Here is a 70,342-nt window from a genome sequence, read left to right on the forward strand (position 1 = left end):
GACCTCACAGTCCCACTCTGTGCCTCAGTTTCCCCATATGTGCAATGGGGATAATGATACTACCCTCCTTTCTAAAGTGCTTCGAGATCTAGGGATTATTATTATTATTACTTTGATGGCCCCAGTCATGGTAGTCTCTGGGCCATCTAATTAATCCCTGCAGTAACTTCACAGATACAGCACAAATGAATTTGCAATCCAATGTGGCAACCCGGGAACAGAGCACCCACCCACAGCTGCAGCCTGTTAAGATTAACCGTCAATGTGCCCTGAAAAGCATTAAATCCCCCTAGCAAACAAAGCCACTCTGCCTAATATTTCCGGGGAGCACTCTCTCCACCAGCCACACGCACGGGGCTCATCTCCTGGTAACACGAGCGCTGGCCTGGGGAGATGCTTTGCAACTCTCACTAGCGCAGAGCAGCGAATAAAAGCCAACAGCCCCTCTCGCTGACAGCTCGTCCCCCTTTTTGCTACCGGCGCCCAAAGGGCCGGGACAGCCCAACGCCTCGGAAAACAAGACGAGCTCCCTGTTGGTTTTCAAATCCGATTTTTTAATTAAATAAATAACGGCGAGGGGTTTTCAAGGCAGTATCACTTCACAGTGCGGGGCCTCCGGGGGGGGGGAGGGGAAGAGTCCGGCATTGGGGGCGGCTCAAAGTAAATGTGCTTCGTGAGAAAAACTAAACCAAAAAACGGACTCCCTCTCCCCGGCCCTTTCCATCCCTCCCCGGCCAGGGCGTGAGGAAAACGTGCCACGTTCGCTTTAAGCCCCCGCTCGAATCTGTAAACAACATTGAAGAATATAAATAAGAGACATTTCCCCCCCACCCCACTCATTAGGACTCAAAAATGAAACAAAACGAAAGAAAAAACGTTTATCACTTTCCTCCAATGTACCTGGCTGTTGGAGGGGTGCTGGGAGCTCCCCCTCCCTGGAAAAGCTTCAGAGCTTCCCCACACCTTCCCCCTACTCACTCCTTCTCCTTTCAGAAAGGAAAGGCCCCCAAAAAGGGAATCACAGCCTGAAGGGCTCAGGCCAGGCGCAGGCCGCTCACATGTGTGTCCCGTCTCCAGCAGACGGGAGCGGTGGGTGGGGAGACTCCCCTGAGTTAGCGCCTCTGTCTCACAAGCTGTGTGATCAAGGCAGCTGTATTTTGGAGTTTACCACCTCAGCTGAGCCGGCCAGGGGCAGGGTCCCTGACAGAAGTGGGTGAAACAAATCCGGGGTTTGGGCAATGTGAGACAGGGCCTGCTTCTACATCACCATGTGCCTTGGGGAGCCACTCCCACCCCCATCCCAGTGCAAAGTGGGTGTAAAATACATTGTGACGGTAGCACTTTCCACCCTCTTCACGCTCACAGTGCACAGGTGAACACGGCCTGTCTGTTCAGGGGAGGACCCAGCCCACAATGGCTGATAATGTCATTTCAAATCAGCAGCAGAACTAGCTTCAGGGTGGTGGTCTGAAGGCAGCCATTTAAAAAGAAAAAAGGAAAGCAATTGGATGAAGGGTGTTTGTCACTGGAGTCCCCGAACGGCAGGCAGCCTGAGGGAAATGTGTGCCTGTGACTATGTCCACAGCACAGAGTACAGGCACTGCACATGTAGCCACATGCCGCAGTGAAAGGTTCCAGTACGTGGGAGCTGCCCGAGCCCTTCCCCGCGGTGGGGAAAGGCTCTGGCAGCAGGACGCTACACTGGTAAGAGTAGCAGCATAGACAGGGGAGGCGCTGTCTGGGTGGGCAGACAGCTGCGTTGGGGATAGGCTATGGGGGCTGAGGCGTGTCTGGCACGCTACACCACTTCCCTCAGCGGTGCCTCACTGTCTACACTGCCATGTATAGCAGCGCTCGCTGGGCGTGCCGTGTGTGTACTCTACACACTGCCGTAAGTGTACACGCACCATGGGTGTGCGTGCGCTCCTGGAGGAGTGGGGGAAATTCAGCCAGCAGCAACCCCCGAATCCGGATAGCGCCAGAGCAGCTGAGAGGTATCGGGCTCCTGCAATCCACAGACGGCCCTGTCTCGTTTGGCACTCTCCGCAGCGGCTAACGTCCCTGCTGCCCTCGGACACCATCTCGGTCACCTCAGGCATGTCCCTCACAAGGGAAAACACATTCCTTTCTCTTACAAAACAGAGAGTTTCTTTACATTACATTTTTGAATACCAGGGTTGATGCCCCAGAGGGCTGATGCATCAGCTTGCCAAGGCTGTGTGCCATGTGCTCACCCAGGCTGGCAAAGGAGATGCTCGGGGTAGACAAGCTGTCCTGCCAGGGGTGAGTGTCAGATGCGCGGATGGGCTACTAGGGCTGAAAGCTCTCCTTTCAGGCACACAGCTACGCGCCTTGTGCTTGCACAGGATACAAGGGACGTGCCCAGGTTTGATGCACCGGTGAGGGCCATGTGCTTAGCACAGGATAGGTGGGCTGGTGCGCCGACCTCCTGGGCACATATACCATGTGCTCAGAGGCAGCCCACTAGCTTCTGTTTCAATTTCTGTAGAATTCTAATGCAAGTCCCAAGATCCAACTCACTGATCACTACCTACCCTTTCCCCCCAGCTGATCGTTGAGTTTGGAACCAGTCAGGCAGTTCTGCAGACAGCTCATTTGGATTTAACCCTTTTGCAATGCAAGCAAGGATCTTACAGATCGCGTCGCCCACTGCCAGCCTGACTAGAAACTCCCTCTGCTCCCAGTGCAGCCTCATCCCTGGATTCGGGTTCTCCACGGAGCAGCACAACCAACGGTTAAGTGTTAGGAAGGGAAGGAGAGCGGGGCAGTGTGCAGACAGGCTGCCCTCCCTAAATGTTACTTTCCAAGAGCTGAGGCTGTAGCCAGAGGTCTGGGAGGGGATGGGACAGGCTGTTTCTCATCTGGACCTGGCAGTGGAGAAGACAGACGGACGCTGATGGCGCTCTAGGTCTGAACACAATCTCAACACACATGCCTGCCCCCAGATTGACAAATCAACAGGCACGCTACAGCTGTTAGAAAAGAAAAGGTGAGAGAATTACTTCTATTGCAACACAAAATGCGAGGGGGAATGGCTGCGCCTGTCCACCCCCTCCTTCGGCACAAGCACGCCCATCTCTGCATCCAGACAGCCCCTCCAGCCTGGACTGACTGTGCCTCATGTCACTTTAACTAAGCACATGTACCTCCGATTACATCCTCCGTCCCAGCCCCCAAAGTGCCCACGACACGTCCTCATCCTCAATAACATCCCACTGTGCAACCGGCCTGCCCTAGAGAAAGCGCCCTCTGTTGGTGTCACTGGACACTTCCACTGTCCTCAGGCCAGAGGCTGTCTGAACTGCATGGTGCTGCCTGTGGCGACACTGGGGGGGCTGGGCTCATGGACTCATCCCCCGACTAAAACCTCCCATCAGCTTTGTGCAGGTGTGTCAGACAGCACTAAAGCAGAAAGGTGTTTGGTTTCACTGTAGCCTTAGAAGGACAGACGCCAAAACATCAAGGAGGATGGAAAGACAGATTCCGACCGACAGCTCCAAACTGGCCCCGTGGAACACGGAAGCCCAGGGAATTCACTCAGTCGGGTCAAAGTCGTAGCTCGGTCTGTGACAAGGTCAAGACTGGAAATTCTCACTGTGACAAAGGCTCTGACCGAGCCACCGGCCCCGGGCAGGCCTGGTGAGCAGCCAGGAAACTATTTACATCTCCAATGCCGATGATGCCAAAATCTGTGACCGATAAGGACACTTGAGCAGGGGACACCAGTGCCTCTGGGTCCCTGTCCAAATCCACACGGCCGGAAATTAAAGGCAACCCCTCGTTAATGTCTCCGGGGAGAGTGAAGTCCATAGTTATCGTCTCGCCGGAGCTCTGCAATGTCTCCTGCTTGTCTGCCAGGCCCGGTCCTGCCGGTGGCAGCTGGTAAAGCCCCATTTCCGAGGGGTTCACTGGATGCCGCGTGCAAGTGGCTGAGATGCCGCCCGAGGACGTGTCCTCTGCAGGGTCAAAGGAACAGTTTGTCTCTGAGGGAGTGCTGCACTCGTAACCCTGGCCCGATTCGCTCATGCTGCCCAAACTGCAGGCTGCGCTCTCCACGCTCAGAGGCTCTGCACGGCACAAGGGGCGGAGGAGGAACAGAGAGACAGGGTGAGGAGAGCAGGTGAGAGAAAGCTAGAGTGAGTCCATTGTACACACATGCAGATAACACTGTACAGGGTCTTATTCACATCCGCTGACCAGAACCATCTAGTTAGACTGTACGTGGCCATGATCACTCGCTCCTTCATGGTATCGGCCGAGATCCATCACAGTTTATCACTGTTATTGCTACTGTTTGCCAGAAGCTGGGAATGGGCAACAGGGGATGGATCACTTGATGATTACCTGTTCTGTTCATTCCCTCTGAAGCACCTGGCATTGGCCACTGTCAGCAGACAGGATACTGGGCTGGATGGACCATTGGTATGACCCAGTATGGCCGTTCTTATGTGGTTCCCATGTGTGGGATGCACGTGGGGAGGCGGGGAAGACAGTTCATTGGGGGGGGGGGGGGGGGACACACGACATCAGTGCTTCTATGGAAATTCAGATGATCCTGCGATGTGACTCTCCAAGATGCGCCTGATGCTGGGAACACCCACCCCCAAACACACACCAGGGTGTTTTCCCCTGGATGTGGATACACAAAGCCCCAGGTTTGTTAGGAGATGGTAAGAGAGGCAGATTATTCCCCACTCCTTTACATTCTCCCCAGAGCTCACCCTTAGCGCTAAATTCCCAAAAGCGGTTTCTCAGCCTCATGCTCTGACAGTGGGATGGGCTGATTTAGCGAAAGACAAGGCCCCTCCCTTAGCCCTGAGCCCTTTCCTGCTGTGCTGGTGTCTGCTCAATGGTTCCCCCAGGACCTGGTTCCAACCATTGGAATTTAAGGAGCTGCGATAACAGGTGCACATCTGCAAATATGCCATGGGAAGTCATGAGAGAGGACAAACGGAAACTCCGTACCCCAGAGCAGTGGGAAGGAGAGGCCTCCATCCTCCAGCTCTGGCACTAGAGGAAGGCAAAGGAGTTACCTGCACTCTCAATTGCCAGGTGATCTTGATTGAAGTGAGAGTCCAGGCAGCTGGTGGCAGAGGGAATCGGTGGGGAGTTCCGAGAGCGGGTGGCATTTTCCGCCTCGGCCCCGTCCAAGTCGTTATCCACGTAATCCCTGCAGGGGGAGAGACGATGCTGTGACCATCCACTCCGTGGGGTTAAGCAGGTGGGGGAAATCAACAACCCTCCCTAACACACTGCCATGGGACAACGCAGGAGGTAACGTGGTTGTTCTCAGCACCCCGCACAGGGCGCAATCGGCAACAGGCTTGCTGTGCGGAAAACATCCTTCCCCTCAAGGTCTATGGGGCCCCTTCTGTTCCTGCATGGGCACAACCCCCCCTGAAACCAGTGGAGCTAAACCAGTGCATGTGAAATCAGAATTGGGCCCTCTCAGGTTCCAACACTTGCTGAACTCTGCAATCCCGAAGAACTACACTTCTCTGCCTCCCACAGCGAACTCAATGGGCAAACACTCTCCCCAGTGAGCCGGCCACTGCCCAGAACTGCTGTCACAGCCTGCTGCGGCGTCAGCGTGCTGGCAGACAGAGCTGGGTGGGAAATGGCTTTCCGGTCCCTGGAAAATTGTCAAGATTTTGAAATTTTTTCTTATCCCAAAGTGGGACAAAAGGTCAACATCTCAAAAACATTTGCTAACCAACAAGCCGGGAAACGTTTGGGCTTGGGTCCAAAGTTTTGTTTTGACATTTTGTTTCAATTTCGACCTTTTTTAATTCCAAAAAAATGGTTTTTATTATAATGAGCTTGTAGTTCTATCCAAAAAAATCATTTAAAACAAAACCAGAATTTTTCGGTTAAAAAATAAATAAATGCCAAAACGGGACGTTTCGACAATTTTGACCCCCCCCCCTTCCAATTTTTCGAACGGAGACACTTGCCCAATCCTACCATTTCCCACTAAGTTTCAGTTGTGATTAGTTGTTTTCCAACAAAAAACATTTCCTGGAAAAAATGCCCACCCAGCGCTACTGGCAAACGGCTGCTTTCCTTTGTGGAGGGACAGTGGGCTACCCTCTGTATGTGCATCTGTTGGCCTGCCACCCCCCAGGACCCTCCTGACTAGAAGACCTTCCATCTCATGAGGTTTATGGTGGGGAGCGCTATTGTAAGATCAAGGTCCCTGAAGCAGGGAGTGGGGCGAGACAGGGAGCCTCGCTGGGAAGTAACGTTTACTAATCTTAGTCTGAGAATATTCCACGCACGTGGCTCCAGGGTGGAGGACATACTTCTTCCTTCCGAAGCGAGTCTGCTGGGTGAAGTAGTCATAGCGCTCCGACTTCTTCCACATGTAATAGTACTCCACGCACTCTCCCACCGACCGGGTGCGGACCTACAGAGAACGATTAGTCAGAGTCCCTCCATAGAGCCCCGAGGGCTTTACGAAGAGTCAGTACCATCACCCCACTTTGTAGATGGGGAAAATGAAGTTCATTCAAGTGACTTGACCCAAGTCGCACGGTGAGTCAGTGGCAGGGACTGGAATCTCCTGACTCTCAGTCTTGTGCCCTATTCATTGGGCTACATGGCTCCACTTTCATCCCGAAGGATCCCACTGAACTCTACAAACGACCCACACCCTGCAATCACTGACTCCCAGAAACATCGCAAGGGTGAAGAGCGTTTGCAAAGCACTTTGAGATCCTCAGCTAGCCGGTGCTAATTATTAATAAATTAAGCCTTGCAATCTCTGATGGAAGTCAGTATTGTTTTCTCTGTAGTGCAGACGGGAGAAATCAAGCAGTGAACAGTGCTGATTACACGCACTGGACCCATGCACTCGACAACGGCCACACAGCAAATCAGTTGGGATTAGAATTTTTAGCAGTCCTAATTTCCCCAGATTAAGTAAGGTTTAGTATATTTTCCCAGCACTAACATGCACTCCTGCAGCTCCTCTCAGTCTGTGACCCAAGAACATGACGCTTTACCTTGTTCGCTTGTATAAGATGGAAGTTTTTTCCGTGGACTCTAAACCCGTGTTCAAAGTTTCTGCATTCTTCCTCGCTCCAGGCACAAAGCTCATCTGCAGCACAAGGAAACAGGATGTTAGGAGTTCCACAGAACCCCTGGGTTACTGAGAGACAGACAGACACACACATTCAGGGACTGCTGGAGTTGCAGAAGGAATCTGGACACTTGGGATACAACATGCAAGAGAATCTAAACACTTGGGTCTCTCACCTCTGATGACCTTCACGTTGAATCGTAATCTCCGCAGTGCCTCTTCTGCATTGAAGTTACATTTAACCAGTTCATACAGAGCCTATGCAATGTAATAAAGACCTGCTGATTACATGCACTGGACGCGTATACCACTAACCAACTCAGCTGTGGATCACTGCATCTGCCCAGACAGCATGTTCTCTTCTGGAGCCACCTATCTACACCACCCCACTTCGACCGTCAGGAAGGATTGCTCCACAGTTCGAGGCTCTAAATGATAAAGCACGGGGCTATCCTGGGAGGAGCCTAGAGACAGTAGGTGTGCATGTGTCCTGAAACAGCTGTAATTAAAATACTAGTCTGAACGGGCCGGCTCAGCAAATGGTGGCAACACAACCCACATGGAGTATTTGAGGCAAGTCCCGAGCGCTCCTTTTGCTCCTCAACCCAGCGGGATGCAGTAGAAAGCAGCAGGCTCGGCAAGAAAGGTTCCCTCTGTCTGATTCTTGGAGCAGCAGTGATGGGCCCCAGAGGGAGATGTATCAGCTAGAAAGAAGGTCTCATTCACCCAGGGTCTTTGTGAGATCCGCTCCCTCCCCTCTGAAACAAACAAGCGATCAATTCTGAAACTCCCTGCTGATACTTCCTGCCCCCATGGCCAGTGCTACTTGACTTCTGTCCACAACACTGAGACAACAGAGAATTTGGTGACTCCCAGGCTCACCTGCTCATTGTCCTTCACCATCTCTCCTTCTGGCAGATTGGCACTGGAGACCTCCTCCCACCTCCGCTTAACTGCTCGGAACAAGAACTCTTCCACCTCCCTCTCGGGGAGGATGTTTGGGTCCCACAGCAGCTGATCTTCATTCTCGTAGGCTAATGGGAACATCAGGGCATGTCTGAAATGAGCTGGTCAATCAGAGAGCACCCTTGCTTTCAAGAGGTGGGCTGTGGGTGGATCAGAGAGGAAGTCTCTGGCTCCAGCCTGGCAGTTATGGTCAGATGGGAAGCTCAAGCTGCGAGTCCTTAGATCTGGAGCCAGGGTGTTTTCTCTCCTGAATCTGGAGAGTGTAGGGCTGCTGATCCCAGATTCCCCCTTTAGTCTGATTAGCCCAAGACTGCTGGCTGTCAGAGCACAGGGAAGGACTCTGTTTGCTCAGGCCTTTCCTGAAGGGGCGGCTGGGGAGACTTTTTGATGCTCAAGACTTCTCTAGGCTTATTAGAGGACATGCCAATTGATGCATGTGGTTTTATAAGGCCAGATTCTGCAGTGCCCCTTCCTGCACTGGGCATAGGAATGGGAGGGCAAAGGTGGCTTTAAGCAACCACTGTTTCTGTCAAATTCTGGCCTAGGCATCCCCCTAGCTGCTCCCACTCTCACACATTAGCACACGGCTGTATATTGTGCTCTAAGAACATAAGAGCGGCCACACTGGGTCAGACCAAAGATCCATCTAGCCCAGTATCCTGTCTACCGACAGTGACCAATGCCAGGTGCCCCAGAGGGAATGAACAGAACAGGTAATCATCAAGTGATCCATCCCCTGTCGCCCATTCCCAGCTTCTGGCAAACAGAGGCTAGGGACACCATCCCTGTCCATCCTGGCTAATAGCCATTGATGGCCCTATCCTCCATGAACTTATCTAGTTCTTTTTTTAACCCTGTTATAGTCTTGGCTTTCACAACATCCTCTGGCAAGCAGTTCCACAGGTTGACTGTGAGTTGTGTGAAGAAATACTTCCTTTTGTTTGTTTTAAACCTGCTGCCTATTAATTTCATTTGGTGATCCCTAGTTCTTGTGTTATGAGAAGGGGTAAATAACACTTCCTTATTTACTTTCTCCACACCAGTCATGATTTTATAGACCTCTATCATATCCCCCATTAGTCATTTCTTTTCCAAGCTGAAAAGTCCCAGTCTTATTAATCTCTCCTCATATAGCAGCCGTTCCATACCCTTAATCATTTTTGTTGCCCTTTTCGGAACCTTTTCCAATTCCAATATACCTTTTTTAAGATGGGGCGACCACATCTGCACGCAGTATTCAAGATGTGGGCGTATCATGGATTTATACAGAGGCAATATGATATTTTCTGTCTTATTATCTATCCCTTTCTCAATGAGTCCCAACATTCTGTTTGTTTTTTTGACTGCTGCTGCACACTGAGTGGATGTTTTCAGAGAACTATCCACAATGACTCCAAGATCTCTTTCCTGAGTGGTAACAACCAATTTAGACCCCATCATTTTATATGTATACTTGGGATTACGTTTTTCCAATGTGCATTACTTTGCATTTATCCACATTGAATTTCATCTGGCATTTTGTTGCCCAGTCACCCAGTTTTAAGAGATCCTTTTGTAGCTCTTTGCAGTCTGCCAGGGACTTAACTATCTTGAGCAATTTTGTATCATCTGCAAATTTTGCCAACTCACTGTTTACCCCTTTTTCCAGATCACTTACGAATATACTGAATAGGACTGGGCCCAGTACAGATCCCTAAGGGACAGCACTATTTACCTCTCTCATTTCTGAAAACTGACCATTTATTCCTATCCTTTGTTTCCTATCTTTTAACCACTTATACATTCACAGCAATGCGGACAATTGTTTAAATGAAAACAAAGCAAACAGAAACTTGCAATGAACTAAAACAACAGGCATGGAAACATTTCTATTCAGATATAAGGCTTGGTAACCACTGGCACCTAATATACTTTTTGTTTATTTATTTGTTTTTCAAGACAAAGGGCTTGATTCTCCTTGGCCCTTCACCTGGCACATTCATTTACACCAGGGCAAAGTGAGTGCAGAGAAGGTGTGGAATGCCATCCCCTTCTGATCTGGTTGCATTTTACATCCATTTTGCACTGGTGTTCACATGAAGCATATGGCGCAGGACAATGGAGAACGTGACCCAAGATCTATGGGCTGAGCACCCTCATCTCCCATTAACTTCAGTAGGAGCTAAGGGCACCCAGCGCCTTGTAGGATAGAGTCCTAAATTTGAGCTTAAAACTAGTAGGAAGTGAACCCTTTAAACTAACTTGCCCAGAGTCAGCCTGGCATAGAGAATGAGGGAGGAAGTGAGTCATTTCTAGAGAGCAGACTCCCGGCTAGCAGACTGCATCTCAGTTCCAACTAACGGGTGCAGAGTCTTGAGCTAATAAATGATTGGACACAATCTGAAAACCAAAACATTTCTCTGCTTCTGAGAGATCCTATCTAACTGGAAGTTGTGATCAGCACTGGGGATTCTGTATGAAAATGTATAGATAAATGATATCTCTTGCCAGTTTGTGAAATACAAATAAAATATCACGGCGAGGCACTAACTTTTCTTTGGCCATGTCTGAGACTCACATCCCCAACTTTTCCAAACTCAGACCAATCCATCAGAAATTTCACATGCTTGATATCGGGATTTTTCAAGAAAGTTTTGAGGCAAAAAAGACAAAGAGTTTGCCAGACACAGAGATTCAAATATAAGACCAATGGAAGGGGAGGAGCAGAATCCATCTCTGCATCCAACTTCTGAACCTACAATAAGTTCCTGTTGGTGATTATTTGTGAGACGTTCAGGGGTGGGGGTGGGGGAGCAAGTAAATTCTCAGTCTAAAAACTTTGTTCACTTGGAATTAAGCATGAAAACAATCTAACACAGTTGTTCAGGAACAAAATCAAGAGAACACTGTAGTTTTCTAAAAACAAAACCCACCTCAATTAGAAAGGCTGCAAAGTCAAGGTTTTAACAAAAACCCAAACACCGAAAATTATGGAAAATAAAATAATCTGAAAAATCTTAATTCTGCTGCACTTCACTGCCCTGAGAAATGCCAGAAACATAGAGACAATGTGACCCTCAAAGAACACAGGTGTCTATAAGAACCAATGGCTGGACGTTGAAGATAGACAAATTCAGAGTAGAGGTCAGGAGCAAATTTTTAGCAGGGAGGGTCATTAACCACTGTGGTTGAGTCTCCATCACTGGCAATTTTTAAATCAAAACTGGATGTTTTTCTAACACATCCATTCTAATTCCACCCCAGCTACTGGACTTGAAGCAGAAATAAATTCAGGGAAGTTCTATGGCCTGTGTTGTGCAAAAGATCTGACTAGATCACCACAATGGTCCCTTGAAGTCAATTAAACTATATTATCAGAGACTCCAAAAATTAAAGATGCCTTCGTACGCTACCTTAATTGTAACCTTGCAGTGATTACAAACTGCCAGATCATGTAAAGCAAACTGCACCTGGGTTTGCATTGCAAACAGCTAAGACTGCTGGCTCTTTTAGGGCCATGCGCAGTCCTGTGTAAAATACTGGATCACACTGTGAACTGTCGCACATTGGCGACAACTAATCCACCACCCTTTGCCTAAAAGCCCCACTTCTGTTTGGAGGAATGAGTATTGTTAGACATCATATCTAGAGATACAAACCTCAGCGACAGAGCCAACACTCTGTCAGCGGCTCAGATCAGTGGACCCCATATCCAGAAAAGATGCAGCACAAATGTTACAATCAGAGGAAGGAAGGGCTCTCACCTTTTTCACTGTGCCTGTTGAAGTGGAGGATAGGAACAGCAGCCTGGTACTGAGGTCCAACCATGATCTCCTGAAAACCGTCACAGAGAAGAGAATTAATACAAGGTTATGTGTTTGTACTGGAATCAACTCAGGGACCTGGTGATGAACGGAACTTAACCTGCCTCACTAAACACACTGGCGGACCACATTGTCCGTGTCCGCTCTAGGGGGATCCCTCCTATTCGTTAGAACAATTATGAAGGGGTTTTCAAACAAATTACAGTTTGCTGACCCTCTGATTTTAAGCCTGGTCTCACTGCTGAATATTTATATCAAGACCCTACATCATCTAAGGCTGCAGAGGAGAAGATGCAGCAGAGCTTCTTCAGCTTGCTGTGCGTCCAAAGAGGAGTCTACTCTCCTCTTCCACAAGATAGTTCTCCAAAGACCCATCCTGGGCATGCAACACTAGACCTCACCTCTCCTACGCTACGAGTTGCAGTTCTGAATTTTGAGGTACAGCATCCCCCTCGCTGTAAGCATAATCTCGGATACAGGCTGCACGGAGCATGTTTTAAGATACGTCTGCCATGGCCTTGCACAGAATGCAAGACCCAGAGTACAGGCGCCTGACATTGAGTTCCCCAAGAGGCACCCTGGGGTTGGGTCTCGTGGTCTCCTTGAGCTGCTCAGCTTTCTCACACTTGAATGCTGAGCATTAGCCCCCCAGGGAAGTGCGGTTGGCTCGGATCACTTACCTTCTTGCACTCGTTGGATGGGATGGAGTCCTCTTCGGAATCCTCTGCCGAGGAGGAAGCACATGGAGAAGAGCAGGGCTCTTTGTCTTCATCAGCCAGGAAGTTTGCTTTGAAGAAAGAGAAGTCACTTGTTCAGTTACAAGATGGCTAACACCCAGCCTCAATACCTCTAGATTCTCTCTCCTTCCCTCATTTCCCATCCTGGAGTTGTTTTGAGCCTGCTCCATTTATTCAGAACAACTTACCCAGGTTCTCTTCTTGCCACATGAGCAGTGATCATTCAGCGGAGCCAAGGCTCCCAAATTTTGCAGGATTAGGGGTAGAATCCCAATCAATCATTCCACACTGAGTTCTCCCTTGCTTTGGCTCCCTACAAACCCCCATTATTAAAGTCCGAGGAACATAGGAATTGCCATACTAGACTGGACCATTGGTTCTACTAATCTGCAACATCCCCTTCAAGATCAGACCACTGGTCCTTCTGCTCAGGAATTCTTCCTGCTGTCATACCCGATGAGACCAATGGTCTCGCTACTCAGAGAGCGGATGCTGCGGAGGGAGCATCTGGCAGCGATATTTCTCAGGAAGGCAAAAAACCTCAACATCCCATGCACTTCACCAGTTGTGTAGTTGCCCCAAAAGTCCACGCTGGACAGAAGTTCTCCCTGCCCTGAGGCTATGAGCTGCAGCTGGAGAGCATTGCTTCCTGACCCTACAGCTGATCAGTTCACACCCTGAACCATAAAATTCAACTCCCCTTATCACTACGGCCTAATTCTGTCTGTGCCTGGCAGTAACATCAGGAGGGCTGAGTTTATCTCCAGCTCCCAGGACCAACCTCAAAAGCTGCTACTTCAGGAATTTCAGTAACCAAAAATTTAAAAATTATTTTAAAAATTGGCCTTTTCTCCTGAGCCACCTCCAAGTACAAAAGGTCCGTTAGAAATCAGGGACACATACAGCTAGGCTGGTTTGGGAAAAGGTCCGACGCATCGTGGGACGTGACGGACGGAGTCAGGTCGTCGGCTGAAGACTGCGTCTCCTCCTCTTCTTCCCCTGAAAGCAAATCCTTCGCTATTTGTTCCTTTTAACAACAACAAGAAAGTGAAAAATGTTTTTAAATTTAAAAAAAAAAGGGAGGGGAGGCCTAGATTAAACCATCCCTGGCCAAGATCCCTTCCTCCGTGCATCTCCTCCACCCCACAGGCACTTCCCTTAGACCTTCCTTACCCACACCCCCAAAAGGCTGTTTCCTTACAGGCCCGCTGGGAGAGTCAAGAGGAGAGTGGCTTCCTGCAGATGCTACAGGGAGAAAGGGTAAGGAGCACTTTCTGCAGAGCCCATCCAGAGGGGGAGACTTTCAGAGGGACTGGCAGGGAATAAACTTTCAGTGGCTCTTATGCAGAGGGGCAGGACTCCTGGCTTCCCTGGGAACAGAGGGTGATCGATTCACACCACACGCAGAAGAGGAGGGATCTACATTTCAAATAGGGCTTGTAGTTTGTTGCTCTTTGTAACAATTACTCTTTCTTTAGTCTCCTCTGAATTTCCTGTTTGTGTTCGCACCTCTGCAGCTGACATTCCCTGTTGCACTTTGGGATCAGTGGGTTAGCCAATTCCCACCTGCTGGAATTCAAGAGTCTTCAATATACTAGACCCCTGAATGAGGGACCCAGTAGACGCTTCCTGTTCTAGACTCAACACCAACCTGGGGTGCACTACTTGATCCCCTTGCTAGTAGCTAGCACGTGACCACAAAGTTGCCCTTACCTTATCCAGGGTCATGTCCGGCAGGTTGCGAGGGATGTCATTGCTCTCGCTGTCCTGCTCCGAGATCGGATCAGATGCCTCATAGCCGTAAAGTGCAAGCAGCTCCTCGAATGGCATTTCACTGCTCTGAGCGAGAGGAGGACAAAGCTTCATCAGGAATGGAACAACCACCGAGTACAACACCAGCTGCAGTAAACAGAGATATGCAGAGGCAGTCAGGGCAGCTCTGCTCCCCTGGGGGCTGGCTCTGATCTGTCTTTGGCGCTGCTCTACGATGCAGGAAACCAAAAGGTATTGACTAACGGGGCTATGACAATCTGTACTTCCCCAAGCTGTGGACAAACCTGGGAAATTATCCCAAAGCAACAGATTCAAGGGTGGCTTTTTTACACTGGGTTTTCATGCTGGTGAAGAGGTTCCAGTTAACAGCCCTGGAGACTAGTTCCCTGTATTTACCCAGAGAACAGGGCAGCACAACGGTCTCATATGTAATACTGACACTGACCTGAAGGTACAGTCTCTGTCAGAGAAGGATGCTCACACTCTACACCCTACTGAATTCTTGGCCTCTTGACTGCCCACAAGGGAGCCAATAGATACACCAGCGTTTTCTGAGAAACTGACACCTGTCTATCGTGAAGTGGACGGCACAACAACAACTCATTTCACATGGCCCAGACAGCCAACAGCTTTTCGTCACCAGGGATGCAGACTGGATTTGAACTGGCAACCCAGAGTGTGGAGGGCTCCGGGGCTCATGACTGGTCCCTTGGGCAAGCTGATCCCTCACATCCAAATGTCAAAGTACAGCCTTATGCTTAGGAGACTTAAATATAATGCACAGCCAGGCGATCTCCCTGAGTGCTGGCCCAGTGGAGACATTTCATCTCAATTCTCTGTCAAGATAGACAAGAAATCCAACAGATAATTCCCCTTCCCCCTCCCTTGCTGCCTTTACCTGAGATGCACTGAAACTCTTTTCCAGCTCTTCTAAAGACTTTTCTTTCTCTTGCGTATCGTCTTCCTCCTCCCTCTCTTCTCGTACACCATAGTTCTGTGATAGGATCTCAGCTAGGGTGAATCGGTGGTCAGATGAGCCCATTGACACAACTGCAGGGATTAGAAAGTTGGCCATTAGCCACGCTTGACCCCAGATCACAGCAACAAAATTTGGAGAGACTCCGGGCTGGTCTATCCTATTGCTTAAGTTGATGTAACTTACATCACTCAGGGGTGTGAAAAAGACACTCCCGAGTGACGTAAGTTACATTGACCTAAGCGCTGTCCACACCAGCGCTATGTCAGTGGGAGATGCTCTTCTGCCGACATAGCTTCCACCAGTAATTATGCCGACGGGAGAGCTGCCTCCTGTCGGCATAGCGTGTGCATAGCGTCGGCATACCGATGCAGCTGTGCCAATGTAGCGCTGTAATATAGACTTGCCCCCCAGTGTGTGTGTGTGTGTGTGTGTGTGTGTGTGCACATGCACACGTGTGTGCTTAAGTTCATGTGCATGCCCAGAAGATGTCAGGGGGAAGAGACTAGATGGAGGAGAAATGAGAGTGGCGTGGGGAAAAAACAAACATAAGCACACTCAAGCTGTTGGTACCTGCTGCAGTCTGAAGTCCAGGCTCTCCAGGACATAGGTTGTGGGCTGGGTACGGAACCACCCTCGGACTCTGCCTGCCGACCGAGGCCTTCAAAAAGAAACAAACACGGATGAGAAAAAGTATCAGGGGGTAGCCGTGTTAGTCTGTATCCACAAAAACAACAAGGAGTCTGGTAGCACCTTAGTCTTTAAGGTGCCACCGGACTCCTTGTTGTTTTTATGGATGAGAAACATCTTCCTAATAATGTGACACATCTCCAGCCCCCAAATGCAATTCACTTAGTTTAAAAACCAAGTAAAAAGAGCTTCTGATCAGGTGTACTCAAGGAACCACGCCCCCAAGCCTCCCCTGCCCTGTATTTTTCATATTCCCTTCAGAATCCCTAAGTGCGTACATGGGTGCCTCTTCGTCATCCCATCACTGATATCTGTTCTCTCACCAGTTTATTTGAGAACCAAAGTCCTTAGGACTTATATTGCCATGAAAGGAGATTGTAGCCTGCTACAAACTTTATTCTAAAAGCAAATGGCCCTTTTGTTTGAATGTGGCACTTCCTTAAACTCTGAGCAACCCATCAGAGGTAGAATTAGAAATTATCTGACCACCAAGAAGGACATCTGACCACGTGCTTCTCGTCTTCCCCCATTCCAAAGCACTTAAAAGACTCAGAATGGTCATGAATGGCATTAACAGCTGAGCAGGCTGGGAGGAAATCCAATGGTTGCAAGCAGCAAGGGTAAGATGGATAATGGATAGGACAGGTGGATGTGAGTGAAGGCATCTGCTGTCCGGCAGTCAGTGTTCAGTCAGAAGTTCAAGCAGCGATGTGGGTTGAAGTCCAGGTAACAATCCAGAACGCCTGTTATTTCTGGATTGCTGTATATTTGTTAGGTCTAGGAAGGGAGCAAATGAGTAATCAACTGACTCAATCATGTTGACTAAGAGAGCATCATAGCTGTGGAACAGAACTGTGGTGTCAGTCCCCAAACTGGCATTACTACATTTTAATTAATACATATCATGGCCCTGATCCTGGGAAGTGCTTAGCATTCTCAACATCCATTCAGTCAATGAGAGTTGTGGGCATTCAGCACTTTGCAGGACTGGACTTCAGTAGCTTATTTTGTTAAGAAAGCAAAGCATCAGTTGAAATCAAAATGGGAGACCCTCCCTCCCCCACTCTAAATGAGACAAAGTACATATTCTCACTCACACACACAAGGCTATCCAGCCAGATATCAGGTTGCTGGCTTAGAACTAATGCCTCCAAGTCTTAAACATCTGTAAATCTGGTAGTAGTGCTGGTTATTTTGTAGAAATAATGATGGTGATGATTTTTTACGACTGATGACCTAGGAGGTAGTGGGGTATTGTCATGAGAGATCCAAGAGCTGAAGCAACCTTGGAACTACTGCTCCTTTGTCTAGGCACAATGCAAAGAGAATGCCTTTAGCCTCAAGTGAAACATGCAATGTGTATTGCAATTCACCATCCCCCAGTGTCTGATTATAGAGCAACAAAATCCTCTTGAGACTATCTTGGCTTCTTGCAGAAATAGCCCAGTACCTGTGTGTGCTAAGAGAAAGGAGGAGTTTCTGAGATAATAAAGGAGAAAGGGGTGAAAAGATTTAGGACCGCCTCTGTTCTGAGATTGGGCATTTCTGTGTTTTCTGCACTTGGGAAGATGGCTCCATATCTCAGAAAAGGGGGATTGATGGGGCATGATGAAGAACAAGACTATTTTAATAGATATCCTTCCCATAAATAACCTTGGTTGTATGAAGATGATCAAGGTGTGATCTACAATCATTCACTCTGTAGGTTTGGGCACATAACTCAATGTAGTCTTCCATTTCCTGAGACAATCTACTTACTGACTGTACTACCTCACAGAGAAAATGTGTTCAAAATGTTTCAAAGATGAAAGTTTCTACTAAGTAATATTGTTCAGTTAACAAATGGTGGTTGGAAAAGATGTCAATCAGAACACTGGATAAATGAGGATACATTATATCGAAGACCATTAGGCGAAATGAGGAGTAACATTAGTAATAGTAAATAAGATACAAACTAATACTTATTAATATCTTCAGGTTAATGAGGATGAAGAAAGACTCAAAGCTGAAGTAGTAACAGGACATTACTGGACATGGAAACTGCCTGTGCTGAAAATCACCATGAAGACAATGGTAATAATGAAAGTAAATCAAATCACAATGGTGTATGTGGATTGAGAAGGGACCAAAGAGATGGCAGGCAGAGCCAATGGCCAATTCTTACATCCTAACATAGACATGGATGAAGCTGGAGCATACAGATGGCCGATACCATAATTATTTTTGGATCTGAAAGACTACGTAACGGAAGTCCAGGCAGAGCCAAGCAATGGGGGAAGAAGCAAGATCAGACTCAAATGTGTAGATAGTGACCGCGCGGAGGGAAATGTTCTTGGTTGAACTGACTGTTAATGGCATGCGATGTAAAATTATCTCTCTAAAGTTAGAGAGAGCTGCCATCTGACGCTTAAAATCCTGTCAGTTAGGGAGTAGAAAACCCAACAGCATTACATGGGTCAGAAAAACTGACGTAGATGGCCCCAAGGTATGAATGGCTACATCTCAGTCAAGAATGGTACTTAGACACAATGCTGTAGATGCTTCTGTCATTTGTGATGCTGATAGTTCTGATCACCTTCCAAAATTCATGGTGGTCATCTCAGATTATTCCCATAGCGCCCGAGACTATGCTGAAGTTGGCTCTGCTGCCTGCAAAACTGGAGGGCTACCTGGATTGGCAGCTTCTCGCTACACAAATTGCTGCTTCTTTTGCCTGAAACTGACCCTCCTCGCACAGCATTTATGAACACAGCCGCTGGCTAATCAGTCTTAAAAGACTCTAGCATCCCTTCCCTGATTCCAGAGTCAAGATTCCAGGAACTCCATTAAAGATACAGCAACCGTGATTTTTCAGAAATGCAGGGATTTTTCCATGCAGTAGTGGATTTCATGCCCCGTCAAAGATGTTCAAGTGCAACGGTGATTGTGTGTATGTCCAGAGCACTAGCACAGAAAACACCTAAGGCAAGAACTATTCTCACAAGAAAGCGAGACAAAGAGAAAGAGGAGGGTTTCCCTTCCGATTTCATTGCTTTAATAACAGTGATGATTTTCCAAGCCAGTTTAGGCCATTCCCCTGGCCAGGTGAAGTGTATCTGTTAGTGCCGGCACATTACAGAACTGCTCCTTGTTGCTCCTGTCTTGTGCACATTCCTTGATGTTTTGGGGAAAGAGTGCTGCTGGCTATTTCCCATTGAGCAAAGGTGAATGTCTGAATCTCACTCATTTTGTAACCTCCACACAGTGAGTTTTTCTCTGCAAGTCCATAAAATTAACGATGGAAAAGACATATTAGGCCATCCGGTCCATCTTCCGCCCAGGTAACAATTGCTGGCATTGGTCACAATTTCATTGTGGTGATCCCACATATAGCAAATCTAGTTTGTGGGATGTTAACTGGCCCCAAATTACCCTTGGGATGCACATCTCACCATAGGGACATCGTCACAGTGCTCCGGGACGTCATCTCCATGCCACGTGCTGGGGTGAACTTGATGATGCTGTGGTGAAGTCTCAAAATGATGTTTCAGAACAAACATGGTAATGCAACAGGGATGCTGCATCCAAGGGCCATTGTGATTGACAAGATGTAGTGGGGACAGTCTCCCACCAATAGCGACAACTCCCTGATGTGACATGTTGGTGCAACCGTTGTCGTGTGACATGAATTACCTCCTGTTGTGATGGAGAGGATGCCTCCATGAGTGGTGCTCAAGAAAAGCTTGCAATGCAACAGGTGGGCCTCTTGATGGCTTCTCAATGCTAGTCTCCCAAGTCAGCGTCACAATAAGGATCTTGCAGTGTGACATCCCGATGCCCCATGTAACCGGTGTGACGCAACGGGGATGATGTTTCAAAGTGACATCAAGACAGAACGGGGGATGACATCACAGTGCGATGCCCCAGCGTAAGCGTGGTAACACCTCTGCACGACACAATGACACACTGCACGAGTGCCAAGTCCCTCCCATTGAACCATCTGATGTACATGACAACCTCCCCCACACCTCCATCCACCCATGCTGCCCTTCCTAGCCATTGCCCCCACGTTCTTACTCCATCCCCTTTTGCCCCAATGCCCCCTACCCCCAGCCGCCGCCTCCCACCCCTGCCCACAGCTCTTTCTGCCTCCCTCCAACCTCCGCTGCTCCCCATGCCCACAGCTTTTGCTGCGCCTCTCCAGTCCCTGATGATCTAGCTTCCTCCTAGACCTCCCATGCCCCACAGCCCCAGCTACCAACTCCAGCCCCTACTGGTACCCAGCCCAAGATGCCCTGGCTACCCTCCACCCCTAGCCCCATATGCCCCAGCCACCTCCCCAGCCCCTGCTCCCTCCAAGTCCCTGCTGCCCCAGCTACCCTGCAGCTCCTACTTCCCCCAGTCTCAGATGCCACCCAGCCCCAGCCCAGCTACCCCTCACCCCCAGATCTCCCTGCCCCAGATGCCCCCCAGTCCCAGCCCAGCTACCCCCCCACACCCATCCCTGCCCCCGCAGACCCTGCTGCCCCCTACTGGCCCCCAGCCCTTGATGCCCCAGCTCGCCCCCCCCCCAGGCCCTCCTGTCCGGCCTGGGGCCTAGGCCACGGAGCAGCCTTCGGGCCCGGGGCTGGGGGGGGGGGTCCCTATAAGCCCCCCCCCACCGGGTATGTGGGGGGGGTCCCGAGTGGCGACCGCCCCTCCCCCGCCGGGGCCCCGCCTCCCGGCAGGGGGGCCCGACGGGGTGATGGGGGGAGGTTTGGCCCCAGCTCTGCCCCCCCCGTTCCCCCCTCCCCCCGGCGCACTCACCTCCGCCATGGCCGTGTGTGGAGCGGGGACGGGCGGGACGGGCGGGGGAGCCCCGGATGCGGGGCCGCCCGCTCATTGGCTGCGGCGCCCGGGAGGGAGGGGGAAGGCGGCGCGGGGGGGTGTAGATGAGACGGGGCGGGGGGGGTGAAGTGATGGGGAGGGGGCACGTGGGGCGGGGGAGTCAAGGGGAGGGGGGGGTCCTGTGCGGGGAGGGGTTAGAGCAGGGGGTAGGGTAAGGGGCGGGGGGGGGGTGAAGTAACGGAGGAGGGGACAGGGGGAGGGGGAGGCTGGAGTGGGGGGAGGCTGGGGTGGGGGGCTGGGGGGTCAGGAAGGGGGAGGCTGGAGTGGGGGTTGGAGGGGTCAGGGAGGGGGAGGCTGGGGTGGGGGGTTAGAGGATGGATGGAGAGAGCGGCAAGGGATGAAGTGATGGGGAGGGGTCAGGGAGGGGAAGGCTGGAGTGGGGGAAGGCTGGGGTGGGGGGTTGGAGGGGTTAGGGGGAGGGAGGCTGGGGTGGGGGGGTTGGAGGGGTCAGGGAGGGGAAGGCTGGAGTGGGGGGAGGCTGGAGTGGGGGGTTGGAGGGGTGGGGGTTAGAGGAGGATAGAGCGGCAAGGGATGAAGTGATGTGGTGGGGGCAGGGGGAGGGAGGGGATAAATGGGGCAGGGGCATCAAGGGAAGGAATAGGTGCTGTGAGGGGATGGAGTTAAAGGAAGGTGGCTGGGACAAAGTGTGGGGGGGTTAGGAATGAGAAGGTTGGAGGGGGAATCTGGGTTGGGGGGTTGCAGGGAGCAAGCTGGGACGAGGGTTGGGGGCAGGGAGGGGAAGGCTGCGGTGGGGAGTTGGGGGGACAGGGAGGGGGAGATTGGATGGGGTTCAAGGAGGGAATCTGAAGTTGGTGGGTTGGAGATGGAGGTTGGCTAACGGGTTGTAGGAGGAAGTGACGGGGAGGCTAGAATGAATTCGGTTAGAGATGCAGGCATGGGGATGGAAGGGGTTACGATGATCTGAAAAAAAGAGGCCGAGCGTCTCAGGAATAGAGGGACTGGGGCAATGAGGGAAACGGGGAGAAGAGAGAGAGGTTCAGGGCACGGCTTGGATGCTAAAGGGATACAAACTCGCACTTAGTGGCAGTTTGCAGGCCAGGAAGTGTGTTCAGATAAAGACTGGAGGCCTTTCTGGAGGTTATACTTTAGCCTAGCACAAGTTTTTGGCCTCAATACAGAAGTACCTGGATGAAATGTAATGGCTTGTGTTATCCAAGGAGTCAGACTAGATGATCTAACGGTCCCTTCTGTGACTTAGACTCTATGATTAATAACAAGCCAAAGAGACTGAGGTGGATCTGGAGGGCTGGGTGCATAATTGAAGTTTGAAGGGGCAGTTTTCAACGGCTGAAGAATTGGGGGTTGTTTGCAGTCTTGACAAGGGTTCTGTAGATAGTTGACAGGACCATGGGGCAGTTTACCTCATTAGGGAGAGGATAAAACGGGGGTATTTTATCAAAACAATTAGAGGTAGGAGCAGATTTTTAGATCATGTCCATCCCCTATCTTACCCTAGCAGCATTGAGATTTAAACAGAAACAGCCTGTGAAAATAAGTTGTCTGGAAAGGTCAGAAAAAATTATCTTCTGAAGTTAGGGCCTAATCCTGGAAAATCCCCAGCATCTTCCGCTTCCAATGACTGCAATGAAAATTGAGCATTCTCAGCACCTTTCCCACATGTAAGATGCCGTTCTATTCAGTGGAGTGCCCAAACACAGGCCACTAGGCTGAGTGGAGTTTATTTTGCAGCGGCATCTCTGAAAATGCCACCTTCTTTGAACCAGAGTGGGCTTTACATTTGGAACAATTCAAGTTGAGAGAGAAATCTGGTGCTTTCAGTCTTGTGGAATTGCTCTTCCTAGGGCCACCAGCTAGAGGACAGTGGGAGACCCTGATTAGAGATCCAAGCTGGATTGTGGTGTTGCTGGGGGCTGGATATGAACACTCTAATTTTCTGTTATGGGACCATATTCATCCCTGGTGCAGCTTCACTGATTTTGGCCCATGAATCTGAGTGACCTTTGGGCTACCATTTTGATTCAAACTTTGAAATTAATGAGTCCATTTCAAAAGGCCAGTATGAACTTTAGAGGGCTTTAGAGGTATTAGCTGATGGGTGTGGGAAATATTTTTATATGTTGTTTTCTGGTAACACAATGTAGGTAGGCATTGTCCACAGACACAGGGAGACACAAGGACCAACTGTTCATAATCTTGCATTTTGTGTATACTTGTGAGTGTAAAAGTCTACCAGCACCATGGTGAGTGCAGATTTCTGATTTGCTAGCATTTTATACCCACTTTTCACTAGTGTAAAGGGCAGCAGAAGGTGCTACGCAGTGGAGAATCAAACCCGTCAGTTCTCTGACCTTACAATCTAAGGCCTTCTGTACATGAGAAAATTGTAATCAGTTTTAGAAACAAGTTTAGTTAAATCGGTTTAACTACCTTGCTTGAACACTCTTCTTCCAGATGCCATGTACCAAATCTACTTACCAATTTAAGCTAAATAGTTGCAACACACTCTGAAACTCAGTGTGTCTTTGTTTAGACAAGTGCTAACATTTTCTAAAGCACCTAAGTGACATAGGTGCCTAAGTTTCATTGAAAGTCAATGTGACTTAGGCTCCTAAATCACTTAAGCAGTTCTGAAAATATTACCCAAGGCTTGAGGAGAATAATAACAACTATCCCTGGCTCTTCGATCTCAAAGGAGTATCATGGAAGTATCATTATCCCCATTCTACAGAGGGGGAAACTGAGGCCCGGGGTGGTGAAGTGACTTGCCCAGGGTAATCCAGTAGGCCGGTGGCAGATCCCTAGTCTCCACACCAGCCATTAGGCCGCGTTGCAACAGGTGGGAGAGGGATATTAGCACAGTATGTACAATTTATATATACACACTCTGTACATTTTTATACATAGAATATATTTTATTCTAAATATAGTCTACTTTAAAGTAGTGGGGGAAAGGATAATGGTTAATTGAACTAGAAGGAGAGCACAGAAGAGATAGGTTAGTTGGGGTGCATATCTGAAGGATATTCCTATCTTAAGGTGACATGCTATTCAATGGTTTCTTGCGGTGGCCGTGCTAGGAGTCAGCTGCCAGCTGTTACATAGATCCTTTAAGTTCTTTTTAATATGGTCATGACCTACAGACTTCCATGGCAAAACCATCCAATGCAGTCAGTACTTGTTTAATGCCATGCATCTCCAAGGCTTTCTGTAGCCAGCGGGCCCTGCAAAGGGACCCCTGAATCCCTCTGTCATGGAGTCACCGGGGCGATGCTCTGGAACTACTCCATACGAAGCCAGCCAGGACTCTGGGGGAGCCTCCTCTCTCTGAGCAGACTGTCTCCAGGGCAAGAAGCTTACACAGCTTCTACCTTCCTGGGTCTGACCTCGGAACATTCAGCATCCCCTTCCACACCATGTGCTTCCCGCAGTGAGTCCACCCAGGCAGGGCTCTTGGAGAAGCCAAAGGGCCCTGCACCCCAACTCCACAGTCAGATGTGACTCTCAGCCAATGTAAAACGGAAGGTTTATTAGTCGACAGGAACACAGCGTAGGACAGAACTTGTTAGCACAGAAATCCGTTACTTTCAGCCAAGTCCATCTTGCGGGGAGGGGAGCCCAGAGCCAGGGTTCTGGCCCTGCCTCTGCGCCCCAAGCCAGCCGAGACTGACTTGCTTCCAGCTGCCTGTCCCCTGCCCTGCCTGTTGCTCTTCCTCCAGCCTTTGTCTTGCTTCCCGGACCAAGAGTCACCTGGTCGCATTCCCCTCCTGGGTCTCAGGTTATAAAGGGGCGGCCATAGCATACATGCAGGGAGTAGCCCCTGCCAAAGTCACTCACCCTTATTCCCATCACCTAGACATTGGTGCAATACACAGGGAAACTGAGGTACACACAGCATTCATGCAAAACAGTAAGACTCACATAGGTTCACGTACAACATAACAATGGAAAAGCCCCACTTGGTCACATCCTCTGTGACTTACAATTGCAGCTAGAGGTCTCCTCGCAAGGGGTGTATTAATAAGGAGCCAGCACTGCTGGGGAGTAGTAGACGAGACATCACTCTGCATTCATCACCAATCTCGCCGTTTTCTGAAGGCTAGTCAAACGGTTTTGTTCAGGCTAGTCCAGCGTTGCCACACACAATAAAGATTCAGCTCCCAAGATGTACTTACGGAAGCTTTATTAGCATTTAGTTATTACAGAAGGACTTCATACCAGGCGTCCCAGCCATCTGCTCCTTGTTCATTTTCACTCATGCGTTTGAGCTCGGGAAGCAAAGCTTTTTCAAGTGTTTCTGAAGTGAGGGTGGTGGTCCTTGAGCCAAGCGCTAGAGCACTTCAGCAGATCTTTATCCCATGGCAGGGCAGATTGGTCTAGGTCTATTTGAAGGCCTCCACCAGATTACACACACTGTTTATTCAATCGAAAAAGCACCCAACCCCGTCTTGCTTCCAAACCCATTTCTAAAAGAATGGCTGCTTTCTCTCACTCCTGACCACGTTGTGTCTATGGGATTTTCACTGCGAAAGCAGAAGAGTCTGGATTTTGGAGCCAGACTACAGCTGGGGGACCTATTCCATTCCCTGAATTTAGCACCTTTTTCCTCTTTGTGATTTACCCAGGAATGGACTTATCAATTTTGTTTGTCATTCAAAGCGATCAGATGAATGGTTCATGGGGACATATTTCAGGCTGCAGGCCATTCACACACTATTTGCCATGCTATTGCTTTGAGAACTCGCTAGTTGGAATCTGCACGGTGGAGTCGGTCATCTGTGTCACACAGCATTGCTTCCACTCCTTGACTGATTGCCCCCTAAACCTGCAAAGTGCATGCAAGCTGTCTGTGCAAGCACACCAAGGGGCGGGGGGGGGGGGGGAATACCCGTGCAAATAGACATTCACCTTTTGACATTTTCCCTTTCCAGGAATATTCTTGCAAACTAAATTTTGCTGGCACAAATGTTTGAATAGAAGGGGGTGTAGGTACCACGTGAGCAGATTCACAAGTTGTATTGCAATTAATACTCCTCTGCAGCATTCACCCAGTTGTACCAAGGAGGTGGGTGCTGCAGCGAGACACGATACTCCTCCTGCCACCCCAGTGATAGCCCTGCCAGTTTTCACCTTGTATTTAATGACTGCAAAGCCAATAGCTGGGTTGGCATTCTCAGAGTGTCTGTGCTTGTGTGTGGGGCGGACAGTGGGGGACTTCCACCCAACAATTCCCTTCCCCAGCATGCGAGCGACTGCCGTCACAGTCAGCACATGCAGCGACTTCCAGCCTCCAGCTACCTACCGCGACGGATCCTGAACACACGGGGCACCACGCCGAGCTGTGCTGCACAACGTTTAATGTGCAAGCCAAGGCAGTCAAAGCCAGTGCCGGAGAGCCCAAGAACTTACTACCTCTTTTTTCTTACTCTTTGAGGGATACTAAGTTCCTGCAGACGGGGACTCGCCTCTGCGTGCAGGGCAGCACCGGAGATCCGGTACGGGTTGTAGCCCTCATAGATCTGTTTGCGGACCTTGGGTCGGGCGAGCTCAGAGAGCCTAGCAGACAGGACGGCATTCCTGACGCCCGCAGACACGGCCCACCGGACCGGTTTGTCATGGAGATAGGACGGATGTTCTGTTTTCGGCCCTGCGAGAGCAGAGGGGAAAGAGAGCAAATGCTTCGTGTTTTAATCTGAGGCTCAACACTGGGAAATTTCTTGAGGTTTCTGTATTCCGCTGGAATATATACTTTTAGTTAAGCTGATCCTAAGTGTCTCTAGCCCCTTCCCTGTGAGGATCTCAAGGCATATTACAAACATTCATTCGTTAAGCTTCACAGCACCCCAGTGAGGCAGGTGTGTTACCCTTATTTTGTGGATGGAGGAACAGAGGCACTGAAGGGCCCAAGGCCACGCGTTAACTCAACTGCAGAGCTTGATTCTAGAACCTAGATCTTCCGTCCCCCTCAGTTCTGTGCTCTAACCACTAGACAACGCTCCTCACCACAGGAATAACACTCCGCACCGATATAGTGCATTCGTTCTACCGACACTGACTAATCCAGCCTGAACGCGAGATGCGACATTTTAAAATGGGGAGGGATAGCTCAGTGGTTTGCGCATTGGCCTACTGAACCCAGGGTTGTGAATTCAATCCTTAAGGGGGCCATTTAGGGATCTGGGGCAAAAATCTGTCTGGGGTTTGGGCCCGCTTTGAGCAGGGGGTTGGACTAGATGACCTCCTGAGGTCCCTTCCAACCCTGATATTCTATGAAAACCACTTGCTGTCAAGAGACACTGGCTAAGACCTGAGGGTGAAGTGGGGAGGAGCTCTGAGCCATCTCCTGAGCAGAAGGGACTGGTTCTGATTTGGCTTCTGGGTTTGATCATTGGCAGCTTATTCCCCAGTGACACAGGCAGCACCTCCTCTGCCTCTCTGATTGAGGAAGGAAGGGATTCGGAGGCAGGCAGGAGAAGCTACACAGCCTTGGGAGGACACACAACGAGCTTTGTTTGGAAAGTTGGCTTCCCCAAGACCCAGATATTTCTCTAAAAGATTTATTTCTTTTGCTGCACAGCCCCCAGCAGAAACTACCTGTAGGCGAAAGGCCTGTGACTGTCAACAAGGAGGGAAGTACGGTCTCTTACGGGCTAAGTATTCAGTCCTGGTGAATTGTGTGATGCTTCGTGGAGGCGTGGATGGGGCGTCCAGCTTGGCTGAGAAGTCCCGTTTCTTTGGTTTAGCCAGATGGGTGGTTCGTTCCCGGGCAGCAGCAGTCATGGCTCCTTTGCTCACCTGAAACCACAATGCTTAGACTTAGGATCGGGTCAGGTTTGAATTCCTCCAGCTCCCCCGGCTGTCAATATTTTAAAGAAATGAAACTTTTCAGTCTTGCGTAGCATAACCTCGAACTTCCCTGATGGTGCACGGGGTGGCCATTTGGAATTATATATCCTCAGCGGGGTCAGATCTCCGGGCTGAAACAACACTCAGCACTCATCACTAGTGTGACAGGAAACTTTCACCAAGCAGTATAAGGCCTATGACATACCCGTGGACAGTTCTGACTCCATCCAGCAGAAGGCAGTGCTGTGTACACACACACGGCTTATGACTAGACCACCATACCAGGGCAGCTAGGAGACTCTATACCTAGCCAATGACTTACTGTGTGACAACAGGTAAGTAACTCAACTCAGACAGGAAACTGGGTAAAGGGAAAAATAAAAACAAAGAGAAGCAACTTCTCGCAAAAACCAGGTGTTGCTTTAGTGCCGAGTTTTCCAGAGGCAAGAGAAAAATGGAACATAAACACGAGCTGCAAGTTTCCAAGATTATAGTTACTTTGGGCAAACAGCAGCAGACGTCACATTAATGTAGCAGCTACCCATGCATGTAACGTGTGAAACTTTGCTATGCATGGATATGACGACATGCCGGCTGCCATGTGTCCCTCTTCATGCCCCTTTCTTCCCCCCCACCTCCCAAGATACCCCATACTTTTAAATCTGGTGGGAATCAGCTGCAAAGGGGCTTGCTCAGAGACTTTCAAACATTAAATGGAGATTATGTTTGCTTGGGGTTTATTTGTCAGCAAAGCATCATGCATACCTGGGGCCCTGTAGAACTAATGACTTGTGGGCTACGCTGTATGTCGCTGTTAACTGCTAATATGCTCTTTGTTATTTGGCCCTATGGCCCAATTCTCTTCCTACAGGATATGAAGGGCCTGATTCTTCCTTGCCTTGCATCTACCAGTGCCGAGTGAGTGTGAAACGCTATGCCTAGCAGAGCAGAGCCCCATCATTAGGGCTTCTACATGCTACAGGAATACAAATAATACCACATCGGAAAGGGGACATGGCATGGTCTTGTGGCTAGGGTCTTGGGAATGGGAGTCAGGAGATCTGGGTTCTCTTCCTGGTTTTGCTACAGACCCGCAGCGACACCTTGGACAAATCGCTTCACCGTTCTTTGCCTCAGTTTCCCCTTCCACCCCATTGTCTGAAAGCTCTTCCGGGCAGGGACCTTCTTTCACCGTGTGTCTGTGCAGCTCAGTTGGGGGTCTCTCGGTGCTACTGTAATAGAAGTAGTTAGTGATACTAATAGTTTTACATCCGCTTTGCACTGGTGCAAATGAATGTGCAAGGCAGAGACCAGCAGTGAATCAGGGCCATCATCATCATCAGTGGGAGTTACTCCTACCCTGCGGCAGGAGAATTGGAGATCGTAGAGGCTGATGGTCGAAAATGTTACGGCTGATGCAGGCAAACAGGGTTTAAACCCAACACACACGTGCACAAATACCCCTGTTGTCAATAAGGAGTCATTGTCGAACACGAAGCACCTTGCAGACAGAGGGGTGACAGACAGGGCCAACGAGAGTGGGGGAAACCGGTACAAATTACCGGGGCCCGGCAGTCCAGAAGGGGGCCCGGCTTCCCTCCCCCATCATCGGCCCTGTTTAGCCAGTCTGTCCCTGCTGAGGGGGCCCAAAAAATTTTTTTCACCAGGGCCCGAACCCGCTCTCAGCAGCCCTGGTGACAGACTCACAGCACCACTGATGGACGTACTCTGGTGTAGACAGGACGATCAGCTTCCCAGGCACAGTTGACAAGTTTCGGATGCGCCAGCTCCTTCACCCGGGGGGAAGCCACAGCATGTTTCGAGGCAGTACTCACTGGCCATATTGGGAAGGACCTGTGTTCAGCAGAAGAGGGAAGTGTGGTGATTTGGTTAGGCTCCATGAAGCAACACCACCTTGCATGTACGCACCACCTTCAAACCGCCGGGATCCCACAGTGCTTAGCAAACAAGACAGGGTGCCGTTCACCCAGCTGCTGGAATGCAGCCACCTCTGGCCTAGAGTGAGGTAGCAATTTAACAGCGCACAGCAACACTATACATCTCCCTAGGGCTGGAAGGATACTGTATCGGATTGAAGCAACAGGAGGAATCTAGGTCAATATCAGGCAAGAACACTGAGGATCTAACACCCATCTCTTGTAAAACACCCTCCCCGCCCCGGAGCTTTTGTGTTCCAAGCCGCAGGTCTGTCCTTCATGTGTAGTACCTCCAGCAGTGCAATACCCACTCCATGACTGCTTCATCCCGACCACCTGCCTCTTTTCTGCTGCCACCAGACATTAGGCTCCCTCCACACTATGCTAGGGTGTCAGTTCCATACCTCACAAACCTGTGGAATCAGCATTTCCTGCAACTCCTCGGTGTTTTCGAGAGGTTACCCCTACAACCGCTGCACCAGGCCAATCCTGCTTAACTTGCAACATCTGAAAGGCTCACATGTCAATTGGGTAATGCTAAACATGCTGCCTCTGCTACAAAATTATGTCGACCTAAGTTAGGTCAACGTACAGCCATTGCAGGAACCGCTCCTTGTGTTAGCGGTTTGTGTCCTCACCAGGAGCGCTTGCAATGATTAACTGTCAGCGTGGGGCATTTTGGGATGGCTTCTGAAAGGTAGCAACAGCCAGCATAAGCAACGCAGTGTCTACACAGTCGCTGTGTCGACCTAAGCACTACGCCTCTCGTGGAGGTGGAGTTATTAAGTCTGCATAGCAGGCGAGTTACGGTGGCAAGGGTAACATTTTAGTGTAGACGCTTACAGAGTTGACCTAAGTCTGTAGTGTAGACCAGGGCTCAGTTTCATAAACTCCATGTTGAAGTTCCCATTAGTGGCTCAGCCAGAAACGGTCAAACTGACCACTTGAAATAACACCGGGTTACAAATTTAGCCGGTTTTTGGCTAGCAAATCATCCGTGACTCACCCCCAATTTCCATGCAGCGATCCATAGCTGTCAGTTTTTGCCAAACTCTTTCAAAGAATCGTTGGGTATGTCTACACTTCAAGCTGGAGTCTGATCCCCGGCTCAAGGAGACATACCTGCGCTAGCTCTGCTTGAGCTCGCCTGCTAAAAACAGAGTGTGGTCGCAGCAGTGCAAGTGGTGGGAGGTGCTAGCCACCCCGAGTCCGGGTCTAGTATCTCAGATGGGTAGCGGAGTCTTTGTAAGCAGGGGAATAACAAATAATCCAGTTTGGATTTTCAGACTTGTAAAGGTTTGTGCTAAAATTCATGAAACTTTCAAGGTTCACCATCATCTAGCTATCTGCCAATCTATGCACTTATACAACCCATAACCACAGTGGCTGCCCAGAGACACATAATGAATAATATGGTCTCACAGCAAATCAAACTTGGAGCTTTAATTCATGAAAATATTCCTGGATCTGAATTTTAAAAACTATCCAATTGGATCTACGCATGACACAGAAATCATATTAGTCAATTTCTCCGCACCTGTTCTCTTCAAATCCTTGGTAGATCTTTTTGGATCGAGAAAGTTCTGCCTGTCGTGGCGTTAAGACTGGGGAGGAAGAAAAGTCAACTGTGAACCATGGAGCTTTTTCTGACCGAGTCCCATCACCTTAGCTGTACAACATCCCATGAAAGACATGAATGCACTGTGGGCTGCGAGACGTTCTCTGCCTGGGCCAGCAGGGATATGGGAGCAAGAGGGAGGAGGTTTATTCATGACACTCAGGGTCAGATTTTTGAAATAGCTGCATATGTCGAGTGCTGGGGACTCTTGGAAAACTGTCCTCGACTGTGGCAGCGGAGCACTTGCGAATCCGGCACTAAGCCCGGGCCATAAATATTAACCTCCCTCCCTCCCTCCCCCCCCCCCCCCCCCCCGTTCTGCTGACGAAAAAGCAGTACTGATGGGCTCTGAAATGGACTTCTCTCTAGGCCTTAGCAGAAAGGCTAGCGGCTTGTTGACTGAAGCCCTAGAAGATTGAGGACCGGTTCCTCGACAGTATTTTTAGGCGCCTAACGCCCATTGATTCCAGGGGGAGAAAATGACTCCTTAAGCCATGTGATGCAAGCAAACATCTTGAAAGGCGACTTTGAACGTGCCTGCGTGACAAGACTGGATTCCCGGTTGGATTCTTGAAGGCGCAGTGCTCGAGTGGGGTGACATTCAGCAAAAAGAAGCAGGATTCTCCCTAGCATGAGCCCACTGAGCATCCTAGCAGTGTCTTGGCTGAGTAGATGCATCTGAAGTCAACTGCAAAGCGGAGATTAGACTCCAGCGGAAAGCTACACGAAACAGACTTTGGCACTTGGTTTTAAAATGCTGGCAAAGGGTGCCCCCCTTCATGAGTAATGCAGGATATGACCCCAGGACACTGCACACTCTCTTATTAGTATGGGCCTTGTTTACTCTTCTGGGGCCTGGACTAAGAACAACTTATTTCTGAGGCCAGCAAACATCCGACAGATGGTGCTGACTTTTGGACATGACAGACTCCTAGATTTACCATTTAACCCGCTTTTAAATAATATAGAATCTCTGATTAATTTCTCATCCTGCAGTAAAATGGTCATCTTACCCGGGACTGTGAACCTGTGAGTCTTCGAAGGCAATTTATCCGTCCAGTATACTGAAATCCTGCAATAACGACCCAACACTGCGTCAGTTTATTGGCAGCAAACATGAAATGTTATCCCCATTCTTCAGACCTTCTGAACCCAGGGGCGTGCAGAAGTGGGGGCAAGCAGAGGCACCCCAATAATCGTCAGGTGCACAGAACTCCTCCGGCCCCAGGGCTGCAGTGGTGAGGGTGAGGGAGCCCCTGCTGGGCCAGGGAAGGCGGGATGGCTCAGTGGTTTGAGCATTGGCCTGCTAAACCCAGCATTGTGAGTTCAATCCTTGAGGGGGCCACTTAGGGATCTGGGGAAAAATCAGTACTTAGTCCTGCTAGTGAAGACAGGGGGCTGGACTCGATGACCTTTCAAGGTCCCTTCCAGTTCTAGGAGATCTCCATTAATTTTAAATTTATTTAAGGAAGAGTTGGGGGGGCCCTGCCGGGGCGGGAAGGAAAAGCAAGCGCCTCCTGGGGGGTGGGGGAGAAGGAAGAGCAAACTCCTCCCAGGGTGGGGGGGGCACAGAATGTGCCCCCCAAAAAGGATCAAAGTAAAATTTCTGTGCACGCCCTGTCTCAATCCAAGCTTCATCTAGGCCCTAATCCTGTTCCCAGTGAAGTCATTGGCAAAGTTCCCATAGGTTTTAATGGGATCCTGCCGGAGCCGCTGGATATGTATTTGGGCGGCGACCCTGAGATTCAGCAGCCACACCACTATTTTTAGGAGATATCTCGAGCAGAGCTAGAGCAGGTATGTCTGCCCCTGCTGGGAATGACACCTCCCAGCTGCAAAGTACACGTACACTTTGACAATAATTCATCAGACTTACATGGGCACTTTTCCTCTCTACATCGCAAAGCACTTTACAAAGGTGTGTGAGCACAATTAACCCCATTTTGCGGGGTGGAAACTGAGGGTCTGTTTATACTATTGTTAGCTCGGGTATTGCCCCTAACACCCCTTCTGTCCACACAGCGACACTGGGGTAGCTGGCCCAGTTGGGGGGTTGGCTAGAGTCCAGATTTGTCTTCCACCCAGGTTGCAGTGAGGACGTGGGCTAGTGCACCACGCCAGTGCTGATAAGTCCTCCAGTGCCTTCCCACAATTCCCCTTGTGTGCCCAGAAAGACAGACAAGTTCTCCCACAATTCACTGGGATTCGCAGAGCGGCTCAGCTTACTGCAGCACAGAGAACCGTGGGATGTGTCCCCAGAAATCCTAGCGACCCCCCCGGGGAGCGCAGAGCCAGTAACTCAGGTTGGGTTTTGCAGTGTGGCTGCTCCCACCTGGGCATGGATACCCTAAAGCACAGGGAGATGAAAAGACTTACACGTGGAAGAGCCACATCAGACCGCACCCTACAAAACAACTCAACGGGCTTGCTAAACTCTCTGTGCTGCTGAGGGGCTCCAAAATTAGCGAATAAGCTCTATAGCTAGGACACTCGGAATCGTCAAAGGGTACCGAGGCATCCGGACGCCTGGGTTCTATTCCCAGCTCTGCCGTTAATGTGTTATGTAGCCTAGAGGAAGTCACTTCACTTCTCTGGGCCATGGTTTCCCCATCAATAAAATGAGGTTAGTTAATAATCCTTACCTACCTTAAGTGGCTATGTAAGTGCCAAGCATTATTATTTCATACAAAGAGTAACAGACGTAGAATATGCTGGTAACGGAAGCAGGATGTAAATGAATCCAAGAGTTGCCTAAAACCATATTTTGATCTCACCTGCACCAGACTGAATCCAGAGTCATTCCACTGCAGTCAAAGGAGTGACTCCAGATTTACGCTGGTGTACAGGACAGCAGAATCCGCTCCCTCGGTTTGTTTCTGGAGAAAGCAGGAAGACGCAGGGCTGAGATCACCCTTATGGTTAGGAACAGGGCAGAACTGCACCCACCTGTTGCAGATGAGCTGGTGATTGACTTTCGGCCAGGCGAGGTAACTGATGCGTCTCTCCCTGGTGCTGTCCCATGCTTGGGCATGAGTTACCATAGCAATCGGCTTCTCGGGAAATGCTCCAGAGCTTAGTTCCCTTCCAGATGACGCGAGATGCTTCCAGGGGCCAGCTTCGTGTTACCGCATATCTGAGGGGATGATAAAGATGCTTTTGAATCAAAGACAACCACTTTGTGACTAACACACCTGAGGGGTTTGCATGGGGATATGAAGGCTCTCAGGGCAAAAGGCATTGTGCCTGGTCTGTTCTGCTACCTTCAACCACCTTAAGTAGCCCCACGGAGTAACATGGTGTGCAATGAGAGGGTGACAGAATCAATAATAAGAATAAATGTATTTTATTATATGGGTGTACAGCCCCTAGCACAATACAGCCCTGATCCATGGCAGGACTCTCTAAGTCAGGGGTGGGTAAACTACGGCCCGTGGGCTGCATCTGGCCCTCCAGACATTTTAATCCAGCCCTCGAGCGCCCACTGGGGAGTGAGGTCTGGGGTTTGCCCCGCTCTGGCTCCAGCCGGGAGGTGGGGTTGGGGGCTTGCCCCGCTCTGTGCAGCTCCCAGAAGCAGTGGCATATCCCCCCTCTGGCTCCTATGCATAGGGACAGCCAAGGGGCTCTGCATGCTGACCCCACAGCTCCTATTGGCTGGGAACCACGGCCAATGGGAACTGCAGGGGCGGCGCCTGTGGACAGGGCAGCGTGCAGAGCCGCCTAGCCGCGCCTCCGCATAGGAGCAGGAGGGGGGACATGCCACTGTTTCTGGGAGCTGCTTGAGGTAAGTGCCGCCCAGAGCCTGCACCCCGACCTCTTCCTGCACCCCAACCCCTTGCTCCAGCCCTGATCCCCCTCCTGCCCTCCGAACCCCTCGATCCCAGCCCGGAGCACCCTCCTGCACCTCCAACCCCTCATTCCCAGCCCCACCCCAGAGCCTGCACCCCCAGCTGGAGCCCTTCCCCTCCCCCTCTGCACCCCAACCCACTGCCCCAGCCCAGAGCCACCTCCCACACCCTGAACTCCTCATTTCTGGCACCCCCAGCCAGAGCCCTCACCACCCTCCCCGCACCCCAACCCCCAATTTCATGAGCATTCATGGCCCGCCATACAATTTCCATATCCAGCTGTGGCCCTCGGGCCAAAAAGTTTGTGTCCCCCACCCCCGCTCTAAGTGCTTCAGCTCTGAAATAAATATATATTAAATATATAACAACAGTATTTATGTCAGATTCCAAAGCCAGAAGGTGCCACTGTAATAATCATCTCGTCTGACCTCCTGCATAACATAGGCCGGAGAACTTTCTCACAATAAGTCCTAGGGCAGAGCTTTTAGACAAAGATCCACGTATTGTTATATTATTATTATTATTGTTAAACATACTGTCTATTGTTTTGTTATGCGTGTTTGTGCAGCCCCTAGCGCAAGAGAGCCCCCAGTAGCTTGTGGCGATCTCTAGGGGTCACTGCAAGACGAGGCAGATGATTACGATGCGCACGTGGGCCTTCGCTGCGCGCAGCTTTCGCTGAAATCAATAGCGATTTTTCACGTTTAAAGACCACAGAATGCGGCCCATTATTTGTTAATCTTCAGAGCCGATGCTGTAATTACCCAGCCTCTGTCCTACGGGCAACATTTTCCCATCAGACTAATACGGATTAAAAGGGCTAAAATACACAAGATTAAAACAACCATTACAGTCTTCTGTCGGTAACACATGATGATGTCAATTTCAGGCCTCTCAAGCTGTGGCAGTTTCAGTGAGGGCGTCTTTCACCTGTGAACCACCAGAGGGGAAGCCCTGAAATGCTGCCCTAAAATCAATCCCATTGCCTGGGAGGCTACGCTAACCGTCAGGAGAACTTGCAGAGCAGAGGTGAGATCCTGGCCCCATTGAAGTTAATGGCAAAGCTCCCACTGACTTCACTGGGGCCTGGGTTTCACCCAAGGCGTCCCCGACTGTCTCCCCATCCCTGGGGGTGAGTGGGGTCCAATGCAGCTCCTCCCTCTGGAGTCCCACAAAGATCCTTGCTCCCATCTACAGGATGGTTTACTATCCCACACCCCTTGCTCTGACTCCTTCCCCCACCCTGTCTGCCCATTTTCCCGTCCATTGGTCCCAGATGCTGCTCCCACCCACGTACCTGGCCTGGGTCCCCACCTGGCATTCCTCTGCCATGGAACACACAGTGATGCAGACAGGCGGTTGCCATGGCGAGGGGGATTGCGTCTTCTGTTCCCAGGGGAACCCCCGGCTGAGGGAGGATCCCTCAGTGTGGCCTAGTGGCTCGGGGTCAGGGACGTGGGTTCTAGTCCTGGTTCTGCCACTGTCCTCCTACAAAACCTTGGGTAAGTCTCTGTGCCTCTGTTTTCCCTCCCACCCATTGTCTAGTTAGGTTGGGAGCTGTGTGAAGAGGGGGCTGTCTCTTACTCTGGGTCTGTGTAGCACCAGGCACAATAAGGCCCCATTGTGCTAGGCACCGGCCGGGCCCACCTTCGGGAAAGGCCATCTCTGCCCCTACGGGCCAAGTAACGCTGCTATAGGACAAACAGGCCGGAGCGGATACCCAGGGGAACCCAGAGGTGTAGAATTAACCTGTGGATAAGGAGCTGGTGAGCCCAGTGGTCTAAGCACCTGAGCAGTGTGTACAGTTCGCAACCCCTGGGATGGGCTCCCGGAGCTGTTCCTTCCCCTGGTGCTGAAATCCCTCCCCATGCAGGAAGCAGGCGGCGTAAGCAACTCCTCCTGGTGCTGCAGGTCTCTGTGCTCGCCCCCCACCCTCCGTTTGTCCTATGTCAATAAATGCCCCCACACACACACAATGGTGAGAGTCACTCCCACCAGAGTCTCACATCTGTCTACATTACAAGGGCTGCAGCAGGACAGCTGCAGCTGGGGGACGGACGCGGGGTATCACCCCAGAAGGGTTTTTTCCGTCGCCGTCGTTAATCCACCTCCCCGAAAGGCGGACGGATGAGTTCTCCCACCGACCTAGCGCTGTCTACAACAGGGCTCAGATCAGCTGACCTACGTCTCTTAGGGGAGGGAATTTTTCACACCCTGAGCAACACTGCTAGGTACACCTACGTTTTAGGGGTAGGCCAGGCCTGACGCTTTGTGGAGAGATGAGCTTGTGAGGGAGGATCTCTTTCCTCACAGCTGGGCCAAGCAGACAGGACTGGAGCCACATCCTCAACAGCCAGGGACAGTTAAGGATGAAGGGGGATGTCACATTGGTTCAAGCCTCATACGGACTCCTGCTCTCCCTGGCAGTCCATGGAGGGACGTCTTGCTGTTCTGTGTTTGGACAGCCCCTCGCACACTTGGATCCTGCTCCATGACAAGGGTACTGCAATACACACAATAGCCACAAATATCTGGGTTTTCATTGGTGGCCCACAAGACAGAGCCCCGGCCAGGCCCGCAGGAGACCTGGGTTCTGATCCTGGCTGTGTGAATCAAATCGCTTCTTTTCCATACAGTGAGCTAGATCTGGGGTCTCTGGAGGTTCTGGGTCAAAGGAGGAAGGCCTAAACCTCAATTAGCTAATCCGTTGGTAGGTGAGTGATCTCTGGGTGAGAGTCACCAGGTCCAATTCGCCTCTCTCCAGGGTTTCACTCCACTGACCCCGCTTTCCAATGGGCAATTCCGAGCAGAATCTGCTTCCTCCCCACCCCCAACCCAAATTCCCTTGAGGATCTGGGGCCAAATGCTGGGGGTGCACAGAGTGTCAACCTGCACCGAGCTTGGACCCTGCTGGGCCTCTCCGCTCACTCTCCAGCTGGGGAGGGATGCAGCTGGTGTGTGCTCAGATGGGCAGGAAGTAGGCCATGGATCGAGGAGGCTGGTGGTAGCATTGCTTAGTAGGGCCGTGCCTTGGGACTGCAGAGCACGCTTCACTTTCTCTGGGAGTACCGGAGAAGGAGCACCTCAGTCTAGATCTGCAGCCTCCATGCTCCTCTGCTATTCCAGCTGTGGGCTCTCATGCAACTCTGCCAATGCACCTCTAGCATGGCCAAATCAATGCCCCTCGCTACTGACACCTCGCTTTTCCGACCCTGTGCCTCTCCTGGGAAGGCAGTCAAAGCTCGTGCCGAATCGTGAGCGATGCAATCCAGCAGCCACCAGGGCTATGCTGAGCCCGGCAAGACCCCCGCTTGTGGCTAGAGATGGCTCTGAACCGAAGCATCTGAACAGCCCAGCCTCTTGAAGCTCGGATCCAGGTCACACATAAACCCAAACCTCATGCAGAAAAGGCCATCTTCACCCGGCTGATCCCCTTCCATCACGCCATGAGACGCCCCGTTGCATGACGACCTTAGCAAAGTCCTTCCTTGTCTTCCTCCCAAACTTTGCCAACCTCCCCCCCCACACACACACACACACGCCTCTCTGAATGACTCACTGGAGCCGAGGGCTAATAATGAAATTGATTTAATATTCAGAGGTTGATCTGTAACAAGCAAAGGACATTCTCCCCTCCCTCCTCCATCTCCCCCCACCACACAGTGCAGACCAGGTAATTAAAAGCAGGCTGGGATTCAGTCCCGCTTGGTGATGGATGCATATGCTAATGAGCAGAGAGAGGAACGCCTAGCAATTTTCTCCTGTACTTTAAGTCTCTGTGTCCGCCCCCCTCCCCCCAATCCACCTCTTGCTTTGCCTAATTCCAATAAAGGCAGGAGGGGCTGAGGCGTGGTTTTAATTTGCAAGGCAAAGAGAGCTCCCCATTATTTATTTATATTAATCACCATGACCGTCCTGACGGGGCCTTTAATCAAAGGGGAGAGGCGCCCTTCGACACTCTGATTTGGCCTCTTTCTGTCACCCAGGGGCGGCTGGAAAAGCAAAAGCAGAGACAAAAGAGCCACTTATCACTTCTCCCTCCTTTGCTTTGTCCTGGATCATCCACGGTAAATACTAGGGGAAGGGCTGGGATCACCCCTTCTCTGTCCCTTGCCCCCTAAAGGTCAGTGCATGATCTGGATTCTGTTCCATTGCAATCAGGTCACCCGCATGAGCGCGATCAGCTAGTTACCAGCGCCACCCACAAACTGACCACGTCAGCCACTCACCCTCTCTTCTTGCGCGGGGACCCACGCTTCAGATTCTGTTGTCCATTCCACGACTGCAGGATTTACGGAGCCCCTGTAAGCCGGCAGCTAGGGAGCCAGAGAGAGCCCCAGGGTCTGTCTCCATCCAGTAGCCTCAGTAAAGAATCCCCTTTATATTCACTACCGCCTCCTCCTGCCTTGTCTCTGCTGCAAGATAAGCCACATGGCCAAGCAGGGGGACGATGGAGGGGAGAGAGACAGCTACAGCAGGAAGACTGAATCGGAACAAAAAGCTGGCCTGTTTCAAAGCCCAGAGGCTCAGGCCCACGGGCTAGCGTGGGCTCGGCCACACTTGCCAAACAGTTCAGTTCCCAGTTAGGCACCTCAGTGAGCCAGGCGGATTTTCCGGAGCGCTCAGCATTGCTGGCAGTGGGAACTGCTGGGTATTGGTCACTGTTGAAATTCAGGCCCCTTTTTGACCTACCTCCCGGCCACACGGTAAAGGACCCATTGGGATGGATTTAGGCTGGTTTGACGTTGGATCTGGGTCCTGTCCGCTGCCATGTCAGGGTTGTGCCAACCCGGCAGAGCTCGCCAACGGCTTCGTCTGGGCACGGATGTGTCCCTCTCTCGCTTGTGTTTTATGGTTCTCTCTCTATTTCTGCCCAAGGCCCATAGAATGGGGCTCCACAACTGACATCTCTGGGGAAGTTCCTGGTTCGGGGGGGGGGGGGGGCAGTTCATACACCATGGCGATGGGTGCAGTGGGGAACGAACTCTGAACCTGAGGAGGTGAAGGGAGCTTGGACTGCAAAGTAGCTTAAAGTCAAGGTTGCGGTCTTCCTCTGGAGCAGTGCCACTGTGGCCACCGAAAACGACCTCAGGAGGTGTGAGGCACAGTTAGAGAGCGCCTCGGCAGCTGGGTATCGCTGGCGCCCTGTTGACGTCAGCGGGGCCGCCTGACACCAGCGGGAGAGCTGGCCCAAGGCCGGCAGCAAGAGGAGTCGAAGCATTGGGCCGGGGGTTTCTAGACCAGAACGCAAGGAACGGGGCTGGCAGCGCAGCCTAAGGATGCCGGGGGGAAGGGGAGTGACGTTCGTGCCGCGTGAAGGGTAATTTTCCTAAGAGAGAGGCAGCTCGTGGTGTCTCCTTAATGAAGGGGCGGGCGGCCTGTCAGGGAATTAACCTAACAGATGGGGGCCGAGTGGGTATAAATGGGGGCTGGCCCCCCATGGACTGTCAGGGAGCGAGACGGGACAGAGATGGGACAAGATCGGGGAATGAGACAGGAGAAAGAGCCAGGCTGAGCCAGAGAAAGCAAAGAGCAAAGCCGAAGAGAGGGAAGGAAGAGGCCAAAAGCAGGAGAAGCAGAGAGGGCCGGGGAAAAGGAAGGAGAGAAGGTGGAAGAGAGAGAGAAGGGAAGAGCTGAAGAAAGGAGGACGGGATGGAGGCGGGAGAGGAAGAAGTCTAGAGGAGAGGGCAGGGAGCCGGCCTCATGGAAGGGGGGCCGGAGAGAGCCCACCCCTCTGGGAAGGAGGAGCGGAGGGCAGGACAGAGGGTCTGTGTGCCCAGCCGTGGGGAAGGCTCCCAGGGTAAGTGACCCTGATAATGACCATGGAAGGGTTGCGTGGCTGGGAATCGGGTTCCATATGGCACGGAGGAGGTCGAGTTCTGGCCTCAGGTCCCCCAAACCACTGGGAGGAAACACCTCCGCCTTTGGGCAGCAGCAGGGGCCGGGTCTGATCCCACCCCCACCCCACAGCAAGGGGGCCCCAGGGCAGGTGTGCCCCAGAGCCAGCTTCCCCCTGCCGTTGAGACTCAGCCCCGCTGGGGGGGAGAGGGCAGCTCCGTCTCCAAGACTCCTAGAGCGTCCCCAAGGGGCCAAGCAGCGCCCAGTGTGTGTGACGGGGACGCCTGTCCACTAGGCCCAGCAAACTCACACCACGGAGGCCCCCGGCTGGTAAAGATTTCCAGTGACGGACGAGCTGAGCTGGGATTCAGCCAGCAGTTTCTTCCCAAACCTGTTCAAAAAGAGCCATGAATCCATCTTCTTCCAGCGCCAGACAGCTCGGGCGGCGGTTCAGGGGAGGGCTCTGGCTGGTTCTTTTAGCGGCACAGTTTTGCTCCTCCCCGCTTCGCCCGATCCCCCCCGGTCCTGCCTTGTGGAGAGGAACGAGGGTCTAGTAGTTAAGGCTAAAGAGAGGAGACGAAGATGCGGCAGACGGCAGGCTGAGAGGGGAGCGGATTGCTCTCTGGCAATACAAGGGCTCTCTCGCGCTCTGCGTCCGTGCAGCACCTAGCACCAGCGGGTTCTGCTCTCAGTTGGACCCGTCGGCGCCCCGGTTCTCGTGGGGCGTGGCTGCTAAATGCAGGCTCCGGTGCCGTTCTCTCTAGGCGCCAGGCCGCCGTGTGCTGGCTGTGGGGGGAAGATCAGAGGCCCCTTCCTGCTCCGCGTGGCGCCCGACACAGAGTGGCACATGGGCTGTCTCCGCTGCAGCTGCTGCCAGCTCAGCCTCGCTCACAGCCCCACCTGCTTCCTGCGCGACGGCAGCGTTTACTGCAGAGCCGACTATCTCAGGTAAGGCCCCGCCTCGTGGGGGGGGGGGGGGGGGGGGAGGATCTGACCCTTGGGCCTCCTGCTCCAGCCAGCTCATTTTAACCTCTCTGTGGAGCGGCCACTAGGGGGCGACAAAGCCCCAGGTCAACCCACAGAACAGGTGCATGATGGGTAGCGGCTGGCTGAGCTGCCCCAGGACCATGTCTCCACTGGGGCCATCCCCATGGCGCCCCCTGTTGGTGGTTCCCACGCTGCGGCACTGAGCTGTCATGGCAGGCGGGCGTCCTACATCAATCGGGCGGCTGAGAACCGGCAAACTCGTTGTGCCTGGGCCAGTGCATTCCCACGCTGGTTTGAAACGGGGGGGGGGGGGGGGGAGGAAACCACCTTGCGCGGATGCTGCCGGATGGTCAGAGGCTGGGCGACCAACGGCCTGGGGCTCCCCTCGAAGCCAGCCTGGGGGAGGCCCGTGGGATGTGGGTAGGAGCCGGAAAGGGCTGGTGTAAATCCCCCTGGCTCTACGGATGTCATGGGAACGAGGCTAAGCAGCTGGCCTCTTGCCCCTTGTCCAGGTGGAGTTGCTGCACTGGGCTCCCTCGCCACCCCCATGCCCATCTGTGCCAGGCTTACTGAGGTGAACTCCCTCCCGCTATGCACCCCATGCCCATCTGTCTGAGCATCCCCTTTTCTCTGCCCTCCTCTCCCCTGCAGGCTCTTCTCCACGAGATGCGCCCGCTGCCGGGAGACCTTGCTGCCCTCTGACCTGGTGTTGCGGGCACGAGGGGCTGTATACCACCAGGCCTGCTTCCGCTGCTCCCTCTGCCAACGCCGGCTGCTGCCCGGCGAGCAGTTCGCTCTGCGGCCAGACGGATTGTACTGCCCCATGCACCAGTGGCCAGGGCAGGAAGGGGCAGGGCCGGAGATCCCGGTATCAGCATGGACCAAGTGGCACCGGTCAGGTAAGCTCTGGGCCGGGTCGCTTGCACAGAAGGGGGCTCCCCGTGGGTAGCACTAGAAGAGGTCTTGGTACAGCCCCACAGCCTGGCAAACCCAGTTAAGAGCAAGGTGGTGGGTTTGCCTCACCGTACATACTCCCGCGGGGCAAGCTCCGTCTGCGCACGCTGCAGGGGGAGACCATGCGGCCGGGAGGGTATTTCACAGAGGAGCCGGCCAACAGCTTCCCGTCTCTGCTATCCGGATTTGAATTAGGCCCCTCCACTCCCAGTCCCCCAACCCACGCTGAATTCCAGTGCACCAACACTCCCCACTGCCCATCCTGCTGGGGTCTAAAAGTCCTGTCTCTTTCCCTGCCCCCAGTGATGGGCTCAAGCATCCCCGTGGCCCAGGCCGGCTCAGGGAAGCTGACCCGCGTCCGCACCGTCCTGAACGAGCGGCAGCTCCAGGCCCTGAGCTCCTGCTATGCGGCCAACCCTCGCCCCGACACCGGGCTGAAGGAGCAGCTGGTGGAGCTGACCGGCCTCAGCCCCCGCGTCATCCGTGTCTGGTTCCAGAACAAGCGCTGCAAGGACAAGAAGCGGAACCTCGTGAGCCAGCTGCAGCCGCCGCCCCTGGTAAGAAGGACGTGCAGTCCGTCCCGTGACTGCCAGGGAGACCGGAGAACAGAGAGAGCCACAGGGTCTGTCTGTGTCCAGGAGCCTTGAGAGAAAATCCCCTTTATAGACACTGCAGCCCCAGTCCGGTCTCTTCTCTGCCACAGGGACGCTGCAGGAGAAGCACAGTGCCATCCCCATCAGGAATGCAGCAGCATCTGGTTCACTATTGAGTGTGAAACCGTCACTACTTACACTAGTGAAATGAGCCTTGCAGGATGGCTTCTCCATTCAAGATCCCTTTGTGGGGTCACAGCCAGGCGTGGCGGGGTTTGGAGTGCAAATCCTGTAAGAGAAGGTGTAAATCGGGGGGGGGACCCCAGGGAATCTAGGTTTGCAAACCTCACAGGCTATTGTGTGGGTTCCAGGTCGTGAAACTTTTTACCTGGGATTTATGCCAAGGGAAGGAGGATTCAAAGGAAAACTCCTGCAACGTTTGAGCTGTGCTCCGTGTAGTACCCCTCCACCTTTATATAGTGCTTTTTATCCCTAGAGCGCAGAGCGCTTCTCACAAGTGGGAGACCCCATTTTACAGGGGAAACTGAGGCACAGAGCAGGGTAGGGAACTTGCCTAGTGGCACAGCCAAGAATAGAACCCAGGAGTCCTGGCTTCCAGGCCAGTTCTCCCGTCCACAGGCTATTCTGCCGCCCAGCTCGGCCCTGTCGGGCCCAGCCCAATCGGAACTGGTGCTCGTATTAAAGCCCCATCCAAGCTTGAATCGATTTGTCCTCCGTGCGATGCCCCCGTGGCGATGAGCTTGGTCTCACACCACCCTCGGCCAGTGAGAGCCAAGCGCTGAGGCGCTTTTGTGGAGACATGCCCGCGGGGCACTGGGCTGAGCCCCGCCAACTCGTTTCAGGGATGGTAATGTCACCTGGCCTTCCTCTCTCTGGTCTCGCCGCAGAGCCTGCAGGGTGCCGTGGGGACCCGGATGGTGGCCGCCAGCCCGCAGCCCCAGGACGAGGCGTATGCATGGAGTCCGGTGGAGGTTCAGAGGGGCAGGCCCTCCTGGCAGCTGGTGAACAGCACCGAGGAGGCAGGTTTCTCCCAGCTGCTGCGGCTGACGGACCCGGAGCAGCTCGGCTGGGTGGGCTCCGTTCTCCGCTAGATTCCTGAGCCAAAGTCCAGCGGAGTCAATGGAAGGGGGGGGGTCCAGTCCAGTGACTTCCGTGAGCTTTGGGTAGGCCCCGTCTATACTGTGTGGCTTGAGGGGTAATTCACACACCCCCACCCCGCCACATCCACTGGTCATGGTGAGTTATAGAGACACGCCCCTCCCCCGCCTTCCGCGTGCTCCAGGCCCGGTTGGGTCCAACTCCACGGACCTCGTGGGATTGCACCTGAACTTGCTCCCTCCCCGGCCAATGCCTGCAGCTTCCCCAGCATGCTGCCTTGGGATAGCCTCCCCATCCCCCCCTCTGCTCCCTCCCCCTCTTTCCAGAGGGGAGGCCAGACCCCCCCAGCAGAGCCCACCAGAGGCAGTGACACTTCGCTGCAGTCCAGGGAGATCCTGCCCATTTACACCAGCTGAGGATCCGGCCTGAATGAACGGGAATGTTTAGCTCTGGGTCCAGCCCGGGGTCTGGAGCAGGGGGCCAGCTCACAGCACTTCCTCCTGGCCCGGGATGGCCCAGCAGGCACCTACCTGCTCAGGTTCTTTGCAATCATTGGCTCTGGGTACGTCTACACGGCAAGCGCAAACCCACCGCAGCGAGTCTCAGGATCCCACTACGGGGCTGGGGCCTGGACTCTGAAGCCCGCCCTGTTCCCAGGTTTTGCAGCTCCAGCCCCAGCCCCAACACCTACACGGGTGCCATAGCCCCGGGCTGCAACCCTAGGCTCTGAGACTTGCTGCCATGGGGCTCGGCTTGCTGTCTAGACATCCCCTCTGAGACCACGATCCTGCAATAAGATTCCCATTTGGAGGACCTTATTTAGTTAATTTCCCAGCGACAGACCCTTTGCCCCCACTGCCTCAGTCCTCCCTCCCAGGCTCTTTTTCAGCCCTTCCCTGGGTAACTTGGGGTGCTCCCTGCCCTGTAGAAAGCAACAACTCCCAGGGCTGGATCCCTTCTCCAGCATCTTTCTGTCTCTCCCCCATTGCTCAGCCTCTCCCTTATTTATCTCAGAGGCCTGATGGGGTCACATGACCCCTTTTCCTCACCTGGGCAGGCCAGTTATCTGTGTCACAGGTGAGGCCGATGCCCATTAAAGGGCCAGCTCCCTGGTCTCCCTGCCCCTCTGCTCCACCAGAGCAATGAACCTCTCTGGCTGGTTTACGTGCATCTCAAGAGGAGGGTAGGATGAAGGACCCTGTATGAAACCTAGCTGGACCGTCCTGTGCTCAGGCTTTGGGAGACTTTGGGCAAATCACAGCCAAGTGGGGGATTCACGGGGGGGCAGTTTGCAGGGTCAACGCAGATATTTGGGGGCGATGGGGGTGTGGTTGTCTGGGGGGTTGCAGGGATTGGGGGGGGGTGAGGTAAGGCGGGGAAACATCAAACCAACTACCCCTCAAAGGAATCTTAAAGGCAGGCCTGATGGCACGGCCTACACCAACACCCTGCTGCGTGAGCGGCCGGCCTGGTTACCTTCTGTGACGGGAGTGCTCTGCTTCTGGCTAGGTGTAAACAGAACAGGTGACACGGGCAGCGCTCAGGACCACGCACCGTTGTTCCGGGGTTGGTAGCACCAATAAAACGTCTTGTGTCCTGCGAATGGGCTCCCTCTGTGTCGCTCATTACGTCAGCCTTTGTGAGTGAACGCACCCCCTCTACCTCCAAGACCCTGTTAGTGACACGGACAGTAATAACCTCCTCCTCTAGCGCGTAATCCTCTGGCAAGCCTCTCAACGCCAGACTCACGAGAAAGATAATCCTCCCAAGCCCAGGCTCCCTCTTGCCAGCGCAGGTGTTAATGACACTGGAGGCCAAGCGTAATCCCGCCAAGCATCCACTAGGTGTCAACCCACTCAGTCGGATGGCAAATGTAGCCGGGCTGCGGATTTGGGGCCAGGGCGATTTGCTTGGAAAGCTGGTTTGGGAGAGTTTATTAATTCAGGAATGGAAGCGGAGCCTGGCTTGGAAGAGCTGCCAGGCAGGGTCCCGCAGGGGCTGCAGCATAGACTCATCGCCGAGTGAGGGGGGCAGGGAGGAGGAAAAAAGGCAGGCGCTCGGCTTTTCACCCCATCGGAAAAGCCTCTTTAGACGACCAGCTCTGTGGAGCAGGGACTGTCTTTGTGGTATGCGTACAGCGCCTAGCACAATGCTGTTCTATCCGGGTTCTTATACCGCACCCGTCCCTGGACGATCGGAGCATTAAGCACTTCTGTTGTGTGTGGTTTGTTCGTTCTCTCGTCCCCTAGCACAATGAAGCCCTGATCCTTGACTGGGGCTGCGAGATACTACAGAGATAATAATGAATCAGTAATAATGGAGGGGAGTGTTCAAAGGAGCCTCAGAGAGATGAATCTCAATGGGATTTGCTTGTCTAACTCCCTTAAGCCCTTTTGGAAAGCCCAGCCCTATATTATTATTACAGTCCCCACCACCGCTGGTACTGTGGTGCAGCAGCTGCCCTCCTCCCCAGAGGCAACTGCATTTCTGCAGCCCGGTGATGCCTACGCGGACGTAGCGCTATGGAATGAGCCGTTTGATTCTAGACACCAGTTGTTATCCCATCGCCGCACTGGGTTCAGCTCTATGTGCCGCTGAGTTCCCAGCTCAGGGGCCGGGTACCAAGAATCAGTAACTCACTTCGGCATCTGTCATGTAGCCAACAACCTCAGGGCCCATCTTTACAAGCGCAGCCTCGGAAAGGAAGAATCTATCTTTGCCACTAGGGGGCAGCACGACTCCAACAAAGGCCCCCCAAATAAGCTCTACTGGAAAGGAAACTTTGGGTATGTCTACACTACAGGATTAATCCGAATTTATATAATTCGAATTTAGGAAACCGATTTTATAAATTCGAATGTATTCGGCCACACTAGGCACCATTAATTCGGTGGTGTGCGTCCAAGCTACCATAGTAGCATCGATTTCCAGAGCGTTGCATTGTGGGTAGCCAATAACATCTAATTGCCAATAACATCGAATTGCGGCCACACTAACCTTAATTCGGATTAACAATACCGATTTTGACGCTACTCCTCTCGTCGAGGAGGAGTACAGAAATCGAATTAAAGGGCTCTTTAATTCGAATTAAATGGCTTCGTTGTGTGGACGGGTCAAGCGTTAATTCGAATTAAAGCAGCTAAATCCGAATTAAAGTCGTAGTGTAGACCAGTGGTTTCTTTCATGCAAAAAGATGAGGCCTGCACCCAAGCTGCAATGACCCTGTAATCTCCCGCCTTGCTGGGAATGGTGGCGGGAAGGGGTATCCCCAGACCCTGCTTCCTGGGGTGCGGTTTAATCTGGGCACTGATCGATGGAGGAAGGAGTTAAAATGGAACGAGACTGAGGGGACGGAAGTGTCATTAATCCTGGTGCCTGTCACTGCAGGTCTCTTATGGGGTGACAAAATGTTGCATCAGTTCTGTAGAGGTGGGATGCAGCCAGGGGACGAGAATGCGGCCTGTCATCAATCTATCCATCCATCCCTCCACCCACCCCGCACCCGTCCTGGTGTTAGCTAAGAGCTGAGAGACAAAAGAAATACTGTATACATGAAAAGAATTCAGTTCCCAAGCAGCAGGCCCATAGCCTGCCAAGCCACAGTGTGTGTGTGTGTGTGTGTGTGTGTGGTGTAGGGATGTGTGCGTCCAGCATGTGCGTGCCATGGCCATGTGCGGTGTATGTTTGTAGTAGGTATGCCTGCCTGGGGTACGTGCGGTGAGTGCGAGGCATATGTGTAGCATGTATAAGTGTGTGCTTGGGTCATGTGTGTAGCTAACATGGGCTGGAGAATTTGATGTGAAATCGCACGGGCGCTCCTTGCCCTGAGGCAGTGCCCTGCATTTCCAGGCTGGATCGATCTGTTCTGTGCCCCTGACCCGCCTTGCCCTGGAGCAGCCAGATCTTCTTTGACCCCGGGCTGCCAGCTGGGACAGCGCTTCTCTCCTCTGCTGCTGCTTCCCCCACCAGCAGGAAGGATGGGGGCCCCAGAAACATCCCAACCGAGCACCTGCTCCTCCTTGTCCAGGCTCCCCTGCCCGGCAAGTCCTCAGGACCCCAGCTGAGGGGGCAGAGGAGCGCCTCCAAGCTCAGGGGAAGGGGAGGGCGGGGAGTCCTTTCACAGATCCAGACGCTCCAGGCCCCCCTGGAATAACAAGGAGGAGAGGCAGAGATCACAGCGCCAGTGAGGCTAAAGGAAACCAATTCACATGCTTCCCCCCAGCAGGCCTGACTGCAAACTGCTCACCCCTCCCGGGCAGCCCAGCCTTCAGGGGGGACTCAGCCATCCAGGCTGTAAAATGGGGCTAATAAGTCTGACCTATTTAGGCTATGAGCTCTCCCACAATGGAGGCCCTGATCTCAGCCAGGGCCTCTCGGTGCCACTGTAACACAAGGAAAAACTCAGGGGGGGGGCTGATTCGGGGAGCTCTGGTGCAGTGGCTCAGCCCACTAGCCAGCTGGCCTAGTGGTCAGGCAGTGGCGTCACAGGTCTCTCCAATCTGCCTGTCCTGGAGGGGCCTTGGCAGGCTGTATATAGCAGGCCTCCGTCTCTCCTTTGTGTCCCTTCTTTGGGGGTTCGGGCACAACAGAGGGGAGTGAGAGCAGGGGAGACAGCCCCAGGCTTCCCTCTTCACCGGTCCCGACCCAGGGCCCTTAAGGGGTGTCGCAGTGGCCGGACCACTCATTGGTCCACCCCAAATTACGCTCCCTGCTGGGTCATGGCCTACCGGGCTCTGGCAGGGGTGTGGTCACAGTCTCAGTATCTGCTTCATCTGCTGGGACAACATCCCGTTCTTCCGGGCCTCTGGGGGGGTTCTCGGCTCCAAAGAGATCCCTGGATCCCTGCTCCCAGAGCGGCCTAGGCAAGGGGGCAGTCACTCTGCCCCCGGTTCCCATGCACCCTGTCACTGGGCTAGAAGTGCCCTTTTAAACTGTCCCTCTGCCCACCCCATGCCCTGCAGCTGCTGAGGGGCAGGGCCTCCAGGCTGTGCCCTGGGTCCGGACACCCCTTCACCCAGGGGGATGGGGAAATGGCCTTGGGGTGCACAGGCAGCAGGGCTGGAAGGAGGGAACTCAAAGGCCCAAGGCAATGCACACACCGTTCCCTGGCAGGAAAGAGGGGAACACTGCTCTGATTCCAAGCTGTTGAAAAATCCATTGCGGGTCCCAGGGGAGCCAGCGCTTGAGTCCAGGCTGCGGCCCAGCGTGGCTAATATATCAAGTGAGATGGCCCGGCAGCCCCCGCCGTGCATGGGGGAAGGGCTGTTAATGCGCGTAGCCCAGGCCTGTGCGTGTGTATCTGCGTACACGTCTGGGTGTGCGACTCTGCTGTGGTGGGTCGTGTGTGTTTGTGTGTGTGTGTGGAGCGCTGCATGTACACACAGGTCTGTGTGCATTTCTGCAGGTGCGTGTGTGTGTTTGTGGCTCTCTCTGCGTGTCGCGGCGTGTACAATATAGATCTGGGTGTGCCTCAGTGTGTATGGCTGGGCTTGTGTGGCTGTGTATTAGCATGTGTCGTGTGTGTGCTGTGTGTGTCTGGATGGGTCCTTTGTGTGTTTATGTGTGTCTTGGGGAGTCCATGTGTGCCTGTATCTGTATGTCTAGGTGTATGTCTGTGTGTCAGTGTGTATGTCTGTGTGTGCGTGTGTCTTGGTGTGTACACTGTCTGTCTGTGCGTCCCACTGTGTACATCTGCGTGTCTGTACATTTTGTGTCTCAGTTTGTTTGCGTGTGTGTGTGTTAGCACTTACATTGCATGTCTGTGGGTGTCTCAGTGTGTACATCTGCATCTGTATGTCTAGGCGTGTGCTGGTGTGTCTGTGCGTGGCATGGCGTGTACACTGTATGTACTGTTTGGCGTGTCTCGCTGTGTCCATCCATGTGTCTGTTCCTGTCCCACCTCCTCCCCAGCTCTTTGGGACCAGGGTCCTCCCTGCCCAGCGCCGAGGGCCGTGCTGGCAAGGATCCTAATGAATTCAGCGCTGTCCTTTAGATCAAACAGCTGGATGAAAAGGTGTTTTTCAGCCCCCTCTTTATTCCACCAGCCTCCCCCGCTCCCCCCGCTGCCTGTCGCCCGTAAAAACAGCTTGTTAGCAGCTGCATCTTCAAAGGTCCCTCAGAAAGGAGACTGCTGGGCATGGGGGGGGGGGGGCGCTGGGACTGATCTGCCGTCTGTCCCCCGCTCCTGACAGGTCCCCCCACCCCCAGCCTCAGCCCTGCTTGCTAACAGCACCTGAACGCAGCCCCTCAGCTTCTTCAGCCAGTGTCGGGCCTGGTCCCCCACATTTGGGATCACTGCCCACCTGCTCCCATGCCCGCTCCATGCCCCTCCTGCCATGGGCTGGCCTCCCTCTTACTCTCTCCTCACCCCCCCCCCCCCCCCCGAGATATCAGTGCTCCGGCTGGCCAGGGCCATGAGAGGAAGGGCTTTGGGTGGGGTGGAGAAGGGGCTGGGATTAGCAGGCTGTATGGCCCCCAGGCTCCCCTGGGAGAGCCTGTGGGGTGACCGCCAGCCACCCAGGCTGGCAGCAAGGGAGACTGAGGGAACCACCAGGTCTGGCAGGGTCCAGCAGCCTCGATATCTTCCTTGCAGTCCAGCCCTGTTGCCGAGGGGAAGAGGGGTGGGATCGGGGAGGAGGGATCCATTCTCTATGCCCCCCGCCCTTGCTCCCAAAGCAACAGAGCTGTCCCCTCCCATCTCCAGCTCCCAGCTCCACACGGCTCCCAGGATTGAAACCTAATTACAGCCCCCACGGCCGGGGCAGCAGATGCGAGCAGCTCAGCTGCCCATATCTCCGTTCCTGATCTTAATGGCTTCTCTATGGAGACCGAAGGCCGGGGGCTGGCTGGGCCCAGGGGAGGCTGGGCTGCATGGGGGGCCGTCGGCCCTGGGCACACCCAGCGGGCCCCAGCCCTGGTAGGTTTCCCCACTGAGCGCCCGAGGTTAGTGCTTATCTTCCCAGGTGCTGGAGACAAGCACACCCAGACTCAAAGCCACCCCCAGCCAAAAACACCCTCGCACACACATAGATACAGTCACACCCATGCACAAACACGCTCTCCCAGATACAATCATCTACAAACACCCACCCACAGACACAATCCCAATCACAAATAGACACAACCACGCACACAGACACCACCACACATGCACACCCACACACGAGACACAAACCTCCACACCACACACGGACACCAAGCGCACACACACACAAAACCATACCACATCAACACCAATACAGCCAGACACACCGCATACATGGACCCCTAGATAAAGCCAGAGAGATACAAACACCCCCTACTGCCCCCAGAGACACCGAGTCAGACTCACTGCGTGCGCGCACACACACACACACAGAGCCAGGGACAGAGCTGCTAGTGCCTCTGATACTGCAAGACCCAATCCCTTTGCATGGTGAGGGCTAAGCAGAGAATGCCCAGGGAGCACAGAATCCTACATCATTAACACAACAGCTTCCCCAGCACCTGTCCCGCTGTCCACTGGCCTGTGCTGGTCTGGCGGATCAGGGTACATGGCTCTCCCTTCAGCTCTATTTCCCTCCCGGATGAGCAACAGCTTCTCCCATTGAGTTGGCTCCTTAGTGGGTTAGTTCAGACCCACCGCTGTCTATTCTGCTGCCCCTAATTGAATCCAGAGGCCCCATCCAGTGTTAAAATAGATGAGAAATCCAACTGAGGTCCTGACGGCTGTGATCGTCACAGATCCAAAAGCGCTGGCGCCAAATAAGGGAGGTGTTAATAACCCTGGCACCATACCACTCGGTACCTACCAGGACTGGGGCCTAGAAACCCCTAATGTTGGGGTGGTCCGACTCTCTCCGGTGCCCCTCAAGGGCTGTGTCATCTTGGTTCTTTCGATGTAAGCAGCAATGAATTGGCGCTGGCTTGGGGCAGTCCAAAGACCACGGAAAGCAGCACAAAGACACTAGCCGACGTCAAGAGAGGGTTGTTGTTGCTCGGTCAGAAACAATGTTTTGAACGCGTAAATCGTTGGGGAGAATTTTTCATCCCGTTCGGATTTTTTCCACAGTTTTTCGACAAAAAGCCCCGAACGTCTCTGTTTTCCTAACCAGCCGGGCCTCCAGAATTCCAGCTGCTTTTGAAAAATGAAAGATATGGGGGATTTTTTTTTTTTTTTGGTTGAAAATTCAAAAAACGTCCATGAAAAAACGTGGGTGGCGGGACCTGTAAAATTCTCCCATTGCTTCTTGGCCAATACCCTTTTCCAACCAGCTCTGCTGTCTTCCTGGGGCTTTGGGTCGGGACTTTGAGCACTGGGGCCAGTGGGTCAACAGTGGCCCAGTTCTCTTCTCCCGCACCCCATGGCTTGATGGGAGTGACCCTTGACATTGACCAGAGTCAGAGAGTGGAGAATCAGTCCCTTTGGTTCCCCTGTCTTCATCCTTCTCTATTTCCTCTCCTCCTCTCATGCTGCCATGGCCCCTTCTGCCAGACGGCTGCACCGTTGACCTCTGGTCATTAGGAAGCTGATTGCAGGGCACGGATTCTGTTAGCTTCATTTTTCACAGAGGAAAATAGATTAGGGAAGCCAGCTCCTCCCCGGGGTGAGGTAGCAGCAGAGAATGGCAAGTACAGGCCTTGCTAAACCCAGCCCTTGGCTTGGCCTCAGTCGATTCGGCCCCCCCGGCCCCCCGCTGCTCATAAGCCATGCCCAGCCCCAGAGCTCTGCAGCTGGGTCGATTCTCCCCTGATGTGCCTGTGAAAAGTCCCTCTGTGTAGCCCTGGGTGGAAACGTTTAACAAGGTTTTTGATTGAAGGCCAATCTATCACTGCACAGCGGAGAAGCCTGGGAGGAGGGCGCCCTGGGGACGTGGGATCAACACAAGCAGCGGGAACCGGAGCTCTCTCCTCAGCTGCTGCCTGCCCCCACTTCTTTATGGCTAGGAGGCCTATCTCATTGTAACAATTCCCTGGCTACTAAGGAACCTCACAGCCCCTTCTGTGCCGCAGGCCATGACCAGTCAGCTCCAGCTTCAGGGGGGCTGCCAGTAGCATGGCAAGAGAGTCTCTGTGAGTGGTTAGCAGTACAGGGTCTATGACACATGGATGAGCAATCTGATTCCAACTAGTAGAGGACAGGAGTGCCACATACACACTGGGCAACTTATTAAAGGCAACAAAAAATTATTAGGGGCATGGAAGAGCTTCCACAGGAGAGATTAAAAAGATGGGGTCTGTTCGGCTTGGAAAAGAGACGAGTGAGGGGGGATATGATAGAGGTCTGTCCAATCATGAATGGTGTGGAGAAAGTGAATAAGGACGTGTTACTTGCCTCTTCACAGAACGCAAGAACCAGGGGGTCACCCAATGAAATTAATAGGCGGCAGGTCTAAAACTAACAAAAGGAAGTATTTCTTCACACAATGCACAGTCAACCTGTGGCATTCCTTGCCAGGGGATGCTGTAACAATAGATAGCTAATGGAGTACGTACGGAGATAGGCAGTTTGGCTATAGTTAAGGTTGAGACTCACTTTAGAGAGAAAGATAGATAAACAGATCATACTTTGCGCTTTAAAATGCTTCACCGACACTAGCTAATGCGATACAGGTAGGGAAGTATCATTCACACCATTTTATGGATGGGCTCACAGAGAGAAGGAACTTGTCCAAGTTCACACAGCAAGCCCAGAATCCCGGCATCCTGGCTTCTCATCCTCTGTTCCAACCACTAGGTATCCTTCAAACACTGCTCCGAAAACTATCACATGCATAATCCATCGAGCATGTGTATGAAGAGCTGCTAGCCCAAAGGGAAGAGTCCATTTTAGATAGAGCAGGATCCAGGAACCACAATTGTTTTCACTGTTCAAGGATAATTTACTGCAACAGGGGGTCAGATTCTAGGAGCCTGCAGAGAAATGCAGAGCTATTCTGCTGGGTCATCCTTGTGCCTGGGGCTAGGCACATATGCATAGATGGAGGGCACGTCTGCTGACTCAGCCTGGCAGTCCAACCAGTGGGGCTCTATTAATTTCAACCCAGGAGTATTCAAGGGTTTAAGGCAGAGGAAAGTAGGGGCAGGGGGCAGAGAAATCCTGCATTAAAAATGCCCTAGATTAGGAGAAGGCTTAAGGTGAGCGTTATGTATTACTGTTATCTAGGCTAACAGCAGGTGGCAGAAAGCTTGGGTCAGGTCCTATGTGTGCTCACACACGTGCATGAGGGTAGGTGCGGCTCAGATCTCGCATGTGTGAGTATCTCTAGCTATAGAGGCGCTCAGCCTTTCCCAGCAGGAGGCGTTGTAGGGATCGGTGCAGGAGCTTTGGCCATAGGGGAACTCCAAGCTAATCCAGTCCCAGCTTCTCCTAGCACGAACAAAGAAAAGGATCCCCGAAGATCCTGCTGGCCTGTGAAATGTAATTAATGCCCTCGCCCACACCTCTCCCTCCCCTGTGCAATTGCCACAACTTCTCCTATGCAGATAATAACCCGGAAAATATTCCCCATTTAATTGCAGAACGTAAAGATATCACTGGGTCATTAAAACGCCATGAATATGGAAATGAAATCCACAGGCACCCAGGCAGATAATGGAGAGGAAAAGGAGCAGCAGGTGAAATGAAAAGGTACAAAGGTCACCCTGTCTTTGATGCACTATTAACCCTCCGCTCTGGGTGACCTCAAACAGGGCTCTGCAGTGACCCCCCCCCCCCCCGGTCAGTGGGGCGGGGCGGGGGAGGTCTCATCCCATCTTGGTCTGTTGCTCAGTGACACTCAAAGCAGATGCTAAGGCAACCTTCCGTTCATCGCTCGTCAGCCTGAGCCACAGAAGAGGTGCATCTGCCGGGGAGGCTCCAGTTCTCCGTTCCGGGTTCGGTCCTTGCCGATGGAGATCAGATGTGATGGTTCTCATATTAGTATCCCTTAGATCACAGCAACACTTCCCCATGGGGCTGTTTAAGCCAATGCAGTTGAGTTCCAGCTGAGTGGTTCAGTCTCCGTCAAAGCCACCCCAAAGTTACCTGGACCAGGGAATCACACGTGTGCACCACAGATAATTGTGCACAGTCCCTTGGTCTCCATCCTGCTTGTGCAGCGGCGTGTGCGTGCACGCTCTCCTGTGCGCGTGCATCGTGAGGACACGGCTTGGGCCTCAGAAACGGAGCTGGAGCGTGAGGCTTTTCCCCAGACACAAAGAGCAGCCTGGGCCGCTCCCCAAAACCCACCTCCAAATCCCCTAGAATTTCTGCGGGGCTCTGGATTCCCGCTGTGCAGCTCGAGAGGGCTTCAATAGCCGGGCGCTTCACTAGCCGAGGAGAGGGCTCCACTACCCACCCTTGTTCGTGGCCAGTTCAATAGCAGCGTCTGTCTCCATTGCGCGGTGGCTCTCGGCGCTAATTTGGGGCTGCAGCTTTGCTGCGGGGCTGCCTGTGAGTGGGGAGCTCATTAGGGAGGTGAGTGACCCGGCACTGAGGCTCTCCCGATCCTTCCCTCCCCTCCTGCTGCCGCCTGACAGACCCAGCTCCTTCCCGCCGCTTGCCAGCGGTGACACTGATGCAAGTCGCCGAGCGGGGGGGGGGGGGAAATGAATCGGGGGATTCGCTAATTGGAGCGGAGCCAGCCTGGGAGCCACTATGCAAATGAGGTGAGGAAGGGGAGGCTCCAATTGGACCACTGCCAAAACCACCTAGAGACCAGGTCCCAAGAAGGTCTGGAGCAGATCACACGGCAGCCGGGCCCAGGGCATTCTACAGCCACCATGTCTATGGTCTCACACCCCGGCTCCAGGAGCCCACAGAGTCGCCGGGTGACCCTAAGCATCCCCAGTAGGGACTGCACCACCTGGCCTATAGGGCTTCTTGGCTTCCCTCAGTTCAACTCCCCCGCCTCCCGGCTGCCCAGACACCCAGCCTCCTCTCCACCCCCCTGCCCCACCCAACCTGGGCACTGGCTCCCCGCCTAGCTCCTCACCCTCCCCAGGGCGTGCGCCTCGGCCCTGCTCGTTCCCTTGCTCCCTACCCGCCTCAGCATCCTCTCCCTCTGCCACACCCTGCATCCCCCTTGCTTGCTTTCATCTAGGTACCTTCGTTCAGGGCACGTCTCTGCTTCGGGGGGCTCAGCTGCCAGGCTGCGAAGAGTGGCATAAACCTCTAGATAAACAGATGGGTGTGCATGGGGATAGATTAGATAGGTGTGCATGGGGATGGATGGATAGATGGATGGATGTGTACGGGGATGGATGGATAGATGGATGGGTGTGTACGGGGATGGATAGATAGATGGATGGGTGTGTATGGAGATGGATTGGGGGGGGCAAACTTTTTGGCCCAAGGGCCACATCTGGGTATGGAAATTGTATGGCAGGCCATGAATGCTCACAAAATTGGGGGTTGGGGTGCGGGAGGGGGTGCGGGCTCTGGGGTGGGGCCAGAAATGAGGAGTTCAGGGTGCGGGAGGGGGCTCCTGGCTGGGGTGGAGGGGTAAGGGTGCGGGGTGGGGGGGGTGCGGGCTTTGGGGTGGGGCTGGGGATGAGGGGTTGGGGGTGCAGGAGGGTGCTCCGGGCTGGGACCGAGGGATTCGGAGGAAGGGAGTGGGAAGGGGGTTGGAGCACAGGAGGGGGTCAGGGTGCAGGCTGTGGGTGGCACTTACCTCAAGCAGCTCCCAGAAGCAGCGGTATGTCCCCCCCCCTCCAGCTCCTACGTGGAGGTGCAGCCAGGCAGCTCTGCGCGCTGCCCTTCCCGCAGGTGCCACCCTTGCAGTTCCCATTGGTCGCGGTTCCTGACCAATGGGAGCTGCGGGGGCGGCGCTTGGGGTGGGGGCAGCGTGTGGAGCCCCTTGGCTGCCCCTACGCTTAGGAGCCAGAGGGGGGGACATGCCACTGCTTCTGGGAGCCGTGCAGAGCAGGGCAAGCCCCCGACCCCGCTCCCTGGCTGGAGCGGGGCAAGCCCTGGATCCCACTCCTCAGTGGGAGCTCGAGGGTCAGATTAAAACATCTGGAGGGCCGGATCCGGCCCCTGGGCCATAGTTTGCCCACCCCTGGGATAGATAGTTAGTTGTATATGGGGATGGATAGCTAGCTAGAGAAATGGGTGTCTCGGAGGACATACTTTCTCTCCTCTTTCAGATCTCCACTTAAATCCAAATCCATCCTAGACTCCTTGCTCCCCTCACTTCCCCAGTAAGCCCCCTCACTCCCCCTCTCTTGCCTTGCATCCATCTTACTTTGTCCTTTCACGCTCCCCCAGCCTGGCTGCCCCCCCAACGCTGTGACCCAGGGAGCGGCTTGGACTCTCCCTAGAGCTTCATTAGGGTTTGGCTGAAGAGGGAAGGAATCTGAGGAGGGAGGTGCGTTGGGATGTCCTCATCTCCTTCAGGTTGGCTGGAAGGTACAGCCGGGGCTTCTGGACTGGAGCCGTTCACCTGTGATTGCCTTATAGGGCTAGACTAAGAGATGCCCCAAAGAGGGCTCGAACCTGTATCGGCAGGATCAAACGCTCTGTGGATTGATTAACCAGCCATGAGTAGACATGTGCTGGCCTCTGGTCTCTCCTCAACCTTTCCCATCAATCCTAATTGGGAGCAGCATCTCCCAGCAGCGCCGGGCTGTCAGTCAGCTCCTGCCCTCATGACTGAGAGCCCACCTGCACGGACAGCTCTGAAATGGAACTGGAGTCCCCCGGGGGCCCACAGAGAGAGAGAGAGAGAGAACGCTAGCGTCCTTTCATGTAGAGGCAGAGGGGAGGATGCGGCATCCTATGAAATATCCCTTAGCTTCTGCAAACTGGGCTCGTCCGGATCTGGGCTTTTCGGCTCAGCCCATCCCAGAAAAGGAGCCGGGGGTGGAGCTCAGATCCAGCGTCCAGGCGTATTTACGTCCGGGGGTTTCATTTCGAGCCTGTCTCCAGCAGACATGCAGAGTCCCGCGTCCAGCCCGCACCTTTTGGTCGAGCGAGGGCAGAGCTTTCCGTACAAATTCTCCTCTTCCTCAGCACCCTCCCTGCCCTTTGCAGAAACAGACCAGGGAAGCCAAGGGACAGCGGCAGGGCCTCACGATCACGTTCATCTCCTTGGCTGCCCAGGCTCTGCCTCTCGCTGTGCATTGGCGAAACAGACAAGTTCCCCTCCGCTGGGGCAGGGAGCTGGAGAAGGAGCCATGGCCTTCTTCAACCTCTCTTTGGGTGCAAGTGCTCAAGATTAATCCCTGATGTGCCGGAAGGAAGCAAGGAGCAAAAAGAAATTAGAGAGGGAAAGAGCGAGGAAGACAAGGTTGCATGCAAGTTCCTTGGGGCAGGGATTGCCTGGTACAGAGCTCGGCAACCACGGTGCAGGAGCTAGTGAGAGAGAGGAGAGATGAAAAGGAAAAGAGAAAGGAGAAATAGAGGGCAAGGGAGAGGGGGGAGGAAAGGGGGGAATTGGAGGGAGAAAGAAAAGAGAGCACTGCAGACACACAGCCCGAAGGCTGCGTCGGCTTTAAGGGCCCTGCGCGTCAGGAGCTGGTTAATCTTTTCCTCCGCAGCGCTGGGCTGTTTTTATTAAGCGCGTTTCTGTGTCTGGTGCGTTCAGAGCTGTTTGTGCTTTGATTTGGATTCCGTCCCCCTGGGCGCCCTCCCCACAGTAGACGCGACAAAAGACCAGAACCGTCTGATAGCGGCATCTCTCCGCTTTCTTCTGCAAACCTCTCTGCTCCTCTCTCTTCCGCATAGGGTCCCCCCCCCACAACCTGTTTGCAGCTGGTATTTCCATTCAAAGGCAAACAGTTTGTGGGGATCCCCCATTCCATACACCCTGGGGGAGAAGAACTGCCCCCGTTGGGGTGGGGAGCGGTGTGGGGGTGTCTCGCTACTCTGAGAAATGATGATGGAATGGTCCCTGGTGCATTAAACTCTCCAAAAAAAAAACCCTCCCCTCCCTTCCTTGGCTTCGGCAGAGCCCTGATATGTTTCAGAACAATGGAAGCTTTTTATCTCTGGGGAGAAAGATGTGGGGGGGGAGGAATATATTCGTTCAGCTGCAGAATGAAATGTCAGGATCATCTGCGACTTGAAACGCAGCGATGAGAACAAGAAAAGCCCTAGGACTCTCCTCTAATGAGGGGATTTGAATCTCCTGTTGTTTGCCTCCTCTCCTCTCATCCGGGGAGGGGTGGAGCTGGCTTTCTAGGGCAGGCGGGGTGGGGGCTACCACTGAATCCCCCCACCCACGGTAATCAGAGGAGGTGGGGTATCATGGGTACCAGTCACTCTTTCACCTCTGAGCTCATCTCAAGGGTCTGCCAGGCAAAGGTGAGCTGCTGCCCAAGAAACTTTCCTCCTCCTGTTCCCATGGAAACAAGGCACATACTTCTCCCCCCAAGTTCAGCCGTCTGGGGGCGGGCATCTGTCCTGCTGCATCCATCGCTCATCCCCTTGGAGCCTGGAGGGGAAAGAGAGCTCTGGGCGAGGGGGGGACGGAAAGGCGCCACGCATGAGATCCGCTCCCAGCCACAGCAAACATGAGTGGGTCAGTCGGCTTGTCTCAACCCGTGGCGCCCGCTCAGAAAGCCATATGGGGACGCCCTCTTTGCAGCCTTTTGTGACGCCTGGATCAATGCTATGCAGGAAGAGCCCCCCCCCCCAACCCCCCACCACCAACACACTGATTGGAGCTGATGGAAATGAAAGGGCTTTGCAGCAGGGGGCAGGGGGTTGTTGAGGGGCAGGGGGAAAACCGCCATTCCATGGTATGGGGCAGATGGGTTTGCACCCAAGGGGATGGGCCTCCTGCCTGGAAAGGCGAAGCCACTAGTCATAAGGAGAGTAGCACCGGCTGTTGCTGGGGATGGGCCAATCGGGTCAGGAACGGGGGTGCCGGAACGGTCTTTATAGTGGGGGTGCTGAAAGCCATTGAACCAATCAGTGAGCGCTGCACGCGAGAGAGGCCGTGCCTTCGGTTGCTATTATTATCCCGCACCCCAGCAGCACCCCGTGTTCCAGTGCCGCCGCTCAGGAACCAGGCCCAGCCCTTCCGCACAAACTCCGGCTGCCAATGCTCAGGTCCCCCTGCTGCCTGTGCCCGGGGTTAACCTGTGGGACGAGGGCTCAGTCAATCTGGGGTTTAGGCCTGTTTCTGCACCAGGATCCCCGGCCGGGCTATTCCAAAGTACTCGATGCCGGGCTAACTCGGTTCCCAAGGGGAGTTTTACCTTTGGCTTCACTGGGAGCAGCCTCAGTTCAAGAATGAGCGTTTGGGTCAATCGTGGGTGATGTGGGGTATTTGGTCTCGCCCACATGCCCTCTGTGAACGCCCTCTGTGCTGGGGCCTCTCCAGCCAGCATCGAGCTGGTATAAGGGTGTCCCCCCAGCTCCGGCCCCAGACTACAGCACAGGGTCTGGCATCGGGGCAGGCTGGGCATGTGGCCAGAATGCCCCGTGCCGCGGCTATTCCCTGCTTCCCAAGGCCCTGAGGCTTAAAGCCACCTTTGCACAAGCCCCACGCCCAGGAATGGAGTAAGTGAGAACAAGGTCGAGGCTGTCTGTAAAGGAGCTTTGAGATCCACTGATGGAAGGCACCCTAGGAGTGCAACAGATTTGATGCACCGTGATCTTATTGCAGAAGTCTTTAAGCTGGATTGTCTCTAGCTCCCTTAATGACGGGCTTACTGGAACCCAGCGGAGTCTCCTCCTGGGTGCATTCTGCGCTCACGTCCCGCGGGACACGCACGCTTGGCGAGGACCGGCGTTGCGTCTGTTCCTCTCGACAGGCAGGCCGTTTCGTTTGCCCGTTTCTCTTGATGAGCGGGGGGTGAGGAGGCTGCTTAATGTCACTTAAAACCTCTAGCGACAGACAAGCAGATCCTGAAAGCAGAAAGCGGTCTCCGGACGGCAGAAGCTGGTGTAGCAGCCTGCTTTAGGCCAAAGATCCCCACGGTGGGCAAAAAGCCTCTGGAATGGGTTCGTTACTATTATTAACGGGTATGGCAGCAGCGCCGGAGAGCTTCCTCCATGGGCCAGGACCCCCTCGGGCCGGGCACCGAACAGACAGAGCAAGAGACGGTGCTTGCCCCAAGGATAAGCCAAACAACGGGACTGCCTCTCTCTGGAGCTGTACAGCACCTGGCAGGATGGGGATCGGGACTGGGGCCTCCCGGGCTGCCGGCAGACCCATAAGAGGGACTTTGGCACTAAGCCCTCAGCTTGGGACCGTACAGAGAGTCTTCCTGGCTTGGAGCTGGCAGGTTTTCCATGCGAATGGTCGACACACACACAAACTCCCCGAGGCAGCCCAAAGCCACTAAGGGGGTAAATACGCCTCTTCTCCCCCAGCCTGGCTACATAGTGTGCGCCCAAATCCACCTGCTGCCCAAGGCTTATTTCAAAGAAAAGGGGAGGAGGGCGTGAGACTTCCTCTTCCAGCAAGCAGTCCTGGGCGGCTGGGGCTTGACAGGTGGCCTGACACCAGCTTGGCCCTTGAGGACAGCCTGGGATAAAGAAAGGTGATTGCCTTTGATCTCCGGGTGAGAGCCAGGGGGCTAACGAGATCCTTTTCAGAGCTAACGGTCAATGGGAATTGCCTTGATGCTGCATTCAGCTCTGATTTTTTCATCTCCAGCAATCAGGATGCCATGTGGTCGGGGGGGAGGAAGGGGGGAGGAACATCTTATCCTGAATTTAAACCATGACCCCACGGTAACTTGGCAGGTGAACACGGGTGGCATGCTGGGAAAATTGCCTGCCTAGAAGTTGCCTGAAGGAGCCCTCTTTCTGAACTACACATTCCCCCATTTCCCTGCCCCTTTGTGAAAGGGAATGAACATGATTACTGCTTCTCATTCAGCTGCATGCTCTGGAGGGAAGTCAAATTCCAGTCCTGTGTGTATCAGACTGGAAAAGGCAAAAAACTGCACACGTTTCAGGACCAATCTGTATGTAATCAAAGGGTTTTGCTGCTCTGGTCAGTGTCTATAGTAAGATTATGAGCCAGTTTCTGATCTCTGATGAAAGGAAATACTTTTAGAACAAAATGCTTGGTTGGCCTGTGGAACTCATCGCCACAGGATATTATCAAGGACAGGAGTTTAGCAGGATTAAAAAGAGGATTGGGCATCTCTGCAGCTAATGAGACTATGCAAGGTTATATTAGATTGGTTTACATGCCTTCCAAATCATTTTGAATCCTGTCTGCTTCGGGGCATAATCAATCCCCTAACTAATAGAGGTTAGGAAGAAGATTCCTCTGGAGGTGCTTATTCCATAATTACCCACGTCAAGGTTTCTTGCCTCTTCCTGTAGCATCTGGAGCTGGCCACTGTCAGAGACAGGTTACGGGTCTAGATGGACCCTTGTTCTGAGCCAGTCTGGCCCTTCCTTTGTTCTGCTACGCTGCTGTAAACCAGAGTAGCTCCGTTGATTTCATTGCCTGTATTGGCATCACTGGAGTGACTCCAGATTGATAACTGGGATCAGAATCAGGCCTGTATGTCCCGATGGGAAAAATCAGAGCCCACAGTGAGAAATTGAGGGAAATGGTGGGAGCTGTTAAGGTAATCGACACAGCAAAAAGACAAAACAAACAAACAAACAACAACAACAACAACATGGCAGCAGTGAGCATCAGAAACCGGCTCTGCAGACTTGGGGTTCATGCTACAGGGCTAAAAATAGCCGTGTAGATATTCTGTCTAGGCTGGAACTCAGGCCCTGAAACCCACCCTCCTCCCCAGACTTCAGAGCCCAAGTCCCAGCCGGAGCCAGAACATCACCCTGACTATTTTACGGCTGTCACTAGCCCAATCCAGAGGCTGTAGGCCCAGCCTCTGAGACTTGCTGCCATGGGTTTTGGATGGGTTTTTTTTTTTTTCCTTTGGGGGAAAATGGGGAGATGTTGTCATAGTAGCCAATTTGCTCCGTCTCCACCAGGGATCAGAAGCTGGAGTCAACTCGGCTCAGTGCTGGTGAAATTCACCCCTGTGTGGATGGCCCAGCACAAGGTCCCAAGGTCTGGGTACTGCGAACGTGCGCCTTTTAGGCCCAAAGCACCCTGGATTCACACCCTCTGCACTATTGTCCTAACCTTTGTATAAAATACGCCTTGTGAGGAATCGTGTGAAAACAAATCGCTCGCTGGTCAATAACATCCGATGAAAAGTACGTATGTAGCGACATTATATGTAAAGTTATGAATTCCCCCTGTATGACTTTACTTTTCAAAACTAGACAACCCTGCCTAGGCAAAAGCTGTTAACCGGGATCTATCCCAAACAAAGGAATGTGGGTTTACCTCAATTTACATATAAGTAGTAAACAGAACCATCAAGACAGCAGGGGGAGGAGATGGCAGGAAACAGAACAATTTGCATTTCAGCAAAGACAAGGGGGAGAAGCAAGAGCTTGGCGCATCCTTCATCACCGGACTCCATGTCGCCTTCCTCACAGCTTGAAGGAGCTTTACTCAAGGGTGGGGTTATCTTTCAGAAGAATCCATTTCAAAGATTCAATGGACTATAAAAGAAATGGCAGGGAACCCCAAGTTAGCTCTGTTGCCTATAAAGCCAAAGAAACCAGCACCTTTGGGCCCAGGGCTGGATTTAGGGGCAGGCGACGACCCACCTGGGGTGCCAGGTTCGGGGGGCACCGGGCTCGGCGTGCTATTTTTGTTGTTAGCGACAAAAGGGAAAATAGAACGTTTGAAGTAAAATGTTCCAGGTGGATTTATTTTTCACTGACCTCCTAGAATGTTCTGGACCTTTGTAGAATCTCGTGGAACCTTCCAGACTTTCTGAGTACTACATTTTCCTTGAGCGTCCTAGAATGGTGTCAGCCATGCCCTCGCAGGTAGATAAGGGGCGCCCTGTCGCCAGTCAGCCAGTGACATAAAGAACCAACTGCAGTTCAGTGAGACCCCAGCTGTGATATTGTGAACAGGGATAAATCATGCATGCAAATCGTGCAGCAAAGTGGTGAAATGGGCTACAAATGCAATACAAACTAAGGTATTCAAACGTTTAACAAATAGAGTGGAGCGCCGAAGACACTCCTCCCCTGGGGCACAATCTAGGGCTGGCCCTATTTGGGCTTTTAGGAGAGATCCTGACCGAGGAGGGTGGGTGGGAAAAGCCATCTTAAACAAAGCCTTGCTAGATGAAATTTTCAATGCATTTTCACATTCATTTGCTTGTGCCCATTTCTAATTTTATCTCTTACACTCAAACTCATAGGCACTGACTCCATGGGTGCTCCAGGGCTGGAGCACCCATGGAAAAAAATATTAGCGGGTGCTTAGCACCCACCAGCAGCCAAGCTCCCACCCTCCCTCCCAGCGCCTCCTGCCCACTGCCGGCCCCACTAATCAACTCCTCCCGCTCCCTCCCAGTGCCTCCTACATGCTGTGGAACAGCTGTTCCGCAGCGTGCAGGAGGCGCTGGGAGGGAGGGGGAGGAGCGGGGACAGGCATGCTCAGGGGAGGAGGTGGGGCGGGGTGGGGGCCTTGGAGGAAGGGGTGGAGTGGGGTAGAGTCTGGGGTGGAGCAGGAGCAGGAAGAGGTGGGGTGGGGGCTTGGAGGAAGGGGTGAAGTGGGGGTGGGCCTGGAGGTCGAGCACCCCCCAGGTAGAGACGAAGTCAGTACCTATGCTCGAACTCACAATCCTGTCTTCTTTTCTGAATAAACTTTTTGTACTGTTAATCTGAACCAACCATGCTGGGTTTGTACTAAAGTTAACGTTAATTCCACTGAACGTGGCAAGCTGGGGGTGGGGTGGGAGGTGGTCTCCTTAAAGGAGCAAGCAGACCTTAATATTCCTCCTAACACTGCCAAGTCCAAGGGACTGGCCGTGTGTTGGGGTCACCTGCTAACATTAACCACAACTGGTAGAGACCATAGTCTGTCGGGGAGAACTGCTGGCAGGCTGTTGGCTTCAAGGTGGTTGACTCAATGCTGCACAGAATACAGAACACGAACACAAGTAGCAGACGCATTTTGGGGCACTCAGGGTCTGAGCTGCGCCCCAGAACGTGACTGACCTGTGTGGTACACAGGCCTTGTTCTGGCTCTGTGCAAGGGGTGAATTCACAAGACCCAGATCACTACTGAGCACCTTGCACCACTGGAATTGCACCACTCCTCTATGGACAGCTCCTCTTCCCTTTCTACCAGCAATGGAGCGGGGTAATCCCAGGCCAGATTCTGCTCTCGATCACACCAGCATCAATCAAGAGAAACCTTCACTCTTTTCCAGGACATTACATGACAAACTCTGGCCCCACAGTTCGAGCTCTGGGTGGGAGATGTTTTTTTCTGCATGCGAATATTTGAGAGAGTGTCACGGGGTGCACCACTCACCGCTAGTCTGGCGCCTCCTCCTGGTCACTCTGGGGATTAGGTCTTGAGGCCGACACCCCTGTGCGTGGTTTGCACGCCGACACTCTGACTAAATAAATAAATAAATAAATTTTATTTATTTATTCTGACTCTGGTTTGCGGCTCCTCTCGCTCCAGGACCCACAGCATCCACTTTGTGACTCAGCCCTTCAGCCAGGTTCTGCGTTCCCCCACTTCCGGATTAGCAAAGTCCCTTCTCCCTAGCAGTCCTAGGCAGTCTTCCCTCACTGCCCCATGGTGCCAATCCCTCAGTGGCTGGTAGGTGAACCTGGGCCCACCCTCTACCCTGGGTCCAGTCGAGGCAGGGACCCTCAGCTCAGTACTTCTGAGCTTCCTGACTGCTCCTTTCCTGAACTGTTCCTACCACGCCTGGTTCCCATTCTCAGTACCAGCTCCCAGAATCCTCCTCTCTTTTCCCAGGGAGTGACTGCTGCCTGTCTTCCTGCAGACTTCCTCAGCAGCACAGGTTGTAACCCACTACGGGGCTTTATAGACCTCATCTGTTCCTGTACAGGTAAGCCTCTCTAATTAGCTGCCTCCAGCCTGTTTGCAACCTAATTAGCTGATTGGGTCCACCTGGCCCAATTCCGCTCTCGCAGGCTAGTCTGGGGATCTCACCCCATCACAGAGAGGTTGACATTTCTCTCCCCAACCCCTGCCGCTGTGCATCAGGACGAAATGTCAAAATCTCAAATATATCTGTGAGCCGAAACTGATCCATTTTGTGTGTGTGTGTGTGTGTGTGTGTGTGTGTGTGTGTGTGTGTGTGTGTGTGTGTTTCGGCAGAATCAAAAGGTTCTGTTTTGATTTCAATCTCTTTTTAGTATAATGAGCTAACATTTTGAGAAGTAATTTTGAACCAGGAAGCTGGATTGTTTTGTTTTTAAACAAGGCACCTTTTAGCCATTTAAAAACGTCTTTCCTTAATATTGGAGATGGGAAATTTGTCAAACCCACCGCTCGTTCTCAACCAGTTTTGGTTTTGAGAAATTGGCTTCTTTTTTTTTAAATGACAAGTGATTCATCGAAAAATTCTGACAGCTTTACCTATTTCCTCTCTTTTCTTCTCCTTTGTCTTGTCTTTCCAACAGAGACGCACCCCCTTTCCACTGCACACGATGATTTAAATTAACAAAGGCTGAAGTCTAGAAGTTTTTAATTAAATAAATGTGACAGAGAGGGATTCAGACCCATAATGACTACAGCTAATTTGCAGCAGCGCATCAACTAACTGTGAGGAGGTGAGCATAACACTCATCGTAATTAGCCAGCAACTAAAATAAATCCCCAAGACTAAATTCAGCCCTTTCTCCATGGTTATTTTGTGCGTGGCTTTGTGCCACAAGCCCATCTGTCAGTGTAGGTGAGCATTTACACAATTATGTGGGGGGGTGCGCCTTGGCACATCGAGTGGGAGGTGGGGGCCCGTGTGTGGATCTGTTTGAATGCTAGCGCGGGGGCGAGGGGGGGGATGGCTATGTGGGCAGGTCTGAATGTGTATGTGTGAAGATGCCCATCGATGTGCGTGGAAAGGTGGCCAAGTGGCAGGGGGTTGAAGCAAGACCAGTTCAGGCTAGAAGCAAAGCAGACATTTGTAACACGTCAACGGTAATTCCCCGCTGGAATAATCCACCAAGCATGTCACGGCCTCCTTGAGGGCACCCCGCTTAGGTCTACGGCCTGTAGCTGTCCCCTTTCTCAGGGCAGAATCCTCCACTTCTCTCCTTTAGGACCAGGGATTTCACTTGTGATCATCCAAGCTGGTCTGAATTTTGTTCTGCACGGTGCAGTCCTGTTCTCTGAGCGGCCGTGACAGGGTTAACCCCCCTGACCAGGCTTCCTGCAGGAGTGGGGCCAGGGTCGTGACAGGGTTAACCCCTGACCCGCCTGCCTGCAGGAGTGGGGTCAGGGTCCTAAGTTGGGTGCATGGGTTTGCAGGTGAGGGTGCCTGTGGGCATAGGACAGCAAGTGAGAGACGATCTTGTGTGTGTTCTTGTCCCTTTTAGGAGAGGGAGAGAGAAAGGGGGGTGAGGGGGAGAGATCGTCTCAATAAGAGGAGACAAGTAAAGAGGGGGAGGGGACCCACAGCAAAGCTGGGAAGAGTCAGGACTTGGAGGGAGCTGACGGGGGTTTTAAGATCCAGGGTTGAGACACATTGTGCTTTAAGCAGGCCTGTGACTGGAGATGACACAGAGGGAGCTCTGGATGGATACTTCCCTCTCATGAGCTCTGGTCACCTGCGGCTTTTTGTCAATATCCTGTCGCCGTCCCAGTTCAAACAGGGACCAGTGGCAGCTAGGGAGAGACAGGCCTGCAGTGTCAGGTTCTCCAGTACCCTACTGGTGCACTGTTCAGAGCAGTCAGGCAACACAGGGCAAAGACATCTGAGCCCTCTCCCCCGTGGCTACCACCAGCGGTGACTTACAGCCAGTGTAGCTGTCATGGCCAACACCCCAGGGGTTGCAGTGGGGACTTACAGAGCTAGAAACATGAGCTGCATCTCCCGAGGTAGGGCTGTAACAGGTGCCCTGCGCACAGAGGGGGACCTGTAACCAGTGAGTTACATAGACAAGGCCCTGGAGAAATCTGAGCTCAACTCAGCATGGTTGCTCTTTGGGGCTGAGGCACCCAAAGGAGAATCGGGCTCTGCCACTTGAAAGGGAGAGGCGTCTGGTCAGCCGTGGCCAGGTTGTGCTTTGCTTCAGTTGAGTGGCAGAAGGTCAGGGAGCGAGTCACACACCCTGCGCTCTCCCTCCCGCTGGGGAGGTTGGATTTTTGTTTTTGTTTTGTTTCCTTTGTGGTTTTCCGTCACGTGAAAGAGATCGTCCACCGTCTCAGCAATACCCAAAAGGCGAAGGAAAGCGAGCGAGCGAGCCAGGCTGCCGTCACCGTGCACTCTGCTGCTGTTGGCTCTTCACGCCTTCTCTGGCCGATCCCTCTGGGAAGGCGCCATCTGCAAAGCAGAAAAGCCCCGGCATCAAAGCGAGATGAAGAAATCTCAGCCCATATCTCCAGCGCCGAGCGGGGCGGGGGGCCTGGCTGTGGCTCAGAGTCGAGTGACTCTGACAAGCTCTTCTGATCAGCCCAAAGGCCCTCACTTCACAGGATTCAAACCCACCCGTTTCTCTCGTATTCCTTAGACTCGGCATGTTGCCCTGTCTTCAGCAGCTGCCTGGGGACCTCAGACAGCTCCTCGCTGCAGGCAGGGGCCTCTAGCTTCCCCACTACCTGGCAAATTCCTCCAGAGAAGCGTTTGAGGTGGGAGGGCTTGGCAGGGGCTGGCTCCCACTTCCCCGCATTTCTTGAGGCCCTTGCTCTGGGAACAGCGGAGGAATCCTGCAGCCAGACACTGGGGCCGATTCTACCCCCCACTGAAGCCCCTTCATGCTGTTCTGGCAACACAGAGATCATTAAAGGCAAATCCCACCTGTAGGGGGCCCTCTGCTGCCCCTCCCTGACATAGGGGCAGGGCTGGGGAATGCCAGGGGGCCCGGCCATCGCACTGGGCTCTGGCTTTTCTCAACTGCAGAGTGACCTATAGGCAGTCGCCGTGAACAGCCCGTGCAACTGCTCTAAGTTACACCGTGGGCCGACCCCGCTCTCCATGCAGCTCAGAGCCAGGGAGGCCCCCAAAGAGGCCTCAAAGCTACCGTATGCCCACTCTGCCTGGTCACCGACTCCATGTGAGGTGAGGCCCAGAACCTGGCCACGGGCTCCGCCTCTTGTCTCCTCCTCTTCCTCCACTTCCTTCCTCTCTCACTTACTTTCTCTCCTTCCTCCCTCTTCCCCCTTGTTCTCTCTCTCCTGCTCTCCCTCCCCAAACATTTATACTCCATTGCCTCAGTCTCATCTCTTCCTCTTCAGCCCCATTCCCCCCACTTCAGAAATTCCCTCCCGCCCAGCCCACCTCGCTCCATCGCCTCGTCATTCACAGGGGTCTTCTCGCTCTCTGAGGCTGCTCCCTTCTGCTCCAAGGCCATGCCCTGTCACGCCAGAGACTGCACATCCCGGGGTCCTTTCTCCTTGGCCTGGCATGCAGGGATCCCCAGCTGGCTCCCAGGGAGCTGGGAGCTCCTTGCTCTCAGAGATGTTCCCCTGCCGACTTAGCCTACGAAACGGCCCTTCTGCCCTGTCACCCCATAACGAGTGGTGGATTCCAGTGGAAATCCAGGGGCTAATGCTACTGGCAGCTGGGAGTATACCAGCCTCCTTCACCTGGATTAAAGCCTGTGATGACCGTGAAATACCAGCGAATTTCAGAATAATTAGGTGGCCTTATAAAGTGCTTCTGTCTGAGTCACTCAGGGGCTGAAGGGAGAAGTGAAAGCTCATGTTTCTTGGTGTTTCTTCCATACACCAGCTGTGGGAGCCACTGACT

General features: G+C 53.0%; 2 protein-coding genes across 2 annotated transcripts; one reads left to right on the plus strand and one right to left on the minus strand.

Moving 5' to 3' along the window:
• Window positions 1-3,612: 3,612 nt before the first annotated feature.
• MIER2 (MIER family member 2) lies at window positions 3,613-15,423 on the minus strand. The gene is made up of 11 exons (XM_065422268.1): window positions 15,280-15,423; window positions 14,322-14,507; window positions 13,512-13,635; window positions 12,552-12,658; window positions 11,812-11,881; window positions 7,985-8,136; window positions 7,279-7,360; window positions 7,026-7,120; window positions 6,300-6,427; window positions 5,055-5,191; window positions 3,613-4,088 (listed from the first exon to the last, which is right to left on the minus strand). Exons 1-11 carry the CDS (start codon window positions 15,421-15,423, stop codon window positions 3,613-3,615), a joined length of 1,701 nt encoding a protein of 566 aa, XP_065278340.1.
• Window positions 15,424-40,841: 25,418 nt separating this feature from the next.
• On the plus strand, window positions 40,842-44,622 carry LOC135894280 (insulin gene enhancer protein ISL-2-like). Its single transcript, XM_065422344.1, has 5 exons — window positions 40,842-40,938; window positions 41,741-41,924; window positions 42,615-42,862; window positions 43,221-43,474; window positions 44,419-44,622. Exons 1-5 carry the CDS (start codon window positions 40,842-40,844, stop codon window positions 44,620-44,622), a joined length of 987 nt encoding a protein of 328 aa, XP_065278416.1.
• Window positions 44,623-70,342: the final 25,720 nt, after the last annotated feature.

This window comes from Emys orbicularis, chromosome 24 (assembly GCF_028017835.1).
Source record: "Emys orbicularis isolate rEmyOrb1 chromosome 24, rEmyOrb1.hap1, whole genome shotgun sequence".
NCBI classification, from domain to species: domain Eukaryota; kingdom Metazoa; phylum Chordata; order Testudines; family Emydidae; genus Emys; species Emys orbicularis.

Coding starts and splice junctions, on each gene's coding strand:
- MIER2 (XM_065422268.1), bottom strand. CDS start 15,423: ATGGGCTCATCTGACCACCGATTCACCCTAGCTGAGATCCTATCACAG. Junction 13,636..14,321: donor CGGACATGACCCTGGATAAG/GTAAGGGCAACT, acceptor TGTTGTTAAAAG/GAACAAATAGCGAAGGATTT. Junction 11,882..12,551: donor CATCCAACGAGTGCAAGAAG/GTAAGTGATCCG, acceptor GACGGTTTTCAG/GAGATCATGGTTGGACCTCA.
- LOC135894280 (XM_065422344.1), top strand. CDS start 40,842: ATGGAAGGGGGGCCGGAGAGAGCCCACCCCTCTGGGAAGGAGGAGCGG. Junction 42,863..43,220: donor GACCAAGTGGCACCGGTCAG/GTAAGCTCTGGG, acceptor CCCTGCCCCCAG/TGATGGGCTCAAGCATCCCC. Junction 43,475..44,418: donor AGCTGCAGCCGCCGCCCCTG/GTAAGAAGGACG, acceptor GTCTCGCCGCAG/AGCCTGCAGGGTGCCGTGGG.